Source organism: Benincasa hispida, chromosome 11, assembly GCF_027475165.1.
Source record: "Benincasa hispida cultivar pf3 chromosome 11, pf3_genome.v1.1, whole genome shotgun sequence".
NCBI classification, from domain to species: domain Eukaryota; kingdom Viridiplantae; phylum Streptophyta; class Magnoliopsida; order Cucurbitales; family Cucurbitaceae; genus Benincasa; species Benincasa hispida.
In genome coordinates this window covers 75,410,824-75,482,912 of record NC_143488.1, presented here as the reverse complement: position 1 = coordinate 75,482,912, position 72,089 = coordinate 75,410,824, and the positions used below count along the sequence as shown (strand labels likewise).

Below are 72,089 nucleotides of genomic sequence, written 5' to 3'. Positions count from 1 at the left end.
TATGATAGTGTGGAAACATAATAAATAATAAAAAGGATAAGTATGAAAAAAAATTAGATAAAGTATTATTTGAAAATAAAACAAGAAAAAAATGGATGGATCAACAAAATAAAGATGAAGGGTTTGTTTCTTGGGTGAATCTAGGCCATCAGTGAAGAATTGAAGCTCTAGGACGACTTATGAAGCGTTTTGAGCTAAAAAATTGAGATAATAATGTTAACTCAATTATAAATAACTTTGTAGAATGAAACTTTTTAAAATGAGGCCTGAAAATCGAGTTATATAATTTTGAAAGTTGAACTTGAAATTGTTGAACAAGCAGGCAGCTGCTTGAATTGGGGCCAATGATGAAATTTTGAATCTCCAGATTAAACGACGAGGAATTTTGAGCTGAAATTTTAAAGTAATGTTGCTAACTCAATTCTAAACATGTTTGTAGAAGGAAGTTTCTTCAAAAGAGGGCTGGATTTTGAGTTATGAATTTTTGAAGTTGTCATAGAGGATCTGGGCATAAGCAGACAGCTGCGTAGGAAGATTAAGCAGGCAGCTCAAGAGCGAGAGTGAGCGAGAGCGAGAGAGAGCAAGAGGAAGCGAGAGCGAGAGAGAGCGAGAGGAAGCGAGAGCGAGAGCGAGAGGTGGATCTCGCTAGGGACGAGAATCTCGCTGGTTTGCATTGGATCTCGCTGGTTTTGTGTTAAATCTCACTGGAAAGTGCCAAATCTCGCTGGGAATGGTAAATCTCGCTCATAATGATTTTCTCGCTAGTCATGCTGATTTTGTTGATAAAATTTCCATTAGTAAATGAACTATTTGAGGTATTTTGCTAAGAATTCTAAGTAGTTTAATTGGGAATTATGTTCTTTCGGGCAAAGAAGAGTTAGGAGAGGTGTATAACCCGTTAAGAGGCCAACGAGCTGTGAGTGACTATGTGATGATTTATTGTTTTAATAATTTAGAAACTGTGATTTCTTGAAGATATTTCTCATGCTAAGTGTTTAAATGAAGTGCCAAGCAACGTGTTTGTGAAATTGTTTCTCATGCTAAGTAAAGCATGTTTTCCATGGAATTGATATGATTTAAATATGTTATCTTGTCCAAATACTTTCAGCATGTTTAAGTAACTCCATTTTTTATGATGAACTAGTATGATGATTTGAGCACTAAGCCTTAGTTTCAACTAAATGTTAATGACTAGTTTTACTTAAAACGCGATACCGAAAGACATTTGAGAAGGTATCTGCCCAAATCTCAGTACATTTCATCATTAAAGAAGAGAAGATATTTTAACCTTTGGCACTCATAGCCTTAAAATTATAAAAGATTAATGGAAATAAGAACAAAACAAAAAGAGAAAACGAAAATGTAATAATAGATTATAAAATAATAATAATAATAATAATAATAATAATGTTTTCACATGAAAACAAAGAAAATAAAAAGCAACAGTTCATCTCAAATATTAATTCAAACGGTTACATGTAATTCCCATTTCACACCTAATATAATATATAAATATATATTTTTGGAAAAATAAATAATAATAAAGTTTTTTCTTTTTAGTCAAAATGACAACTAAGATGATAAAGTAATATTTAATTTTGGGTTAATTGCTATATAACTACCCCCACTATTCCAGATTTTCCTTAGTGTCATCTATTGAACCAGAACTGCCGACTCCAGTGTAGGAGTCAGACTTGCCATCAGGTCTAGATACGTATATTTCTAATGATTTTGATTTATGTATGGATAATGATGAAGGGAGGCATGACAAGGGGGGAGGAAGTAGTGATACTAGGAGAGTGATAGAAAGGGAAACTGTAGAGGATGAAATGATTAAAGCTACGGAGGATGAAATGGTCCGTGCTAATGATGATGTGGAAGATACTACTGAAGTTTCTGATACACAGATAGTAAATCATGGTGAGAAGCCTGAAGAGGTGAAAGAACGTGATGCTTCACTTGATCTTCCTATAGCCCTAAGGAAAAGTACTCGTTCATGTACTAAATATCCTATGCATAGTTACATGACATATAGTAATCTGACTTCCGAGTTTAAGACTTTTACTACTAGCTTGGACACTGAAGTGGTTCCAAATAACATAAGTGTTGCAATGAAAAAAACCAGAATGGCGATCTGCTGTTATGGAAGAAATAAAAGCTCTGGAAAAGAATAAAACCTGGGAACTGGTGACTTTGCCTGAAGGGCACAAAACAGTAGGATGTAAATGGGTGTTTACTATAAAGTACGAGTCAGATGGGACAATTGACCGATACAAGGCTAGACTTGATGCAAAAGGTTTCACCCAAACATATGGAGTGGATTATTCTGAGACGTTTTCACCTGTGCCTAAACTTAACACGATCCGAGTGCTTCTGTCAGTAACTGTGAATAAAGATTGGCCCCTACACCAGTTTGATGTTAAAAATGCGTTTTTGAACGGGGAACTTGAGGAGGAAGTCTATATGAGTCCCCCTCTCGGGTTTGAGATTCAATTTAAAAATAAAGTGTGTAGATTGAGGAAATCATTATACGGATTGAAACAGTCTCCAAGGGCCTGGCTTGACAGGTTCACGACGTTTATGAAAGCACAGGGATATGTTCAGGGGCATTCCGATCACACTCTTTTTGTAAGAAGATCAACATAAGGGAAAATAGTTGTTCTTATTGTCTATGTTGATGATATTATTTTATCTGGGGATGATGATGTAGAAGTCACATGACTAAAAACAGAGATGGCTAGAGAGTTTGAAATTAAAGACCTCGGGAAGCTAAGATACTTTCTAGGAATGGAAGTGGCTCGCTCAAAAGAGGGTATATCAGTTTCTCAACGAAAATATACACTGGACTTGCTAAAGGAAACAGGTATGACTGGGTGTAAACCTGTTGACACGCCAATAGAATACAATGCGAAAATCGGTGATAAGAATGATGGAATTCCTGTTAATAAAGAAAGGTATCAACGGTTAGTTGGGAAGTTGATATACTTGTCTCACACAAGACTAGATATTTCTTATGTAGTAAGTGTTGTGAGTCAATTCATGCAAGCTCCTTGTGAGGATCATATGATAGCAGTTGAACATATTCTTCGGTATCTGAAAGGACTCCTGGTAAAGGCCTAATGTTCAGGAAAACCGATAAACGATCTGTTGAAGCTTACACTGATTCTGACTGGACAGGGTTTGTATAATAATAATAATAATAATAATAATAATAATAATAATAAAACAATTAACAACAAGTATGCAAGGCGATAATGGATGCATCTCAAGCTAATAAGAGCTGCTTTATGTCACAATCGCTCTTTCGAAAGCTTCTCTTAGCGATTGTGCGGCACTTGTTCCCGCTCACAAACAAGTCAGCCAACTCGAATACGGACTGCCGATGGCACACCGAGTGCCTCTTGCAACCTCTACCCCCGTTTGAGGGAAAACGGTTTTAGAAAACGGGTTTAGAGAAAAAGGTTTTCGTAAGAAGATTTGAGAGTATGAATAAAGAAAGAAAGATTGTAGTAGACTAGAAAGCAATAAGCAACAACAACGGCTTTATAGAGCACTACTCCGGGTATGAGGAAGTGATGGTTAGTCTTATCCCCATATAGTGCATTCTGAACAAAAAGCCAACTGGCGCCCTTGCATATGCAAAAGTGCGAGTGGTCACTTACAACGAAAATGTAAAGAAAGCAAGCTAACTAAACTAATACAATACAGGATATGAGAGTATGCTAGAAGGGGGTTGGATTGGGCATGCGGCCATGGGCAACAGACCCTGGACAAGCATGACCGTTACACTTTGCGTTCACCTAACTCAACTGTATTGAGTTGAGGGGTGTGTTGTGCTCGTATATGTTCTTTGCCCGTCCTTAGCTAAATGCACTATGTTGAGGTATCCTCCAGAAATGTGTTTGGTTAAGGGGTGTGTTGCGTGGATATATGCGTTATTTCCCGTCCTCAGCGAAAATGCATTTGCGTTGGTGAGCACAATGCGTTAATCTTTATCTTGCGTCCATTCGAATAAAATATTAAAGAAAATTCCTTCTGTAATTTGGGTGAAGTCCAATCGTTTTGTATCCCCAAGCAATTATGATCCGGCAGACAAAAGGACAGCTTTATCTAAAATTCCATAAATGAGGGAGGTGGAACGACGCGCCTTTTGAGCTACTCGAGGCCTGTCGCCACAAAAATCGCGTTGGGCCCACCACGGCCCAACTTATAAATAGAGTCCCTTCCCTCGTTGTGAAACTTTACCTCATTTTGAAAATCAGAAACCCTAGCGCCTTTGCATCCAGACCTTCCTTCTTCCCCAGCATTCCAGCGTTTTACCAGTCCTCCCAAGTTCGTATCCATGGCTGACCAAACTCCCAACCAATCTGCTTCACCATCCACCCCTAACCAAGTAGCCATGCGAGAGGCAGCATTTTTGGTTGCCAGTCACAGACTTGCCGCTCAAGCTCACACTGTCCCCATACTTGCCGAGAGAGCCCGGAGAAACCCTTTGGTCGTTAGGCCTCCTCTGTTCAAAAAGGAGGAAGCACTGAGAGCATTTCTGTTCCAACACCTGCCGTCTCGACTGAGAGTGAAAGGAAGAGACGTGACGATACGGAGTGTTTGACAACATTCTGAGTACTTTGGAGCTAGGAGGTGGACTGCCCGAGGCTGGGGTTGTAAATCAACCACTGCCTACGGAGGAGGAGACACTGGTGGTGGCGGATGGAGTAGTGGTGGCGGAGGCAGTGGCGACTGAAGAAGAAACTAGAAAAGGTGTTGGAGAATTAGGTAATATTTAAATTTGATTTAAATATTAATTACATGAATAGGGATTCATGTTAAGAATTGGTGTTTAATTAATTTAATATTTGGTATTAAATTAATATAATTAATTAAATGTTTAATTAATTATTTTTAAAAATTAATTTTGTATAAAATTAATGTTTTTTAATACTAATTATAGAATTAGTATTGAATTTCTGATTAATTCTAAAAATTAGTTTCAAAATTAAAAGAAAATTGAATTTTGTTTTTCTTTAATACAATTTTTAAAATATGGAAAAACCCATTAGTGGGGTTTTCCAACTTCTAACATACAATTCCACTTAAATCTCTAAGGAGGTGGTGTCAATCTCAGAGGCATTCTAAATGCATGAAGAGAATTGAACAAAACCAACTCCCAGTTGAAATTTGAGGATATGAAAAGTGATTTTTGGGTTGGTGAGGAAAAATAAGAGTTTTTTAACTAAAACTAGAAAATTCAGTCTTCTTCTCTCTAAAATTTGCTAAATTCAGCTCATTTTGAATTCCACAATTAAATCTAAGGTCCTAAAGAATAGTAGGAAAGATCAAGTGGTGGTCTACATCTTGCTGAAAAGGATATTCAAGCTATTTTTGAAGATTGAAGTTCTTCAAAGGTAACTTACGAAACCTTATTTTCTTATTATGAGCATGCTTATTTAGATGCTTAAATTGATGAATTAGAATTCCTAATAAACTTGATTTCTTCCGTTAAAGGCATGCTAACTCCAACATGCTTTGCGATGAAGTTTTGTATAAGATGGAAATTGTGAAGGTTGTCAAAGGGTGATGTTAAACTTAAGAATGTAAGTTAAGCTCAAGAGGGAGCTAATAGTTTTAACCAAAGGTATTTACTAATGTTATGAGACAAACGCAAATTGGAGAAGCCTATCATCCTTTGAGAAAGTAGCCTAAGACAGTGAGTGATAAAGTTTATAAATGTTTTCTTTTATGTGTTTCCAACACATGATTTACTATTGAGCTAGTTTTCAAGATATTTTCTTAATAATGTACCACGCATGAGCTTTTAGCTTTGCATTGAGTTTTTGAAGTAAAGCGTGAATTTTCTTAAGCATTTCTTCAACACATGCCTAGTATGAAGGTCAATGAGTAGACATATAATTCAACTTTTTCTTGAAATTCCAAAGTTTGTAAAACATGCGTTAATTAGCATTCCTTGACTTATGATAGTCTTTCATGATGAATGCGTTTAAGACTTATTGGAATGCTTGATGTTTAGAGATTCGGTTTTTTTTCCCAAAGAATAGTTATAATGTTATATTGAGGAAACTCGATACTAAAGGTATGAAGGTATCTAGGTCCCCTAATATTTAAGGTATGAAGGTATTCAAGATATTACCACATGCACGTAGATACAATTCTATCGATGTTGATGTATTTAGATTACTCTACGTCAGCTGATTGATGTTTGAGGGAAAATTAATTTGTTTTGCGTTAATGGGATATGCATTGATGGTCATGCGCTGATCATGTGTTAATCTAAAGAATATGCAGTATGTGTTAATCGTGTATGCGATGATCATGCATTCTTGCCACAAGTTTTCTTGCTCTCTCACCAAGTATAATGAGATCACAAGTTTCTCGAGATGATCTGAGGTTGAACAGGGGGACTTGTAAATAAAAGATGATTGTAAAGTAATGTGTTTGAGGTGGAAAATAAAAACAAAAAGAATAAAGTTGATTGCTATGCGCTACTCCTACTCCTAGCTAAATAGACTAAATAATTGAAGTTTGACTATGAGAATCAGTAGAGATACAACAACTGTTAACACGTAATAAGATGCATGGAGAAATAGGGTTGGGGAGGAGATATCGCCATGTCATTAAGTCTAGTCACGAGGGTAATCCCAGCTCGCCACACTAACGGATCGCACACCTCTTGGTGGTCAGTTACATGCTTTATATCTCTATAACGCATGGTTGCATTGAGTTCCACTACTTACCCTCTTGGGTAGTTGGTTATATCTACTCAGCTCATAGATAAGCATTGCGATAGTCTCGCACCAAGAAAACAGGATTGACTCACTATACTCGCGCAACGCACACCTCTCAGTGGTTTGCTACATGTGTCATATCTCTATGCCGCATACTTGAGTATGCGCTAATTGTTGCAATTTGAACTTAACTCATTGCAGTGAAAGAAAAAGATGATAAAGTAGAAGAAGATGATGAAAATGATGTTGAAGGAATTAAAGAGATGTATTGATTACAAAATAGATTAATGTCTTAAGCCAAAATGTAATACTATACAGAGGTGAGAAGAGAGGTGGACGACTAGATGTAGGCAATCTCTTGCTTCCATCAGATATGTGTCAAGGTTACTGATGGTGCAATGGATAGAAGGTGGAGTAGTCCCTCTCGAGATCTATTTCTGGAAAAGTTGTGGTCGTCAATTGGAGGAAGTTGTGGAAGTGAAGAACTCTCAAAGAATTTCTATCTTATGCTCTCGTTTGTGATCACAGGAATCTGCCCAAGGTATAAGTCCCGGATGCTTGAATTTGAGCTTAGAGCTCAAACACCGACAACTTTGATAATCCCGCTCTAAATCACTGCCATTACTAACGCGGTAGATGAGAATGTCATCATGATCTTATCTCTTTGATACTCCCAAGGTATACGTTCATGATTGTTTCTTTTGAAGTTTCAACACTTCCCATATACTCTTTGTGATCATACCTTTTATCATGGTCTTCATTAAGATCAACGCATGCGATCAACATTGCGACGGTTTGGGATCAACGCATGCGATCGACCCTGCAACAACTACAAAATAGACATTTTGACGCAAAATAACGCATGATATAGGGTTAGCGGGGATTTTTGGTGCTGATCAATGCAAGTTCATTATTTTACATGATTTCTTAGCAATATTAACGCATGTTCTACTCATCAACCCTTATAATTCTAAGTAAAAGGTTGTAATAACTTGTATTTCTACAAGCTATCAATTGATGTTGAGGGATTGAGCAAAAGAGTTCTCTTTCAACTAAGATTTACTAAAGAGGATTTTTAATGAAATGTTGATGTTAGAGTTCTAGGGTTTAACTGTTTTACATGTTTCCTTGTACATGAGTGTAATTGTTTTACACCCAGGTGTTTAAAGGAAATTGATGTTTTAACGATGCTCAATAAGTATGTTTTTAAAGTAGTCATTCACTAGGCTAGCAGCTCACTCTTTCCAATGTTTTTTTTTCCAGGTAACGGTCAGCATCCCAGAGGATAACTATTCTGCGAGTCTGCCACCTAGTACTTAAGGGTTGAAGTGAAGTTAATTTAGGTTATTGACGACTGTCCTTCATGTACATATTAGGGACCTATACTAGTTTTGAGGTGGGTATACAGTCTATAGTTGATCATGTTATGGTTTATATATATAAGTTTGGCATCTGTTTAATCTGCTTTGGTTAGTTTATTTGAGATATTAAATGTTATAACCACTTATCAGGCGTTTAAGTTTTTGTTGTGAAGGTAGAGGGATGAGGTTTGTGTTGGGGTTAATGCCCTAAAGTCTCGTGTCCTATAGTTTATAAACAGTTTGTACGAACGCTTGTGATGTATAATATAAGATATTTACTTCACTTCTTGATTTTGTTCATTTGGATGTTTTATTTGCTTTACCACAAACCAATAAACCTAAAATCCGTGATTGTCTTTATGTAACTTAAGCATGTATATGGTGACATACAAGTAGATCATGTCTTTTGATAGACGATCGCTTAACAATTACTACACAATTATGTACTCCGACCTAAACGATCAAGCATCCGACTATATGATAGTCTCTTCTCCCACTTGCTTGTTCGTAGTACACGATAGCTTTTCCTTCTCCCCTCTACCAATTCCATCAAATTCCACATTTTGGATTCTCATTCTAAGAATACTGAGGGCTTCGAGTGGTGGTGTCGTCCCCATTGCCTTGTGTTCGTGCGTTGCTGTTCGTGTAGACGACTGTGGTGTTGTTGGGCGATTGCTTGCTGGATGAGAAAGAGTGTGAGAAATTAGTTCACGATGAGACTGAGTTCTTGTGAAGAAAGTATTCAACTACGTTCTCTCAGTTTTTTGTTTTTATCTTTTAAAACATGCCAATAATTAGTGTTTTCAATGCATATCTGTATGTTAGAATGTATGTGTGGAAATTCTGTCACAATGAAATTGGAAAGATCCGCTTCCACCCATAGGTACTCTTGTATAAGAGTTCATTCACTTGGTATCAGAGCTAGGTTTCTGATATTCCAATTTCATTGCTGCAAAGAATTACATATACATTCTCAGTGGGTGCAAATATCTACTCTCTGTTTAATTGTTAAATCGTTTGTGGATGTATGGATTAATGGAGTTTTCTGGGATGTAACCTCGATTTGTTAAATTCTTTTACATTTTCAATTAATTGTAAAGGCCCTTACATTTTTTGACATAATTAATTGCTATCGATTCTATAATTTCAAAGTTAGTTTGTGTTTTGAATCATTCGTGAAGAAGTTCGGAGCAAGGGTTGTTATTCTTCGAGGAAGAAGACGACCAAGCATTGGTCGAGTTGTGTAGATGATGAGGTATACGATCGTTGAATATCAGATGCTCAAGTGTCGTTTAATGTGCACACACACTAGACGATCGTATAGCTCAGCAAGCCTTATCGCTTAGTTACTGACTATACGATCGCGGGGTAATCGCACGGTAAATCGTTTCTCTCTCCACGTGTTAAGCGATCGTTTAGATGATCAGGCTTCACAGCCTCGTTGTCATCTAAGTGATCTTTTCGCGCTATCGTCTAGTGTGCGCTAAGTGATCGTTTACCTGGAGGCATTTACTAAACGATGGAGCTTTGCCTGACGGTTAAAGACCCGGTTCGCCTGTGAACTTGTTTTCTTGATGGAAAAATGTAATAGATAGAATTTTTCATTCTGGTTTTTGTTGGTTCATCTCGGTCCATTATCTTTGACTAATAAAAGGTTGAAGTGTAGCAAATCCATCTATAAGGTACCTTTTGTCTAAGGTGGGTTCTGTTAAGGCTGGGTTATTTAAGTTGACGAAAACGTAACACCCCTACCTAGGAACCTACCTGGAAAGGTGAATTAAATAGATTTGATGCATGCATGCAAGCTAAGGACAATCCATTAAAGTGTTTAAATGTGACTACTTGAACTTGTCCATATTTCATACACAAAAGTTGTTTATGAGCAGATTTGAAAAAATGACTTAGACTAAAATCAGAGCCAGATTGTCTAGGTTAATGAACCCCTACGTAGAATATTCAGTGGGAGGTACTTGGGGCATATGATGCTTGATTTAAACCTTTCATGTTTCTCCCATATAGTCCACACCGTGAGATCTACCCTCGGCCTCATGGCACCCTGGGAGTGTTCCTCTAAAGGATGGTGTTTAGGTTGGTCAATATCAAGGTGAATAGAGAGAATGTTTATAGTAAGTGGGAGCGGGAATTATGACAACATATACCATGGTCTCCCTCGCTGGATTGAATAAAGTTTTTGCGCATCGCCTCGAGGCACCCTGAAAGTGTCCCCCTATAGGATGACAGTTTTGCGCGTTTTTTTATTTGATCTCCTATAAAAGGATAAGGTTACCTTTCTCTTGTCCTAATTTGCTTCTTTCCTACGGTGGGCTCATTAGGGCAGGACTCTGGTGCCAAAAGTGAGAGGTCACACTTGCGAGGAGCTGTTAAGGGTTAACAGTTCTAGATCAAATAAATGGTGGCTGTTAGGTTCAGTTCCAAGAGTTGGTTCTGCCTGATGGTTGAGAATGTCTCATCATAGTGAAGGGGCATCTGCTCACCCCACCGGTGGCGTTTGTCCTGCCTCACCAGGGCATCATTGCAAAATAGAAGTCTTTAACGCTTAGGGTATTTAAAAACTCTTTTACTAAAATTAATTGGTTAAAATGTGGTTTAGCAAAATCTTATAAAAGTTTGTTCGTTTTTCAGTAACAAGTTTTCGAAAATGGTTACAGCCACTATAGCTTTGCTTAACGCCAAGAAAGTTACTACCGACAACTCTTCGACATGGAAACATATGATTACGACGATACTAATCATCGAGGATATCATGTTTGCCCTTACGGAGGTCTGTCCTTTTATTCCAGCTCCCAACGCCGCTCGAAATGTTCGGGAGGCGTACGAGCGATGGACACGGGTAAATAAGAAGGCCCAAGCCTATATCTTGGCCAGTCTTAATGACGTGTTGGCCAAGAAACATGAGCCTATGGTCTCAGTATGTGAGATCACGGAGTCCCTGCGGGAGATGTTTGGACAACCGTCCGAACAACTCTAGCACGAGGCTCTTAAATACATATTCAACTCTAAAATGGAGGAAGGCACCTCTGTTCGTGAACTTGTGCTTAACATGATGGTCCGCTTTAATATGGCGAAGTTGAATGGGTCTATTATCGATGAGGGCAATCAAGTTAGTATAATCCTACATTATTTGCCGGAGAGCTTCCTGCACTTTGTTAGCAATGTGATTCTTGACAAAGTGAAATACACCCTTACAACTCTCCTCAACGAGTTGCAGACATACAAATTGATGCATAATATTATGATGCGATGATGGTGTGAGTTTGCGGTGATGTATGTTATCCGATGAACATGCAAGTTTTCCTAATAAGGCCCAAGTATAAGACTCTCTGGTTTCCTGGTAAGTCCAGGGTTGAACATAGGGACTACTGAGTAGATATGCGACAAACACTTTGATTTTAATGCGGTGGTAAAAACAAATGAAGTGGATAGTGTTTTGATTTAGATTTTTTCCTATGCGACGGAGTTGAACGCAGAGTTGATGAAAGCGTAGAGTTATAATGAGCATAGGACGAAGAGGTTGAGAAGAGGTTTAGCTAACATTTCCTAAAATTGTGCACAAGTTATACAATCATGCTATACACAAATATCATTACTACATCTCTCAATGCAGAATGCCATAATTCCTATTTCTAGGACGCATGCGATGTGTATGCGAAACAGTCGATAAGACTTATTTCTAAGCCTTTACTCTTTTCTATGCGATGATGAATGATGTACACATAAAACAAGGTGACCGCATACAATCATTCTTATTTCTAGGGCGCATGCGATGTGTAAATAGCAACAGAATTTATGTCTAAGTTTCTATTTCTTGCTTATACGATTCTAATCCGACTCTCTCAAGTCTAGATTCTATCTTTAGACTACTCTCTCAAGTATGTCCAAAGGGTGAATGATGCATGCATAAGACAAGATGATCGCATAAAATGTAAATCTTAAGTCATGTTAGCTAAGTACTTCTCAACCCATTCAGAAATTTAGCTACTCATGTGTGATATGGAGAGATTGAACATAGAATTAAATGAGATTTCCAGTTTCTGTAAATAAAGTACTGAATACAAAATAACAAATGGATGTGAGAGATAACAAGCCCCATATGCAATTTCTTGTTCCCGTGGCCTTTTACACTACTCTTTTATCACTTCAACTTTGTTCTCAATGTGGATTCTTGCTCTCGCAAGTGTTGGCCATCTCTCATTTGTATTGCTTTTCAATAGTCTCTTAATATGTCCGGGAATGATTTCTCGGCTTCCTCGTCTCCTTTCTCTCTCCGTCCTCTATGTATAAGTGTGCGCGAGAATGGACGAACTTACTAACTCTCTAACTTTCTAACTTCTTTTTACACTGGTGGCCTTCAGTATTTATGTATTTCAAGGTGAAGCAGCTTTTCTTGCTAATGATTGAAATGATGGGCAACATTAAGTCCCCTATTCTGTTGCGCTGTTTAATGGTCACCGAAAGTTGAGTGTACTTGCCTCAATGTGACTTTAACGACTTGACAACTAAATTTGGAATCGATCGTTATCACCTTTCCGTCCCATCATGATTTATTATGTTGTCGCTTTGATGCGAGGTCTTTATGCGACCACTTTTTTAATAAACTTCTCACGATCGTATAACTTGCGATCGCAATCTTCAAGCGCGCTGACACATTGTGCTTTTGAGTTGCAATTTCATATGCGCCATCACATTGTTCCAGCACAAAATAGGTAAATTAACTGCTTTTATGCGATGAGCGCTTGCGATCGCAATTCCTTTCAGTTTAGCGCTTTCGGACATGATATTGTTTATTTTACCATCGCATTCTCTCATTGTTTTACTTATTTGAGCTGTAATAACTTGTATTTCTACCAGTTATCACACCCCCAATTTTAAAACAATGCTTGTCTCAAACATAAACTAAAGTTTTTCTTTAAAAAGTCAACCACCTTTACCCTACCTAGACTTCTCAAGGTTCCCTATTAAAATTTCATGAACCAATGTCTTCTTAATTTCTATTCTGGTCTCTTCCTAAAATATTTCTAATCGTTAGGGATCACAGGTTTAACCTTAAAAAAATAACTTTTACTCGTTTTCAGAACATCACATGATTTATTTCATGCTTTCCAATCGGGGTGTTCAAGTGATTTTGACCCTTGCGCGATCCAGATATTCGTTTTGTGATATTGCACTGATCCGAGTGCCTAACCTTCGTTTTGGCTTACCCCCATGGGTCTCATGCGGACATCCAACTACGACCAGGATCCGATCTCAATGTTACAATTTTTTTTCTTTTCTTTTTTTCCCATAATGAATTTCTAAACTTAGCAAGGCCAACAATACTAGCACCCACAAATTTACACATAGCAATGTCCCCATTACTGAGAGACGAAATAACTCATGCGATGAACTTAGGAAATTTCATAAAAATCATTTTGAAGGAAAGCTGGTGAACCGCTAAATTTTAGAAATGTTTCATGAATTGATTGTTCTGAAACTAATTTGACTCTAGTACATGTGGTAAGAAATAAAGGCATGAATTTCATCATTGAAGTCATAATTGGTACGAGGAAGAATGCAACGACTAAATAAAGTAATAAAAAATTTCTAGATTGAGTCAAACTAAAGAAGATGCGATAATATAATTCAACAATATTAACTTGAAATGCGAGAAGTGTAAAATTGCAATAAGATGAAGCAAGGAAAGATAAAACTCCCAAATTTGTTTTGTCGCCCACATCATTTCTTATCGCATCCTTTCTTGCGGTGGGTTGATTCCTTGATTGTGATGGGCTGATCGAACCGGTCGCGTCTTTGAGGTTATCGTATTGCTCCATCGTAATCGTTCACTACGATTAGTGCTAAATATCAAGAGGATAAAAAGTTATGAAAGAAAGAGTTATCATTTCTAAAAAGTAATGGTTATGCAAAAAGTAAGATAGATTCATAGAAAAATTAATATCAAAAGGATACTCAAAAAAAGATTTGTCCCTGATGAGTGTGTGTCGCTTGTCAACGCAGGGACTACTCGTTTCTTCTTTATTCTGATTTCCTCAGGTCCACGGAGGTTTTCTCGCGTTGAAAATCTCCTTCATGATACATCTTGACTCTTTGTCCATTTACCTTAAATGTGTTGATCCCTTCTTCATTTGTTAATTCGACTGCACCGTACGGGAATACTTCTTTAATCATGAATGGACCAGACCAACGCGATTTTAATTTTCCCGGAAAGAGTCGTAGCCTAGAGTTGAATAGCAAAAGCTTCTGACCTACCTGGAGATTCTTTTCACACAGTCGCTTGTCATGCCAACGCTTTGTACGTTCTTTGTAGATTTTGGCATTTTCATAAGCCTGAAGCCTCCATTCGTCCATCTCGAGTAACTAAAGTTTTCTCTCCTCCCCTGCAGCTTTTAGATCAAAGTTAAGCTTCTTCACTGCCCACAACGCCTTATGCTCTAATTCCAACGGTAGATGACATGCCTTCCCAAGCACCAATGCATTCGGGGACATGCCTATGGGTGTTTTATAGGCAGTCCTATATGTCCACAAGGCATCGTCAAGTTTCATGGCCCAGTCCTTTCGTGAGGGATTCACCACCTTTTCTTGAATCAGCTTGATTTCTCTATTAGAAACCTTGGCTTGTCTGTTTGTCTGGGGTTGATATGCGGTGGCGATCTTGTGATGGACATTGTATTTGAGCAACAGTTTGTTAATAATGCGATTGACAAAGTGGGATCATTCATCACTTATTATAGCATGTGGCGTGCCAAAACGAGTGAAGATGTTTCTCTGTAAGAATTTAGAGACTGTTGTTGCATCGTTTGCAACGCATGATACCGCTTCAATCATTGAAACATAATCGACCGCTAACAAAATGTATTTATGCCCTTTTGATGGTAGGAATGGTCCTATAAAATCTATGCCCCAAACATCGAAAAGTTCCTATTCCAATATAATGTTCATCGACATTGCATTTTTCTCTGAGTCTCGTGCGTCCTTAAATAGAGTTGGTCAGTAATACCCGCTTTGTAAAACTTTTGTTGCTGTGCGTTGTCCCTCGATATGTCCGCTATAGAGTGAGTCATAGCATTGAAAAAGTATGCATTGAAAAGAAGTCCCTGGCACACAGAGTCGCAAGATCTGGTCTGGTCCCTTTTTGTAAAGATTCGGTTCGTCCCATTAATAGGATCTACATTCATGAATGAGCTGCTTCTTTTGGTGGGATGTGTAATATTCCAGAAATTGCAGACACAAAAATTGACAATATCTACGTGCGTGGGTAATTCTTCAATTTTAAGCAACTGCTTGTTCGGGAAGGATGAGTTCACCTCCGACTGAATGCGATCCACTTCAGAATTCTCTAATCTTGATAAGTGGTCAGCGACCTGGTTCTCCGTTCCCTTACAGTCGATTATCTTTATATTAAATTCTTGGAGTAGAAGAACCCATCGGATTAGCCTCGGCTTCACATCTTTTTTGGTCATTAAATATCTTATTGCCAAGTGGTCGGTGTGAACTATAACTTTGGTTCCTAATAAGTCAGGTCTGAATTTTTCAATCGCAAAGATTACCGCTAGAAGCTCCTTCTCTGTGGTGGTGTAGTTCGCTTGGGCAGAGTTCAATGTTCTGCTCACATATGCGATGAGATGTAGCATCGTCTTTTCCTTCTGTACTAACACTGCCCCCATCGCATAACCGCTGGCATCGCACATCAACTCGAACGGCTTTGTCCAGTCGAGTGCGATCAAAATAGTCGCTGTAATCAATGCGTCTTTCAGTGCTTTGAATGCGATGAGGAATTATGGATCAAAATAAAAAATTTTGTCAACTCCCAGCAACACGTTCTATGGTCGAGCTATTTTTGAGAAGTTCTTAACAAATCGTTTGTAGAACCCTGCATGTCCTAAGAAACTCCTTAAAGCCTTCACATTTGCTGGAGGTGGAAGTTTTTCAATGGTCTCAATTTTTGCTTCATCCACCTCTAACCCCTTATTTGAAACCTTGTGCCCGGGCATAATTCCTTCGTTAACTCTGAAATGACATTTCTCCCAATTCAGCACCAGATTGGTCTCTTCGTATCTTTTTAGTATCCTTTCCAAGTTTTTCAGACAAACTTCATACATTTGCCCTTAAACTGAGAAATCGTCCATAAAGATTTCCACTGAGTCCTCGTGATACTCGGAGAAGATTGCCATCATGCACCTCTGGAACGTGCTCGACGCATTGCATAATCCAAACGACATGCGACGAAAAGTGAACGTGCCATATGGACAGGTGAATATGGTCTTTTCTTGGTCTTCTGGTGTGATTATAATCTGGTTATAGCCCGCATACCCATCAAGAAAACAGAAGTAGTCATTTCCTGATAGTCGGTCTAGCATTTGATCAATGAAAAGTAAAGGGAAATGATCTTTTTTCGTCACCGCACTAAGATTCTGGTAGTCCGTACAAATCCTTCAGCAAGTGACGGTCCTCATGGGGATTAACTCGTTGTTTGCATTGAGGACTACTGTCATTCCGCCCTTCTTGGGAACGCATTGCACGGGTTAACTCACGTGCTACCGGCGATAGGTTATATGATCTTGGCGTCTAAGCATTTAATGATCTCTTTGTTTACAACCTCCTTCATCGCAAGGTTCAGTCTGTGTTGAGGTTCTATAGAGCCTTTCTGGTTTTCTTCGAGCAAAATTATGTGCAAGCAGTACGTCGGGCTAATACTTCTTAGATCTGCTAGTGTCCACCCTATTTTTTTTAATATACTTCTTCAGAATACTGAGCAACACATTTTTTTCTTCCGATAACGTAGAGGATATTATTACTAGCAAGGTTTCATTATGGCCAAGGAAAACGTACTTCAAATGATTTGGCAGAGTTTTCAGTTCCAGGGTAGGTGGTTGCTCTAAGAAAGGTTTCTGTGTTTTTCTCTCTTCATTCAAATTCAACTTTTCTTCGTTATTCACTGTCTCCGTTATTACATGGCAGGTTTCTAAGGATGCTATCGCATCCTCTCTATCTTCATCTTCTTCTTCGGACTCCAACTCTTCATCACAATTGTGTTCATCGTCAGACTCCGATAGGCCTTCATCTTCTAGAAACTTCATCGCCATGATGATGTTAAACCTGAGCTTCTTTCCATTGATGCTCATCGTGATCTCTCCTTTATGCACATCTATTTGGGCACGACCAGTAGACAGGAATGGTCGTCCCAATATGATTGGCACATCTTTGTCCGCCTCATAATCTAGAATGATGAAGTCTACAAGTAGAATGAATTTATCGATTGTGACCAAGACATCCTTCAGCTTTCCTTCAGGGTGTATTAGGGACCTGTCTGCAAGCTGGAGAGTCACCGTCGTGGGTGTCAGTTGTCCTATATTCAATTGTTTGAAGATTGAAATGGGTATTAAATTTATGCTTACCCCAAGATCGCATAATGATTGACCGATGTAGATCCCTCCTATTGAGTAGGGTATTGTAAAGCTTCCTGGCTCGCGCATCTTCGGTGGGATTATAGTGTTTGATTTTTGTGTTAATGCCACCGTAGTGAATTTTCCTGTGCTTCTTTTCTTCGACACCATATCCTTAAACAACTTGGCATATTTCGGCATCTGCTCTATTGCTTCTGTAAATGGAATATTGTTGTGTAGTTGTTTTAATATTTCCATGAAGCGATGATACTGACCTACATCGTTTTGCTTCTTTTTCAATCTTTGCGGGAATGGCAGTAGCTGCACTTTCACCGTTCCATGGTCTGGAGGCTTAGAGGTGGTTGCAACTTCAGGTTCCATCATCTCAGGCTCCTCTGACTCATTTTGCGTCAACCGTTTCTTTGATTTCATCGCATTTGAATCGGTCCTGCTAGGCTCCTTCCTAACTTTCGCAGTTGCCTTTCCACTTCTCAGGGTGACTACTTGACATTGTTCTTTCCCTGTGTTTCCCGGGTTTCGTGGGAGCACAATTGAGCTCGGCAGGGTCCCTTGCGGTCTATTTTTCAGCTCTCCCACAATCTGTCCTATTTGGATTTCTAGATTGCAGATGGAAATCGCTTGGTTCACGAGGACCGTCTCATTCTTTTCGATGTACTGTTTTAACAGGTTCTCTAAAGAGGATGATGGTGGTGCTTGAGAGCTGCTAGCTTGTTGTTGCTATTGACCGTTAGTTTGTTGGAAAAATCTTGGTGGTTCTTCTTTTTTTGCCATAGGTTGGTAGTCTTGTTGTTGGTTATTTTTCCAAGCAAAATTAGGGTTCTACACCCGGGGTTATATGTATTTGAGAAAGGGTTGTTCTTGACAAAGTAGATTGACTGCGGGTTTCGTGGACACTCTTCACTCGAATGCGATTCTCCACATGTAGCAGAACTGGTGCTTGTCTATTCTAGTGCGTTGACTTACCCTCTTTGCATTCCAAGATTGTTGATTGCGATGCCCTGTAACAAATTTATCATCGCATTCATTTGATTTTGCAAAGTTGCAATGGCACCATTATTTGCGTTACCTTTTCTGGGTTTTACTCGTTGATCGCTTTCTTGCCAATCCTCATGGTTTTTCGATATGCGATCAAGAATGTTCTTTATCTCATTATAAGTCTTATCTAGCAGACCACCTATTGTTGCTGCATTGGCAGCTGTCTGAGATGCAAGATTTAATCCATGATAGAAAATTTCCATCTGGAGGCAATCTAACAATCCATTGTGCGGGCAATCTCGCACTAATCTCTTAAACCTCGCCCACGCATCACTGAGCAATTCGTCTTCTTTTTGTTCAAAATTTGTGATTAACTTCCTCTTTCTGGCATTCTCTATTGGAGGGAAATACTTTTTCATAAACTTCTCCACAACCTATTCCCTTGAAGTTGTCTCACCTGGTTCGAGGGAGTATGCCCATTTTCTTGCTTGATTGCACAGTGAAAATGGAAATAGCGTGAGTCGAACTTCTTCAGTGGAGATATTAGGGAACATAAAAGTGTTACAAATTTCAATGAAGCTTCAGAGATGGGCGTGCGGATCTTCGCCACGCCGTCCACCAAATTGTTCTGCTGTCTGGATCATTTGTAACATTATCGGCTTCATCTCGAACCTCGATCCATCCAATGCTGGCCTCATGATTCCTGGGGAGAAATCATACAAGTTTGGTGACGCATAGTCCCGGATGGATCTATTGCAATCATTTGCCAATAGGTTAGGATTTCCCATTATGTTATTTGCATTCGTGGCTCGTTCTTCCAGTTGTTCAGCCATTCTGTGAGTTTTTCCTTGTTGTCGGTGGTTATTTCTCTATCTTCTTCAAAATGTTTTTTCGATCTCTGGGTCGTAATTGGGCTCAAGAGCGTGTCCTTCACTCATGCGACGCTTGCTTCTTCCTTTATCGAAGCAATGGCACTGCACAGAGGTCAAAAGCTGCAAAGAAAATCAAAGAGGTTTGCTATTAGCGCAATATATACTGTAGTCCCTAGCAACGACGCCAAAAACTTGATGCGTAATATTATGATGCGATGATGGTGTAAGTTTGTGATAACGGATAGAAATACAAGTTATTACAGCTCAAATAAGTAAAACTGTGAGAGAATGTGATAGTAAAATAAGCAATATCATGTCCAAAAGTGCTAAACTGAAAGGAATTGCGATCGCATGCGCTAATCGCATAAAAGCAGTTAATTTACTTATTTTGTGCAGGAAAAATGCGATGCCGCAAGCAAAATTGCAATCCAAAGGAGCTAAGCATCAACGCGCTTGAAGATTGCGATCGCGAAGTCATGTGATCGTATGCGATCGTGAGAACTTTCTTAAAAAGGTGGTCGCATAAACACTGCGCATCAAGGTGACAATATAATAAATCATGATGGGACGAAAAGCTGATGATGGTCGAATCCGAATTTAGTTGACAAGCCGTTAAAGCCACACTGTTGCAAGTACACTCAACTTTCGGTGGCCATTAATCGGCGCATCAGAGCAGGAGAATTAATACCGCCCATCATTGCAATCATTAGAAAGAAAGGTTGCTTCACCTTGAGCTCTATAAATACCGAAGGCTACTAGTGTAAAAGGAGAACAAGTTTTAGAGCTTAGAATATACAAGGGAGAGAGCCGTTAGTCTGTTCACGTACATATTTATACTTATACTTAGAGTATGAAGACGAGGAAGCCGAGAGATCATTCCCGGACAGATCGAGAGACTGCCAAAAAGTGTTACAAAGGAGAGAGGGCCAACACTTGCGAGAGCAAGAATATACATCTGGAATAGAGTTTGAATAAGAACAGTGTAAAAAGCCATGGGAAGCAAGACATTGCTGACCAGACTTCTTATCTCTCAATTCCATTTGTTATTTTGTATTCAATACTTTATTTATAGAAAATGGAAATCTCAATTCAATCTATGTTCTATCTCTCCATATTCCGCATGAGTAGCTAAATTTCTGAATGGGTTGAAAAGTATTTAGTTAGCATGACTTAAGATTTACATTTTATGCAATCATCTTGTCTTATGTATGCGTCATTCACCCTTTAGAGATACTTGAGAGAGTAGTCTAAAGATAGAATCTACACTTGAGAGAGTCAGATTAGAATCTAGGCTTGAGAGAGTCAGATTAGAACCACATAAGCAAGAAATAGAAACTTAGACATAAGTTCTATCGCTATTTACATATCGCATGCACCCTAGAAATAGGATATGATTATATGTGGTCACCTTGTTTCATCACATAGACAAGAATAGAGGCTTAGATATTAGTCTTATCGACTTTTTCGTATACATCGCATGCGTCCTAAAAATAGGAATTATGGCATTTTGCATTGAGAGATGACGTGCTGTTATTTGTGTGTAGCATGATCGCATAACTTATGCATAATCTTAGGAAGTGTTAGCTAAACCCCTTTTCATCCCTTTCATTGTATACTCATTGTAACTCTTGATTTCATCAACTCTGTGTTCAACTCCGTTCCATAGGAAAAATCTTAATCAAAACACCATCCAACTCATTTGTTTTCATCACCGCAAGAGAATCAAAGTGACTGTCACAAATTTAGTTAGTATTCCCTGTCTTTGACCCTGGACTTACCAGGAAACCTAATAAGGCTTATACTTGGGTCTTGTTAGGAAAACTTGCATGTTCACCGCATAACACATATCACCACAAACTCACATCATAATCGCATCACAAGTCCAGGATTGAGAGATTAGTGAAGAATGGCCTTCTAAGTGGGTCAGAAGAAAGTTCTTTACTGGTGTGCGAATCTTGCCTTGAGGGTAAGATGATTGAAATACCTTTTACTGGAAAAGGTTATTGAGCCAAAGAGCCTTTTGAATTAGTACATTCTGACCTTTATGGTTCTATGAATGTGCGAGCCCGAGGTGACTATGAGTATTTTATCAATTTTACTGATGATTACTCTAGGTATGAGTATGTTTATCTGATGCAACGGAAGTCTAAATCCTTTGAAAAGTTCAAAGAGTTCAAGACTGAAGTTGAAAACACATTGGATAGACGGATTAAAACATTTCGATCAGATCGAGGTGGAGAGTTTTTGGACTCGACATTCCAGGACTATTTGATAGAACATGGAATCGTTTCCTAACTCTCAGCATCAGGTACACCTCAGCAGAATGGTGTAGCGGAGAGGAGAAATAGAATCTTGTTGGACATAGTTCGTTAGATGATGAGTTACGCTTCCTTTACGAACTCGTTTTGGGGTTTCACAGTGGAGACTGCGACTTACATACTCAACTGTGTTCCTTCTAAAAGTGTTACGAGAACACCTCTGAAGTTGTGGAACGGGTGTAGAGCTAGTTTATGTCACTTCCGCATTTGGGGTTGCCCGACACATGTGCTTGAGGCGAATCCTAAGAAGTTGGAACCACGATCGAGGTTATGCCTCTTTGTAGGCTACCCCAAATGTACAGGAGGGGGTTGTTTCTATGATCCGTCGGAAAATAGGGTGTTTGTTTCCACGAACGCTGCTTTCTTGGAGGAGGATCATATTAGGGAGCACAGTCCACATAGTAAAGTCGTGTTACGTGAGCTTTCCAATGACACTACTGAAACTTCAACAAGAGTTGTTGAAAGACCAGCTTCATCAGCAAGAGTTGTTGATGATAGTTCATCTAGTAGGTTGGTTCCACCTCAAGAGTTGAAGAAACCTCGACGCAGTGGGAGGATTGCGAACCCGCCTATTCGCTATCTGGGTTTCACAGAAATCCTTGCTATGGTAGCAGATGGTGATGTTCAGGAACCGTTGTTTTATCAGAAGGCAATGAAGGATGTAGACCAAGATGAATGGGTCAAAACCATGGATCTCGAGATGGAGTCGATGTACTTCAACTCAGTATGGGATCTCATAGATCAACCTGGTGGGGTAAGACCTATAGGTTGTAAATGGATCTACAAGCGCAAACGGGGTGTTGATGGGAAGGTGCAAACCTTTAAGGCTCGATTTGTGGCAAAGGGTTATACCCAGGTAGAGGGAGTCGACTATGAGGAGACTTTCTCATCTGTTGCCATGTTAAAGTCGATCCATATCCTCCTGTCTATTGTAGCTTATTATAATTATGAGATCTGGCAAATGGACGTCAAGACGACCTTTCTGAATGACAATTTTGAGGAGACCATTTACATGGTGCAATCCGAGGGATTCATTGCCCAAGGTCAAGAGCAAAAAATTTGCAAACTGAATCGGTCCATTTGTGGGCTGAAATAGGCGTCTAGATCTTGGAACATACGGTTTGATACTGCGATCAATTCGTATGGCTTTGACCAGAACGTTAATGAACCTTGTGTCTACAAGAAGATCGTCAACGCTTTAGTAATTTTCTTAGTGTTGTATGTAGACGATATACTACTCATTGGGAATGATGTAGGTCTACTGACTGCAATTAAGAACTAGCTAGCGACCCAATTCCAAATGAAAGATTTGGGAGAGGCTCAGTTTGATTTGGGTATATAGATCTTTCGGGATCGTAAGAACAAAGTCCTAGCACTGTCTTAGGCATCGTACATTGATAAGATGTTGCACAAGTACTCGATACAGGACTCCAAAAAGGGCCTACTTCCGTTCAGGAATGGAGTCACGTTGTCCAAGGACATGTGTCCTAAGATGCCTCAAGAGGTTGAGGAAATGAGACGAGTCTCATATGCATTTGCTATTGGCAGTTTGATGTACGTGATGCTTTATACTAGACCAGACATCTACTACGTTGTGGGCATAGTCAGTAGGTATCACTCTAACCCAGGCCAGGGTGACTGAAACGCAGTGAAGAATATCCCCAAAAATCTTTGGAGAACGAGGGACTACATGCTCGTGTATGGATCTAGGGATTTGATCTGTACTGGATACACGAATTCTGACTTTCAGATTGATAGAGACTTTGGTAAGTCCACTCAGGGTTAGTTTTTACTCTTAATATAGGAGCTGTAGTGTGGCAAAGCACTAAGCAGGGGTGCATCGCTGACTCTACTATGGAGGCGAAGTACGTAGCGGTTTGCGAAGCTGCTAAGGAGGTCGTCTGGTTCAGGAAGTTCGTGACAAAACTGGAAGTTGTTCCAGATATGTCTAGGCCAATCACCCTCTATTGTGACAATAGTGGGGTTGTGGCAAACTCCAAGGGGCCTAGGAGTCACAGGTGCGACAAATCACATAGAGAAGAAGTATCACATGGTCTGCGAGATAGTGTATCACTCCGAGAATATTGAGGGCTTCGAGTGGTGGTGTAGTCCCCGTTGCCTTGTGTTCATGCCTGTTGTTCGTGTAGACGACCGTGGTGTTGTTGGGCATTTACTTACTGGACGAGAAAGAGCGTGAGAAATTAGTTCACTGTGAGACTGGATTCTTGTGAAGAAAGTATTCAATTGGTACGTTCTCTTGGTCTCTTGTTTTTATCTTTTAAATCATACCAGTAATTAGTGTTTCCAATGCATATTTGTATGTTAGAATGTATGTGTGGAAATTCTGTCACAATGAAATTGGAAAGATCTACTTCCGCTCATAGGAACTCTGAGAGTTCCTTTAGTTTGACAGTTGGTGTCATAAGAGGGTTGGCATCAGCTGTCTTCACATCTTCTCCTAGGATAGAACTGATTTCTGGGAGAAGGTGTGAGAGGACGTGTGAACAAAAGCTAAAGTAATTTAATGGGGCCCACAAATCAAATTGAGATTGATTTATACCTAATCTTCCTATGTAAACATGGCCTAATTGTCAAATAAATATATGAGTTTGTAGGTCTCAAACAAAATAAAAAAAGAAACAAAGAAACAAAGAAACAAAAAAATATGATGTTGCGTATTTGAGGAAAATGTGTGAATAATAAAATAGAATATAGAAGGGAGGATTAGGAAGTAGGATTTAGGATTTAGGAACGGTTTAGAAAAGATAATTACTTCAAACATATATAGTGGGTGTGTGTATATATATTTTGGAGCACAAAATATAATGGATTTTGTTTGTAAAAAAAATGATAATATGATATTTGCAAGTTTAAATTTAGGTCATGTTTACCAAATCTTAATGAAAATTGGTGTAATCAGAATATGATTTCATTGATAGATGAATCGTAATAGACCTGAACCATAAATATAATTGGATATTGCTTTTGATTGTATTTACCTAGAATTATGAATCTGTCATATTTTACTATTACCATTACCGTTATTGTTCGGCCGTAATAGTAACAATAACGATAATGATAAATGTAACAATAAATGAGGCAAATTCTTAATTTTCATATTGTTACAGTAACAATATTTGTAACGGTAACGGTAAAGGTAGTGAGCCCCACGTAATTTTCAACCGCAATTCGATTGAACACTTTTTATTCTTCAATCAGATCACATGATTTGATTACAAATTTCAAGGCATACCCCATATCTCATTATGATTACAAAAAGCAAGTAAAGAACAACAAAAGTACTGAGGCCCACTTTTTGCATTACCATTGAGGGATTACTTTTCAACCGATATAAACGTGGCCTTACGTTATCGCCTTGGTCTATATGTTAGTTTCGTTTCATTTTAGTTATTGTGTCATTCAATATTTGAATGAATCGATTTAGTGATTTAACAATCTAAGTTCTTTATCATTTGTAACAATTTACCGAATAGCTCATAATAAAGCTTAACTAAAATAACGAGCAACTAATAATCTCACTAGTTATGTCAATATAAGCATAGCTTAAGAGTCAAAGCATCTAATTATTATTTCGATGTTAGAAGTTCAAATCTTCACTCTCACATTTTTTATTAGAAAAATCTAACTATAACTACAATATATATATATATATATATAGTGTTATAACATAATTAGTTCTAAGACTAGATAAAGATCAAATGTTTACTCCTCACAAATGAAAAAATAAAAAAGACTCTATTAATAGAACTTGTGAATAAGTAAGCAAGTTGATTTTTAGAAGACAAAAAGATAATCAACCTTGACATATTTTATACAACTTTCTTTAAGACAAAATAATAATCAATATCAACATATTTTGTACCAACATAAAAATTATGATTTGTTAGCAAGAGAAGTGTCAAAACCGTGTCATCACAAAAATAAATAAAACGAATTTGTCTAACCCAATACAAATTAGCAGTAGCTAGAGAGGGCCATACTCAACCTCCATGAATATCGAAAAATAGTTTGTTACTTTTGGTGGACGATGAAATAGACCTCAGACTAGGGAAAAAAAAGGAAAAAAAAAAAAAAGTTGCTTGTTCACAAAAATCAGCTAGGGACAAATCACCATGTTGAGCCAAGGTACCAAAATTCTTAGATCCTTAGAAATAGTGTAACTAAATTCGTTTTACAACAATAAAGTAACGCTGGAGGATTGCATGAATTGACCAACACGATTTATAATAAAATTTATTGATGGTAAAATTTGGTCAAATGAATTCATCTGATTTTCATGTACTGCCAATTGTAATTTATAATTTGGAGAATGGTCACCTGCAAACCATACAAAGTAACACACCAGTGTGGTGATTGCCACAGACATTCCGATGCTTAAGTCAAAATTTTGCACAAAGGTCAGTGTAAGTAGTTTTCAGGGAGGAATTGAGTTTACCTTCCAAGTAATTTTCAGGGAGGAATTGAGTTTACCTTTCATAGGACTGTCATGCCCCATTTATAGTTGAGTTCTAGAGGTTTTCCTCATCCCTTTTGGAAAAGGAGGTTTATTTCATTCTCTTATTTCAAAATTAGACACGTGAGACTTAGGCCAGGCCGCTGAGGATGTTCCAACGAAGAGGGCCAATTTAGATTGATCTCACTTAAAGAGGTTGCTTGGCCTCGATCTCGGTCTTCGAGGTCGAGGCGGGCCTTGGGCTATAAAGGCCCACACGCTCGGGGCCGTGGAGAGCCAAATGAGCTCTTTTAAGCTTAACTCTTTTTTTCTTCTATCTATTGGAACTCTTCTTGCTCCTAGTCGGTCTTAGGTCCATTTTCAAGGCTAGATAACTGTCTTGGTTCAATCATTACCTTTGACCTTTAATGGTCCGAAACTACCTATAACAAAAGTAATGCCATAATGTCTAAATATAAGATATTGCAAAGATCCAACTATTTCACGCTATACAAGGTTGCATCATGAAATATAGAAATTGAAACATGAAGGTCAACAAGGGTGGACAAATGAGTAAGATAATCATGCAAGACTGAAGTAGACCATATAGTGATAAATAAATGAAAAAGTCATTGTTGCATCAATGAAATAAAAGTTCTCTCTATCGTGATTGATTCACATAATGTCATAGCTAATCTCAATTTTTCCAAATTAGTTATCCTCAAACTAGTAATAAAAATATGAGTCGTCTCTCTATCCATAATTATATATAAAGGATCATATCAATCTTATAAAACAATCATATTCATCGATAAGTAAAAAAGGTCTGAAAGGAGCGAGGTTCAGATGGTTATCACCTTTACCAACAGTTGTATATATATAGTAGCATAGCGAAAAAATAAAGTTTTAACTAGGGTGGGTAAGGTTTAGTTATCAAGACCCTAACTTAGTTTTGAGGAGGAGAAATAATATAAGAAAGATGCACTAGTGTCCTTGAAATCAAGAAACCAAGTATGATAGACAAATCAACACTAGAAGGAACAGAATCATAGTAAATGAACAAAGGCATTACTACACAGTTATTATTATAGGTATGATTCAATTGATTATTATTATAGGTATGATTCAATTGGTTATGATATTACTTACATAGTGTAGATCCTTCTTACTCTTTGGTGAACTTAATATGTGCTGGGGGTAGTACTATATATTTTATTGATCAAATATTGTATCTAATATGGGAGTTTAGAGGACACTTATGTTTTGCAACCATGAATAAAGCATTGTAATTAAGTTATTTCTACTTCTAAAATATCACGAGTTTATATTCTAGGGGAAAATTTTTGGATTTTACTATTTAAGAAAGTTGTGGAAATCAAATGATGTACCGAGTCGAAATGTTAAATTATATCACCTATAAGGTGAGTAAGAATACAATAGCGAAGACTCTCAACGTCATGAGATGATCACCTAAGGGACGTTTGGGGTGCAGGTTTGGAATTAAAAGCCTGGGAATTAAATGTATGGGGCTTATTTAAAGGGGTTCTGAAGTTTGGGAATCACAAATGCTTGTGTTTGGGGTGTGTGGCATTGATTTGAGTAATTTGATTTGATTTTTCTGTTTTTAGTGGTTGTTTTATGAATCGTATAACCTTTAGTGTGTCATGGATCAATTTTTATAATAATTTTAAATGAAAAAAATATTCTATTCATTTTAAAATAAAATTTATATTAGTCTTTTCTTTTGTACTCCTAAATTAATTCATATAATGTAGGAATGACAATGATTTAGTTATTTTTATTTAAAAAATAATATTTATTTTTTTTAGTAAAAAAAAGTAACAGATTTTAAATTAAGTTTTATAACAAAGTCATAACAAATTCAAGTTGGTTTTAAAATTCATAATTTATCTCTTTTTAAATAACAAATTTATCTTTTGATAACGAAGTAGTAAAGCTTGACATTTAGTAGACTAACACACTAATTTTGCTTTTAATCCCTAAATGATCTCTTTTTTCTCGTAGTCATTAAATGAATTTTATCTTTGAAGTTTGTATTTATTAGGATATTAAATATATGGTTAAATGTATTAGGATGCATAAGGGCATTATTTTAATTTTATTTTTCCTCGTATTTTCTGTATTTAATCTCATTTCTATTGTAATGTTAATGTGAACAATATTGAATATAAAATTTCTCTCTAAACTTGATATGGTATCAGAGCAGGGTTTTCAATCTTCGTCATGCTTTTCTTCCTCCGTCGATCCAATCCATCATCTATGGAGGTAGATTCATCTCCAATATGGTGTACAACCTCCTCTATCAATCTCAAATCAACCGTTAAACACGTTTTTTTTTAAGATCTGGTTCGCCATCCAGTCGTCTCGCCCGTTTAGTCGTCTGCATCCGATTATTCTTTGTCAGATCTGCTCACCACGACATAGCTTCTCATCGTTCGACGTTCCTGATCCGTTTAGTTCTTCGTGTTGGGAATGTCCTAAACTCGCAGTTCGTAAATGTTGTCAACATATTCTATTTATCATTAAAAAATGTCGTTGAGTTTTTTAATCAATAAATTATTATTGATATTGCATCCTTTTATGAAAAACCAATAAACGCATCCTTGGCTATAATATGAATAGTTTAACTTTATGTGGCGACATAAAAATGGATCAAGTTTTAGTATGTAACCAAAATAGACATAAGTATACGGATGAGATTGGGTACCTCATCCTAGTGACACTATTGGATGCGGCCCATTTTGTATAATGATACAAATGATGTGATCCTAAAGTCATTCATGTAGAGAAAAGTGAGTGAAAGCTTCATATGCAATGAGTTTGAATAAGACTGGGCCTCGAAATAGTCACTTTTCTTTATAACAACCATTTACTGTTAAAACTGACTATCTCAAACTCAATGACCTAGGGTAAGTCGATCTTAATCCTGAGCTAACTATGAACTCCCGTTTATTCGAGATTATCCTTTGATCTGCATAGGTGAGAGTAGTCTAACAACACTGCTCAATAAGCCTCCTTTTTTTGGAGATAAGACCAAATAGATAGTTGTAGACATAGCTTTGCAATATGGAATTCATTCTTACCCAATTTAGGGTTAGCAAGTGAGAGTTCTCTTAAGTGCTGATGCCTTGTCTTGAATAATGGGGTCCCACCCTCTCATGGAAGAGAGGGTTATGATTTATAAGATGGACTATAAATCAATTGTTCAATGGAGGATCAATGGGAGCTTAAAGAGCAAGATGTATTTACAGGGGTAAAACGGTAATCTTTGAATTGTAAATACGAATGACCTATGAAGGATTGATTTACCGATTATGGTTAAAATGGATAGAAATATATCTACAGTGAGGAGAGTGCAACTATCAAGCTATAGTAGAATGTTTTGGTAGTTAACGAATAGTAATTAATTTGGTTTAAAGAGTTTAACCAATTAATTACAAATCTTTGGAGCTCATGATCTATAGATTCATAAGATCCCTCTACTAACTTGTAATTTGGATTAGTAAATTGAGTAATCTTGATGAGATTTAAAATTAGAGTTTAGAATTTGTAGTGTTCAAATTCAATTAAGGTTTCTATTTATTGTATTCGATACAATTGAAATGTTTAATTTTATCGAAATTAAACGAAATTAGAGGATCGATTAATGTTTAAAATATGATTTTAATATTAATTGTATAAAATTAATTTCATTATAGTGAAATTAATTTTTTATTGATTTAATATTAGATATTAAATTAAAAAAATTAATTAAAAGGTTTGATTAATTAGTTTTATTTAAAATTAATTAACTGAATAAAACAATTGGTTTAATTAAAAATTAGTTTTAGAAATCAATTTTTGAAAAAATAATTTTGAAAACAAAAAAAAAAAAATTGAAAATTCAGAGTGGAGATTTCCAAAAAGTTGGAAATCTCCACTATGGTGCAAAGCACCTTATTCATCCAATTTCGTTTTCTCCATGGAGTAGAAGTTCTTCTTCATGCAAGCTATGTATTTGTATGATGAAAGCTTTATAAATTACAGTGTTGGGCTGAATAATGAAATTAAGCTTTCAAGAACTGTGCAGAAATAAAAAACCCTCAAAACCTTCTTCATATCTTCATCAAATCCAGCTCAATTTAGTATTTTCACCACGCAATCCTTGCAATAGACTAGTAGAGAAGATCTTTGTGGTGATCTACTTGTAGATTGAAACACATTTACGTGGAATTCAGCTGGTGTTGAAGAGTTTCTTCAAAGGTATTGTGTTCAACAAACCCTCTTCTGTAATAATTACTCGCATGTTTTAAACTCAGATTAAGTATAATTAGAGTGCCATTCAGATTTTCTCTACTGCATGTTAATATACTCTATCAATTGGTATTAGAGAACAATTTAAGCACTCAATTGTCGTTAATTTGAGTTTGGTGGGTGTTCTTTATAAACTGTATGAAAATGGTGAACTGATATGATTTTTCAATGTTTTGGCATTTGAATCTTTTCAATTATGTTGTAACTCTTGTAATTGGCTCTTATTTGATGGGCCTTAATGTGTGTTTAAGTGTCTGTAATTCGTTTGGAGTCATTAGAGTTGCAATTAGGATATAATTGAAGAAATAAGTGAAGAAGGTCGAAGCAGCAGGAACTGGAAATTCAAATTTCTGCCGGATACTCGATGTTCGATGGAATACTCGATGGCATACTCGATGATATTTCATGAAATACTTGATGCACGATGCCATACTCGATGGTACTCAATGCTTTTACTCGATGATATTTCATGAAATACTCGATGCACGATGCCATACTCGATGGTATTCGATGCGTTCACTCAATGATATTTCATGAAATACTCACTTCTCGATGCATGATGCTCTACTCGATGGTCGATGACATCTACTCGATGGTATTTTGTGAAATATTTGAGTTTGATGATGCTTGATGTCATACTCGATGCACACTAACATACTCGATGCTGGGTGGTATGCTCGATAGTATTCTTTACTTGCTGATACTCGATGGTTTTTCCCAGTTCAAGGCGGTTCGAGCGATCCAGAAGGTTTTTGAAGCCGATTTTGCTGATTTATGTAATAGCTAGGCCTTTGTTTGCTTGGAAATGCCAAAATTAAAACTATATCAGTTCTGTGTTTAATTATTTATGCATTTGATGTATGTTATAATTAAATAAATCTTGTATGTGCATAAAGTATGCCATGTAGAATTAAAAATCCCACCATAGGAAGCATGTTATATACATTGAAGTATGTTATAAAATTGTTATAAGGTATAATATGCATGTATAGGGTTTCAATTGTTTTAATATAAAGGTTATGTTAAAAATTGAATGTGTTTGATGTATGTTATGGATGTTTAGCATGTCTACTTTTTGTAAGTTGTTATAAAGTTGAATTACACATCAACATCCATAATAAAGATAAAAAGCATGCTCATTTAGGTTAACAACTTGTTTTAATAGTTAAAATAGGTCGTTATCTTATAAAATTTGGTTACAAACTCAATAAGTTCACAATCCTGTTTAAGGCTGGGGGTATTTAAGTTGACAGTTTACGTAACACCTCCTACCTGGGATTATGACTGAAATAACGAGAATTGATAACCAATTTTATGAGCTTGTATGAGCAGTATGAAGTTTAAAATTAGTTTTAACCTAGATATCATAGGTTTAAATCCAAATGTAAATGTTATACTTGGATAATAAACACATAGACTTATGTTGTTTAAACTTAACCATAACAAACCTAAATTAAAGAATACCCAAACATTTAGAACACTTCAGTGGAAGATTAATTATATATACGATATATCGTTTTTAGCTCTCATGTCCTCAAAAGTTCACACCGTGAGATCCATGCTTGGCTCCGTGCCGATTTTACCTCAACTGCTCCATTCGGAAAGTGTTTGCATGGGCCAATTACAAGGTGAATAAGGGAAGTATTTCATAGTAAGTGAGTTAAGGAAATGTGTCAACATATCCTACAGTCTCCTCCATTAGTTTGAATTGTGAGATTCGTATGTTGCGCTTGCTGTCATTTTTAGGCAGCACCAGCTAGTCATTAACACCGGCAATCCCTTCAGAGGATTGTAACATAGGACTCGGAACAGCTTCAGAAATGAATAGGGTCTTATAGTTACGTCTTACACATTGTCTTCCAATTTGGGGGCATGTTCATACTGTTCTATAAGATCTAAAAATGGCGGGTCACACTTACAGAATTACTAAGTGTTAGTAAGTTTTTGATCGAAAAACGGTAGCTAAATGAATGTTGAAATATGAGTTATTCTGGAGACAGTATTTAGTCAAGAATGTCTTGCTTTAGTGAAGGAATATTTGACTGCCTCATATAGCATTTATTCTAACTCACTATAGTATCGTTGAAAATAAATAAAGATATATGGGTATTTTATTAGTTTTTGCTAAAATTGGATTTGGATGCACTTTATTAAAAGAATTTGTTTAAATTTTTCCAGCATGTCAAACTCAATAATACAACTTCTAGCTTCACTGGAAGTTAAGGTTTGTGTTGACGGAGAAATGTCCTCCTATTCCTAGGTCGACAGCAAACCAAAGCGTTCGGGATGCTTATGATAGGTGGGTAAGGGCAAATGAAAAGGCTAAGGCCTATATATTAGCGAGCATATCTGATGTGCTCAACAAGAAACATGAACCCATGCCTACAACCCGTGAAATTATGGCGTCATTACAGGATATGTTCGGGAACCGTCATCTTCTTTTCAACATGAGGCTATAAAGTATGTTTATAACTCATGAACGAAAGATGGAACCAATGTTAGGGAACATTTCTAGAAATGATGGTTCATTTTAATGTCGCAGAAGCTCACAGGGCTACCATAGACGAAACTAGTCAAGTTAGTATGATATTAAAGTCTCTTCTAAAGAGCTACCTAACTTTCCATACTAATGTTTGGTCTCCTTGGTAGCTCGGATACAAGTTGAGAGTCAGTTTTTGGGTCAGTTTAAAATGTTCAAATTGACAAGAGGGAGTTCGATTATATCTGATATAATTGCACTAGTTAATTATATTTGATATAATTAACTTTATGTATTAGATATATTAATTTGGAGGAAATTGGATATAAATATGATTTATATCTAATGGAGGAAAAATACTATGATTAATATATGATATTAATTCATAAGTTATGAATATGATGCGATCATATTCATTGTCTATTAATTAAACGGTTAAAGGGGTAATAGGACGACGTCTCTTTTGTTTTCATAACAGATGAGTAAGTTGAAAGATCACTTTGAGACGCTTAAATAGCTCACGGTGTGTTATGCATAGCATGCGTGGACATTGTGTTGAAGAGTGTCATCACTTAGAAAATCTATACCTATACGATAGTGCCTGAACGATCGCTTACCTATACGATAGTGCTAAGTGATCGCTTAACGATTACACCTATGCGAGCTATTTACTAAACGATCGTTTACCTTTTCCTAAGCGATCGTTTAGCGCCCAATATTTACTAAACGATCGTATAGACGATCGCTTAGTTTTTCCTACACGATCATTTAGACGAACGCTTACCTTTTTCCAACATGATCGTATATTTTACCTAAACGATCAAGCATTTTGTCTATGCGATAGATGAGCCTATCTCCCACTTGTTTAATCGTTGTATATGATCTCCTTTCTTTCTTCCCTTTACCAAATCTGAACAAAGCCCACCCTTTGGATTCTCACTCCAAGAATACTGAGGGTTCTATGTAGTGGTGTTATCTTCGTTTCCTTCTGTTCGTGTAGAGACTGTTCGAGGTAGACCATTGGGTTTTGCTAAGCAATAGCTTACCATCTCAACAAAAGCGAGATTTTCTATGAAGAATAAGTCTTCAACTAGTATGATCTCTCAATCTCTTATTTATTATTATTTTGAGCATGTTAATAATTTAGCATTATGAATGCATTTTAGTATGTTTGAATGTATATGTGGAAATTCTATCCTAAGGAATTGGAAATATCCGCTTCCGCTCGTAGATACTCTTCAATAAGAGTTCCTTCACGAGCGTTCGTGGTCAAGGGTGTTGAAGAGGAGTCTTCAAAGGTATGTTTGTTCTTTCCCTCGATCTTCTTAAAAGCATATTGTAATTTCGATTTGCGCATAGCATGTTGTTTCCGTTTGTGACTATAATTGTGAATATTCAAATGTGAATGAAATTTGGAACGATCCTTCCGCTGCTCATGGAAATCCTCATGTTCTGTATTTCCTTCACACTCCCCTCATTGTAGATATATTATGTCCACATGATTTAACCATAATTAGTAAGTCGACCCTTCACAGGTTGTTCGTAATAAGGCTGGGTCAAATGTTTGTTTTACCCCCAAGATTACGTCTTACTCCTTAAGTTCCTATTGATCCTCTAATGAACAATTGGTTTGTGATCCAGTCACCAAACCAGATCCCTCTCAGCCCACTGAGAGGGTGAGACCCCTTGTTTAAGACCTGGATTCAGTACTTAAGAGAACAACCTTTCTCCTATCCCTAAATCGGGTAGGCATGAATTCCATCTTGCACCTTATGTCCCCAGCTATCTACCCGGTCTTACCCCTGAAATGGGAGGCTTATTGAGCCGGCGCTATTAAGCCAACCCTCACCTATGAAAATCTAAGGATAATCCTAAATAAACAGGAGTTCATGTTAGCTCAGGATTAAGATCGAGTTACATAGGTCATCTAAGTGAAATAGTCAGTCTTATACAGTAAACAACGTTCTAAAGTAAGAGTGACTTATTTCTTGGTCCGATCTTATGCAAACTCATTGCATAGGATGTCCCCACTCCTCATGTCAATACATGAACGAATCTGGATCACTTTGTTTGTAGTATCTTTACAGCTCTTTGTAACAACTACAGAATAGGCCACATCCAATAGTGTTACCAGAATAAGGTACCCAACCTTAATCATGTACTATAAATTGTTTTGGTTGTTTACTCGAACTTGATCTATCTCTATGTCTCTACATAAAGTTCAAATATTCATATAATAGCCATGGATCATAGTTTATTGGATTTAGACTTTTACGTATGCAATTTATAGAATCAATAATAAGTTTATTGACTATAGAATGTGTTTATCTTTTACAAACTGCGATTTTTAGGACATAAAACCCAACACTTCTATCTGTTGGAACTCTCCCTACTCCTAGCCGGTCTCAGGTCCATTTTCAAGGCTAGGTAACTCTCTTGGTTCAATCATTACCTTTGACCTTTTACTGGTCCGAAACTACCTATAACAAAAGTAATGCCATAATATCTAAATATAAGATATTGCAAAGATCCAACTACTTCACGCTATACAAGGTTGCATCATGAAATATAGGGATTGAAACATGAAAGTCAGCAAGGGTGGACAAATGAGTAAGATAATCATGCAAGACTCAAGTAGAATAAATGAAAAAGCCATTTTCGCATCAATGAGATAAAAGTTCTCTCTATCGTGATTGATCCACATAATGTCATAGCTAATCTCAATTTTTCCAAACTAGTAATAAAAATACGAGTGTCTCTCCGTCCCTAATTATATATAAGGGATCGTCTCAATCTTATAAAACAATCATATTCATCAATAAGCACAAAAAAGTCTAAAAGGAACGAGGCTCAGATGGGTATCACCTTTTACCAAATAGTTATATATATATATATATAGTAGCGTAGCAAAAAAAATAAAGTTTTAACTAGGGTTGATAAGGTTTAGTTATCAAGACCCTAACTTAGTTTTGAGGAGGAAAAATAACATAAGAAAGATGCACTAGTGTCATTGAATCGAGAAACCAAGTATGATAGACAAATCGACACTAAAAAGAATAGAACCATAGTAAATGAACAAAGGCATTACTACACATAGTTATTATTATAGGTATGATTGAATTGGTTAAGATATTACTTACATAGTGTAGATCATTCTCACTCTTTGTTGAACTTAATATGTGCTGAGGGTAGTACTATATATTTTATTGATAAAATATTGTATCTAATATAGGAGTTTAGAGGACACTTATGTTTTGCATTCATGAATGAAACATTGTAATTAAGTTATTTCTACTTCTAAAATATCACGAGTTTATATTCTAGGGGGAAAAATTTTGGATTTTACTGTTTAAAAAAGTTGTGGAAATAAAATTATGTACCGAGTCAAAAAGTTGAACTATATCATCTATAAGGTGAGTGAGACTACAACAGTGAAGATTCTCAATGTCATGAGATGATCACCTAAGGGACGTTTTGGGTGCAGGTTCGGAATCAAAAGCCTGGGAATTAAATGCATATGGCTTATTTAAGGGGGTTATGAAGTTTGGGAATCACAAATGCTTGTGTTTGGGGTGTGTAGGCATGGATTTGAGTAACTTGATTTTTTTGTCTGTTTTTAGTGGTTGGTTTATGAACCGTATAACCTTTAGTGTGTCGTGGATCAATTTTTATAATAATGTTAAATGAAAAAAATAATCTATTCATTTTAAAATAAAATTTATATTAGTCTTTTCTTTTGTACTCCTAAATTAATTCATATAATGTAAGAATGACAATGATTTAGTCATTTTTATTAAAAAAAATCATATTTATTTTTTTTAGTAAAAAAAGTAATAAAGTTTTGAAATTAAGTTTTATAATGAACTCATAACGAATTCAATTTGGCTTTAAAATTTATAATTTATCTATTTTTAAATAAAAAATTTATCTTTTGATAACGAAGTAGTAAAACTTGAAATTTAGACGACTAACACACTAGTTTTGCTTTTAATCCCTAAATTATCTCTTTTTTCTCGTAGTCATCAAATGAATTTTACCTTTGAAGTTTGTATTTATTAGGATATTAAATGTATTAGGGTGCATAAGGGCATTATTTTATTTTTATTTTTCCTTGTATTTTCTGTATTTAATCTCATTTCTTTTGTAATGTTGATGTGAACAATATTGAATATGAAATCTCTCTCTAAACTTGATAAGGTATCAGAGCATTAAGCTAGGGTTTTCAATCTTCATCATGCTTCTCTACCTCCGTCAATCCAATCCATCATCTACGGAGGCAGATTCATCTCCAATATGGTGTCCAACCTCCTCCGTCAATCTCAAATCAACTGTTAAGCACGTTTTTTTTCCAGATCTGGTTTTCCATATGGTCGTCTCACCTGTTCAATTGTCCGCATCCGATTGTTCTTTGTCAGATCTGCTCACTGTGGCTTAGCTTCTCATCGTCCGACGTTCTTGATCCGTTTAGTTCTCCATGTTGGGAATGTCCTAAACTCGCAGTTAAATGTTATTAACATATTTTATTTATCAATAAAAATGTTGTTAAATTTTTTAATCAATAAATTATTATTGATATTGCACCCTTTTATGAAAATCCAATAAATGGATCATTGGCTATAATATGAGTACTTTAACTTTATGTGACGACATAAAAATGGATCTAGTTTTAGTATGAAGTAAAATTGGTCTACAAGTATACAGATGAGATTGGGTACCTCATCCTGGTGACACTATTGGATGCGACATATTTTGTATACTGATACAAATGATACGATCCAAAAGTTGTTCATGTAGATGTGAGTGGGGGCATCTAATGCAATGAGTTTGCATAAGACTGGACCTTGAAATAGTCACTTTTCTTTATAACAAGTGTTTACTGTTAAAACTGACCATCTCAAACTCAATGACCTAAGGTAACTCGATCTTAATCCTGAGCTAACTATGAACTTCTGTTTATTCGAAATTATCCTTTGATCTACATAGGTGGGAGTAGTCCAACAACACTGCTCAATAAGCCTCCCATTTTGGAGATAAGATCGGATAGATAGCTAGGGACATAGCTTTACAATATGGAATTCGCTCCTACCTGATTTAGGGGTAGCAGATGGGTTGTCATCTTCAGGGTTGATGTCTTGTCTTGAACAATGGGGCACCACCCTCTCATGGAAGAGAGTGTTATGATTTATAAGTTGGACTATAAATCAATTGTTCAATGGAGGATCAGTGGGAGCTTAAGGAACAAGATGTATTTACAGGAGTAAAACGATAATCTTTGACCCAGCTGTAAATACAAATGACCTGTGAATGATTGACTTACTGATTATGGTTAAAATGGACAGAAATATATTTACAGTGAGAAGAGTGCAACTATCGAGCTATAGTGAAATGTCTTGGTAGTTAACGAATAGTAACTAATTAGGTTTGAAGAGTTTAACCAATTAATTACAAATCGTTGGAGCTAGGTTCATAAGGTCCCTCTACTAGCTCGTAATTTGGATTAGTAAATTGAGCAATCTTGATGAAATTTGAAATGTTCAAATTCAATTAAGGTTTATATTCATTGTATTCGATACAATTGAAATGTTTAATTTTATCAAAATTAAACGAACCTGGAGGATCTTAATGTTTAAAATATTATTTAAATATTAATTGTATAAAATTAATTTCATTATAGTGGAATTGATTTTTTTTATTGATTTAATATTAGATATTAAATTAACAAAATTAATTAAAAGGTTTGATTAATTAGTTTTATTTAAAATTAATTAATTGAATTAATTTTACTAAATAAATTAGTTTATTTAAAAATTGGTTTTAGAAATCAATTTTTGAAAAACTAATTTTGAAAACAAAAACAATTTTGAAAACTCAAAGTGGATCCAACTTTGGTGCAAAGCACCTTATTCATCCAATTCCATTTTCTCCATGAAGTAAGAGCTGATCTTCATGCAAACTATTAATTTGCATGATGAAAGTTTTGTAAATTAAAGTAGTGAATAATGAAATTAAGTTTTCAAGAACTTCTTCAAGAATTCTGTAGAAATCAAAAACCATTCAAACCATCTTCACATCTTCATCAAATCCAACTCAATTTAGTGTTTCCACTACATAATTCTTGCAAGAGATAGATAAGATCTTCGTGGTGGTCTACTTGTAGATTGAAGCACATTTAAGTGGAAGTCAACTAGTGTTGAAGAAGTTTCTTCAAAGGTATTGTGTTCAACAAACTCTCTACTGTAATAATTACTTTGAAGCATGTTTTAAACTCAAATTAAGTATAATTAGAGTGCTTATTAATTATGATTTTCTTTGCTGCATGTTAGTATACTCTACCACTCCGTTCTCCCTCAATCCTTCGTTTGTGTTGTGCCGCTCAGATCTGCAACTCTCAGTCGCATCCGTCGATCTCCGTTTCCTCTGCATCTCCACCTAGATCTGGCATCGTCCAGCATCGTTCTTTGATCTCCGCCGACGCTACTTTAGTCTTCATCGTCGCTCTTCGCCCCAGATCTGTCTCAGTTTGTGGGTCTTCGATTTGTCATTCGAAGCTCCTGGCCAGACCTCGCCTTCCAGTTTGTGGGTCTCCGCTCCTTGCTTTTCGATCTATCGTGCGAAGCTAGGGTTTAAAAAAATCCCCTTGGTTTATTTAACTTCGATCGATTCGGTTTAACTAGTCTAGTTTAGTCATTCTGGTCTAGTTCGATCAGACTAAACCATTTTGGTCCTCTAGATTTTGTTTGGTTCAGTCTTCCAACCAGTTCGACCGATTTCGTTTGTTCAGCTGGATTTAGTTCAAGTCAACCAAACCCGTTAATTCCATTTCTGTCGGACCAATCTCTCTGGTTTTTTATCTCCAATCCAGGCGTTCTTCTTGGATTTTCACCCAGATTTACTAATTTGATTCAGAAGATTTCTTCATCAGGATGTTCATTACCTGATGTTTCTAGGATGTTCATTTCCTGATACCGCATTCCTTGTTTCAGGATGTCCTCATTGTTTGTTTTAGGTTGTCCTTATTCTCTATTTCAATTGTCCTCATTCCCTGTTTTTTCAAGTTTTTCTTCCTTTATTATCCAAGATGAATGTGATTAATATTCACTCTCGAGCAGTATAAGGATATTAAATGTATGGTTAAATGTATTAGGGTATATAAAGGCATTATTGTAATTTTATTTTTCCTTGTATTGTCTTTATTTGATCTCATTTTCATTGTAATGTTGATGTGAACAATATTGAATACAACAACTCTCTCTAAATTTGATAGCGTTTAATAGCATTCTTAATCAATTCATCAATTTCTACTCTTTTTTTTTTTTTTTTTGTGAAAAAATGAGGAAAAAGGAGAAGGCAATGAGAAATTGAATGGAAAAGGAAGGAGGAAAGAAAAAAATAATCGTTGGTGACCGCCAATGGGTGACCAACGATAGTAGGTGAGCAGTAGTTAGTGAAGAGAATATGATGATCCATGTGCAACATGATTGATGTAACACTTCAGTTATTAGATCTCCTAGATGAAATCGTCTTCTTGTTTTTGTGTGTGTGGAAATGAGTAAGAATGAGAGAGAGAGAGGAAGAAAAAGAAAAAGAAAAAAAAAAAAAAAAAAACCCAATGACGAATGGTGGCCGGTGGGTGACTAAAAACATCTGACATCCACAACAAACCATATTCCAACCAAGAAGATCCTTGAACAAGGGAGATTATTTTTATTCTTATGTTTGTGAAAATAAAGAGAAGAAAAGAATGAGAAATCTAAGAGAAAATGGAGGAATAAGGGGAAATGAAGGAAAAATTTATCGACGACAATTATTGACTATCACAGGCAATCATGTATTGGTTGAAGACAATCACAACGATCACAACGATTAGTCGTTGGCCATCACGATGATAGATGGTAGATGAAAGTCATGATGATCGGTCATCAACCATCACTATGATTGGTCGTTGACGGTCATGATGGTCGATCACTGATGGTCAAGACGTTTGGTCGTTGACAGTTGATAGTCGGATCGACCATGAAAGTCAATCAACGATCACCAGTGACTTTGATAAGAGCTATGAGATTAAGGAAATTACTTTCTCAAACTCATGTAATTCATTAAAAAAAAACTTATTCCAACCTATGGGTTTGATTTCTTATCCTGAAAATATTATTCCAATAGCCCAAATATGAGTTTGACTTTAAATGTCAAATCCCCTGATTCCAAACCCTTTGGCCAAACATCCTTAAGAGTTCTAATAGACATCGAAGTTATGGTAGAAATTACACCCGACCGTTTGCCCATTTTATTAAATATTTGATAATATTCAACCCGTCCAAATTGAGCCATTTGTTTCTTCAATTGCTTGTGCAACAGGTCACCTTAATCAAGATTTTGTGGTAATTGATGTGAAACAAAGATATACATTTATATTGTATTTGGGTTAAACAGAGCGTTTTCTTTTTATAAAGTATAAAGAGTAAGAAAATTCGTTATGGTTCCTTTGATGGGTTAAACATATCTTAAATGGTTATCTTCATTACGAATAAGGATCATAATAGCTTAGGCACTATGAAATGTCTTTGAAGAAGTTGGTTCAATATGAATGTATTGAGAAAGAGATTAATGATGTGTTTCAAATACATTTTCAAGTATTTAGTTTAAAAATAAGTTATTTTGGAAGAATTTAGACATTTGACAATTATTCAAAGCAGTTTTTCAAGTACATTTTAATTAATTTTTATCAAAGGTGTTCAAATAAAAATGAATTTTTTTGGAAAACATTTTTTTTTCAAATTAATCCAAATGGGTCCATAGAAAGTTGTAAATAATTTGAATTAATTTATTTTTTTTCTCGAATTTAAATTATGCAATAAAATCGATATTCTATCTCACTTTTCTATAGTTCCAACTCTGATCACTCATCAATGCTCTTCAATAAATAGATAGTTTGGTACGTCATTTGCATTTGGGTTTTTCATATTTTCACAAATTTAAGTATAACTCAATCGTAGTATAGGTTAAAATCGACTTCATTCTCATAAATGTGATGTAAAATTATGTTTTTTAGTGCAATAACAGTGATGTGAGATCAAACCTCTGACCACTAAGAAGAAAGATCATGTAGCTAAACTCACTTTTGCCTAATGTGAAATTACTTAAATTTTAATCATTGTTGGTTGATTAATGCGTAAGATACATGTGTCCAATGCAAAAATAGTTTAGCTTTAAAAAACGAATAGAATACAATTTTGATCCCTGTAATTCGAGATAGGTTCAATTTTAGTCTTATACTTTTAAAAGATCTTAAATTTAGTCTTACAAAATTAACATTATTGGTTGAATAATAATAATAATTTCCATGCAATGAGAAATAATGTGAAGGGAAATTCTTATAAATAGAAAATTCTCAAATATATTTACACTTTATAACAAAAATTCCAAAAGTGCTTATTTTTAAATATTATTTTATATTTAAAAAGGCCCTGTGTGAATATAATTTCAAAATTTATAGTGAAAATATTAATAGATAATAAAAAAATTTTAAAAAATCAACCTAACCATATGGACTAAATTTAAGATTTATTAAAAGTGCACCAATTAAAATTAGACATTTAAAATTACATTGATCAAAATTGGACAGCTCTCAAAGTATAGTGACCTATATGTATTTTAAAGAAAATGACACCATAGTTCTGTTGAAATTTATTAGTTTCGGAAAGATTTAGTTAATCATAAACAGATTAATATTTGTAATTTCGTGAGTTTTTAAAGACATATTTAACCGACTTTTTGTTAAATATTTGGATGAAAATAGCCATTAACCACCAGGCTGGAAAATCTGAGGTTAGAATATTACTTTGATACTTATACTTTGAAATTCGTTCAATTTTAATCAATATATTTTTAATATCTCTAAAATTTAGTCCCTCAAGATTATTATTATTTTTTTTTTATCAAAATTGATTAAATAGTAATAATAATAATTTTTTTAAAAAAATATAATATATAAATGTTTTAAATGCTTAGGGTAGAATTATAATATATAATAAGAAGAAGAAGAAGAATTTTAAATGTTTTTAAGTTTAGGGTAGAATTAAGAGATGATATTTCATCCCTCGTGGCAATATTCTAGGTAGACTTTTACCTCTCTGCAAATTCTAATTGTAGTAAGGTCCAAGAATGGGGGATTTGAGAGTCAGAAAAAGGAGAGAAACCCTCCAATAGGAAGCTGTGTGAAAGGCAAAAGCCCACAATCAACGGTCTGTCTCACATTAATACCAACCACCCTTCTTCTTCTTCTTCTTCTCTCAAACCCCCATTTGGCTAATTTTCGTTCGCTCTAAATTTCTTCTCTCTCCTCTCTCTTCACTTTCCCATCTTTCCTTAGCCTTAAACTATTCTCCTCTCCAATTTTCCTCATTGTCTCGGATTCAGGTTAGAACAATTCCTCCACTCTCCATCCATCATTTTCCCATTCCTTTGTTTCCCTCTCAAGTTCTTAGACCTTCATTGTTCTATTGTCAATTTTGAAATGTGACATGTTTCTGACTGATGGATGAAGTTATTGGACAAAATTTTGAGAAATTTCTGGTTTCTGATGAACAAGGATGTTTGTGTTGTTCAAGGCTGGTCTAAGGAAATTAGAAAAGCCTTGTTTGATAGTTGTTTTTTTTTTTTTTTTTTTTGAAAATTCTCTTTTTACAAGTTATTGGTAATTTTATCACATTTAAAAAGAAAAATACTTAGGTACATCTCATGCTACACACATTTTCGTGTATCCTACCAAATTGTCAAATCATAGTTTATCACTTGACAAATTCTTCCTACATTTTTCTTTAAGGACCTGATTGGGAGGATAGAATGGAATGGGTTTGATATTTTAATTCTTTTTTATGTTTGATGAGGGTGGGATGCATAGACATTGTGAGATGCACCAAAGTATTACTCTTTTTGAAACATTCATTTAATTTTAAGCCAAATTTCAAAACAAATCAAGTTTTTATAATTGGTTTTTAAAAACATTTTTAAAAAGTAAGGAATAGAGCAAATGGTTCTAAAAGGACCTTATGTTTAAGATTAATTTATATTTTTGTTTACCACTACATTTTTTTTTTCTTGAAGCATAGCATATCTCTTGATTGATAGATGAAGCTTATGGACAAAACTTGAGAAAACATAACAATGTTTTGTTTGTGTGTTTTTCGTTGATGTTACAGGATCGAGACCCTATTGGTCTGGGTGATTTGGACTAAAGTGAGAAATTTTGGATAGGTAAACAACAAAGGAAACCAACCAAAAAAAAAAAACAAAAAAACAAAAAAAAGGAAAAAAGGAAAAAAAGAAAAAGAAAAAGAAGGAAGAATGGGGCAACTGTTTTCATGTCCTTTGGGGGATTTTGAAGATTTGGATTTCGATGCTGTTCTTGTTAGATCAATTAGTTTTCAAGATGGAGAGATGAGGAATCCATTACGGTCTGTTAGTTTCAATGGAAGAGATTCAGAGCCAACCATACTAAAATCCTGCGGATCTCTCCGCATGAGATTTGAACGTCCAATTGCCACAAGATCAAGGGAATTGGAGACGGTCTATTCATTCAAAACTCCATCTGCAGAGATGGAAAACAGTGAGTTTGGGATATCGGTAGGGTCTAAGAATAATTGTGATCGATGTAGAAATGAACAGTTTTCGACGCCACGGAATTACTCAACACCGAGATATACAGAATCTAGGCACGAACACTATAGGGCTGCATTGAAGCTACAGAAAGTGTACAAGAGCTTTAGAACAAGGAGACAGTTAGCAGATTGTGCTGTTCTTGTGGAACAAAGATGGTTTGTGTCCAAATTCGTTTGTACTCTCTTGAAAATTTTAAACATGTTCATGTCAATCTACCCTTTCAAGAGGAGGAGTGGTAAAGATTTGGAGTTTTCTTTTCCTAAATCATCACTTAATAGGTGGAAGCTGTTGGATTTTGCCGAACTCAAGAGAAGTTCAATATCATTCTTTGATATTGAAAAACCAGAGACGGCGATTTCACGGTGGTCGAGGGCCAGAACCAGAGCTGCCAAGGTAACTAAGAACTGAACAAAAACATGTCAGCTTTTGTTCTTTTGGATTATTGGATCTATAGTTTTTGAGTTTTAGAATGAATTTGATCTATAGTATGCAAATGAGTAACAATCCCTGTAGGCCTAAAAAATATTAAAAGTAAGTTAGAGAGAGAACTATTACAGTATGGTTGGATTCTCCACCTACAATCCTGCAATCATTAAACTAGAAAAATTGATGGTACTTTTAAGGAAAATCAAAAGGTTTCTACTGACCCTAGGTTTTCTTTCTTGCTATTTTCTTTTTTTCATGAGCATTGTTTTTTTCAAGAGATTTAAAAAATAACAATTATCCAAATTTTCAATAATATAAAAAATTGTATAGAATTATCTTAGTGAAATATTATAAAATTGTATCTTAATAGAAAAATGGAAATTATAAAATATTTGATTCATTATTTTATATTCTAAGAAATATTTATAATTAACGTGTATTATAAGAAAAACTAACGTCGTCTAAAGTTGGGAACCTTAAGCTATCACATCTTGCCTATATCTTAGCTCTACACCCCTTTACTTCTTCAGGGTTGTAGACCCGTTTCCATCTACTTTGATAGCATGTAAAATTATTCGTTGATCCAAAAACTTTTAGTTATAATATATTCAACCTTTAATGTGCATTCTTAACACAAACTTCTTCCGTAGGTAGGGAAAGGTTTGTCAAAGGATGAAAAAGCCAGGAAACTTGCTTTACAGCATTGGCTCGAGGCAGTAAGTCCCCTCTCGAGACATGGTTTGAATAGGACTATAATGTCTTCTTTTAGGTGATAGTGTTTCTTTCTCGTAAACAGATTGATCCTAGACATCGCTACGGCCATAATCTTCAATTTTACTACGTCAAATGGCTCCACTGTGATAGCAAACAGCCCTTTTTCTATTGGTAAGATAAAATGGGTATCTAATTTCTAAATATGCTTAACAAACGAAAATAAATATCATTAACTCTAACAATCCTCTTTATATTAGGCTTGATATAGGAGAAGGGAAAGAGGTGAACCTTGAGAGATGCCCCAGACTTAAGCTTCATCAACAATGTATCAAATATCTTGGTCCTGTAAGCCCATCCATCCTCTGAGATATCCCTTTGACACAAAATGAAACATACATTAAAAGCTTAATTTTGTGGGGCTTTCTTTTTCCTCTTCTTAAACATTGTTCTCAATTGTTCATGTATGCAGATAGAAAGGAAGGCCTACGAGGTTGTGGTGGAAAATGGGAAATTTTTGTACAGGTATAGTGGAAAACTTCTTCACACAACAGGAGGACCAAGAGATGCTAAATGGATCTTTGTATTGAGCACATCAAAAACTTTGTATGTTGGGCTGAAGAAGAAGGGTACATTTCAACATTCAAGTTTCTTGGCTGGTGGAGCCACATTGGCCGCTGGTAGATTGGTGGTGGAAGATGGTATTCTAAAGGTTAGGATCATTAATAAAGATTGAGATTGGAATGCCTTTTTATTTATAAATTTTCTTCGGAAAAGCACTTCCTCTTGAAGCACTTTTTAAATGTTCAAAATCTCTCTTGATTATCTAACCAAATACTATTTGGTTAAAAGTATTTTTCACCATCTTCAAAGTTATTTCAAACTCACCTTTTAAGTGCTCGTGCCTTTCACGTCATTCATCATCCTAACGTGCTATATCTCCTTTTTCTCCTTTCCCCTTAACTTATAGGCAGTTTGGCCTCACAGTGGCCATTATCTTCCTACAGAGGAAAATTTTCTGGAATTCATGTCTTTCCTTATGGAAAACAACGTGGATCTAACCGATGTTGAGGTAAAACGAGCACAAGGTCCTTGTTTTTTATATTTGGTTAAAGAAACAAACAAACTTCTGATTATGTGATGTAATAACAAGAGAACTTCCTTCTGGTGATTATAATTGCTGACCCAAATTCTATGTACCGATGATATACTCAGAAAAGCCCATATGAAGAAGAAGAACTCCTCACCAAGGACAAATGCATCAGTCTTCAAGAAGATTCTAAGGACCATACTGGTGGAATGGATACAAGAGACACAATCAACGAGAATAATCCATCGAGTCTTTGCTCTAATCATACAGAGACTTCAAAACAAAGAATATCAAGATTATCCAGAGGATTATGCTCAAAGATTACTAACCTTCAAATACCAGAAAGAAGCAATGTGTTTGACATATTCAAGAAGGAAACACTTCCACCTAGTTGCAGAGCTCGCATTCCGGATTCTCCCTCGGACGACGGCTACGAAACAGCTGAAGAATCCTTTTTATCAGAAGAGGAATTCATGGTTCCTAAATCAAACCTATTTGACGAGGATGAAGAAGACAATGATGACCGACCAATCCCGAAGGAGAAAATCTTAAGACGGATTGTATCACATAAAGAAATGAAATCATATCAGTTGGCAAAACAATTAACAAGCAGATGGACAACTGGAGCTGGACCTCGAATTGGTTGCATGAGAGATTATCCACAAGAGCTTCAGAACAAGGTATTAGAGCAAGCTCACTTGTCTCCCAGAGGTAAAGTTGTTCACGCTTCTCATTCCCGGACTCAATCTCGAATCGGCTCCATGGCTTCGACTCCAAGTTCATGTAAAGACACAAGCACAGCCAGAAGTCCACTTGCTTCAAATTGCATGGTATTGCCTCAAACTGCAACACCTCCGGCTGAATGTAATTAGAATATAAATAACAAACGCGTGTAACACACGTATTACTCTGCAATTACTGGATAGAAAAGATGAAATATACATAGTTAATGTGCTTCTTTAGGCTTCAAAATGGAATGAGGGATGAAAAGCTTTTGCATGCTTTCATTGCCTACACTAATATACATAGATGCGGAGAGACTCTTTTCAAGAAGAGGTATCGTCTTCTCAGATTTGCCCAAAGAGAGTATTCTGTTTGCATAACTAACACAGTTAACTTGGTCTCCAAACAACCTTAATGTTTGTTATTAGAACATGAAATGATACCTAGTTCAACAATAATAAACATTAAGCCAAATTGCACAATGAAAACCATTCAAATTGTTTGACAATTTCAAATTAGAAAAATGGTACCTGCCCTATTTAGCCAACTGCGGAGAACCCATATCCTCTATTCTTATTTGTAAAATCTTGTACTGATAATGAATGAAAGGAGATGGAGGTCGGAGGTCTGGCATGTGTTGTACAAGAAGTTGATAATCACTTTCTGTTCTTTTTGGCCTACATGCATACCCAAATCCTGAAATAATGAACGTTTCCTCTCCGCTCATTGACTTGTTTTGTCTTTCCTGTCTTCCTCACACAGGATAAGTAACAATCCACAATAAAGATTTACAGATTACAGCTATAATTACAATTTTACAAACACTACATTGAAGCTGACTGTCAAAATACCCCAACGAACTGAAGGGCGAGGGGGTTGGCAACCAGCAGAGGCTGAAGAGAATGCAATTGATATAACTGAAATTCATTGGATGATAATACATCATGATGCTATAAAAATTATGGCAATATATACAAGTTGACAAATTCAACTCATCCTTGCTTTCTAAATCTCATGCACCCACAAAAAGATCATAAATGAATAAAGGGTTAAGAATGTTCCGCTAGATCAAAGGAAATATGATATACTCAGCATAGAAGAGATTCCATATAAACCGATAAAATGTCGAAATTGCTTCCTGCAAAACAAATTAGATTACTTATTAGGCTCCATACTTTTTGTCATTGGAAACAACTTACCTCAGTTGCTCACTCTTTAATGTGATAAATACGTTCATCATAGTTTAACATAAGAAGTTTCACTAATATTATTTAGTAACTAGAACTGGAAATTACCTGAGAATAATTTGCTCTCTCCAACAACCATGACTGAGATTCAAAAAAACCAAGATTTAATAAGTTTTGAGTCAATGGACAGGATCACTCTAGTTCTCGATTACTATTAATACAAACAAATCAAGAATAGAAAAGGCAGGGAGATATTGTCATCAATGTGAACATTTGAAGTTGAATCTAACAAAGACAGGTAACATAGGCACAAATAGCACTTTCATTTATGGTTTGTAGGAGAATAACGCAAGAAATGAACCTGGAAAATTAGGGACAATGCCAAGATTGCATGAACAGGGATCATTATGATACGGTTAAAAGCCTGTAAAGATGAAATTACAAATTTACTTCATGAGATGTGCAAAAGTATTTGTAGTTGTAACATCATACGGACCTGAGGCATGTAAATTGCAGCTGCTATAGCAGCAACATAATTTAACAGCAGAAGTCCAGAACCAAGAAGTGAAATATTTCTAACTCCAAGCTTTGTTGCTAAGGTCGATATCTGAAACCTTTATTACAATGCTCATTCAGATGATGACATGATAATTGCATACTGATAGTATACACTTCCTAAAGAATTTAGATGAAAGTTATGAAGTTCGAAAAATTGAAGCATGCTGAGAAAATAATGCTCAAGAAGAATAAATAGAGGAAACAGTGAACAAAGAAATGTTTGTTGGGAAGAAAAAAGGTCAAGTAAACAAGATCACTTCAACTAAAGAAGTTGTCACATGGAAGTAGTTTTAGCATCTTACTTGCGATCTCCCTCTACATCTGGAAGATCTTTTGTTATGGCGATCACTAAAGCAAACAGGGTCACAAATGTGGTAATGAAAGCCACAGGTGAGCTGCAAAAATTTTAATGTCCACATATAAAAATCTACGAAGACTTGTGAGCCCGATTAACTGCAAGTAAAAACTAGGCAACTAAAGCTTAACAAACAAAGCAGACACTAACATCGTGACTCCATTTATACAGACTATGCTTCTTCCAAGTTTTGATATCAATAATAAGCAACTAGCAGCGATACTTTCATCAAAAGCCAATCTTGCATGAGCTTTGGGTCCTAAACACACTAGCCCAGACCAACTCCACTTAGGCATTAATTGCAACTACAGGTGTAAGTAATTTTGTTTTTTAAAATAAGGTTCCCAAGCTGGTATGTGATGCCCGGACCATTAATTCATGGCTTCAGAGCATGTGTTTCAGAGCATGTGTTTGTTTAGAACTTTGAATGTGAATCACTAAATTCCACTATTTCTATAACCTTTTTTTTAATAGGAACCACTATTTCTATATAGACTCCAAATAGAGGCAATGCGCTGGTTTATCAGACTAGTTTGCCGAGTTCATTAAACAATGACAGCCATTCAACGATGAGAGCAGGATGAATTTTGGAAAGTTGTTAGATTCAATATCTCCTTGTGGGCATCGGTTATATGTCCTTTTTCTTTTTTCCTTCTTTTTTATATAGGAGGTTACACGACTTTTTTTTAAATATGAGCTAAATTTTAATTTGTTGGATTGGAATTATTTTTTAAATTGGACAAACCCCTTTTTGTGGGTCTTGTTTATTGAATTGTTTTGTATACCTTTCCTTACACTTTAATCTTCTCGGAAAAAGTTTGGTTTCTCACTTAAAAATAATAATAATAACGAATATAGCTAATCCACGAAGTGTACAAAGTTTAGGTTGAATAGACAAAGTTCAGCTATTCTCGAGATAAATGTGGTTTTTGTTAAGCATTCACAATTCTTGTATTCAAACTTCAGTAGAATAATCAATTTAAAGTAGGGGGTCATCATATATCTGCACCACGATTCAATCTAACTAAAATGCATTGTGAATTATTAATGGTGACTAACCTCCACTCAAACGTAAGTCCAAGCGCAGCTCTAGTGGCATAATAGACGCCAAAATTAAGAAGAAAACCTCGTACCTGCAGAATTAAGTTCACTATTTGAGTTATCATCCATATTGTCAACAAAAGCACACGCCAACCAGATGATATGTTCATTAAAGCTTAACCAGAATGCTCAAAATCAATTTCTAAACTAGAATGGAAATTCTTCGAACCATCACAAAATAATAATTCTTTCAACTTAGCGAAAATGGTATAAAATTGGACATCTGAGTGCAGTGAGATATGATCTAAATTTCTTTTTTAAAAAAATTGTTTTTCCTGAAATAGGGAGTTTGAACTCAGCCATAAACTTTGTGAAAATATTTAAACAAAGATACTTCATGACGTGGAAGGTCTCCTCTTCAATTAGCATGCAGCTCAATTTCAGGTAGCAAGCAAGCACGCCATACTTTTGCAACTTGCTATTCATCAACTTTTCCGACATCTAAATCTTCAGCACCTTTTCAATAATTATATTAACACTATACGACATAAATTGAAGTTGATCTTCAAGGGAAGAGAAACGGATGTACTGTGGCAATTATAAGAAATGCTGCAACAGGAAATCTCTTCATTCTGAATGGAGGAACAGAGTAGATAGTCCCAAGGAAAAGACCGAGACTGTAGAGAGAAGTAATAAATGGCCCAAAGTTCAATCCGACAATTAATAGACCAGCAACTGCAAAAAATATCACCAAGAGCCATGCAGATTTGACTGAAAGATCTCCTGCAGCTATCGGTAAATACGGCTTGTTGACTCTGCAAATCAAACAAAAAGGGTAAACTTATATGCAGTAATCGCATCTCATATAAATATTTGTTCTCAAAACAAATGAGAAGCATCTCTTCCATTAGTAGATTGAACTAATATGCATCAATGGTTTATCATGTGGATTGAAAAAGCTCTACTTATCAAACGACCCACGAGGCTTAAATGGATGAAAGAAATGCCAATCAGAAAAAAATAAATAAAAACGTTGAAAACCAGAAGAAATAATTTTCCAAGCCAGCTCAGAGCTGTTTATCTTTAAATCAGGACAATGATCAAACTCTATAGGATTTATATTTTAAAGAAATGCCAGTCACGTACTAGGTTGTCGATTCTAGTTACTAACCACTTATCACCTTTAATGATCCAATATTGAGGAACAAGCAAGAACGACATCTGAGTATGAAACCAAGCAGATTGAAACTGATTGACGGAAAAATATGGATATACATACTTGTCAATTCCAATATCATAAATCTGATTGATACCGACTATATAACCATTTCCACATATAAGAGCAAAAAGACCAGACAAAGCCTTGAACAGCAAGGACCACTTTATCAGGTGTGAATTTTCAATCAATGCTCTAGTCACCAACGAACTGTCGAAATGAATCAAAACTATAATAGTTAGGAGAATATTAGATTAACCCAGAAGGAGTCTCAGTAAAGCAGTGTATTCTGATCCACTGACATAGCCACTTACACGGATCCTAGAGCTGTTCCACGTATTGTATGGGGCCTTAAAAACCTCCAGCAAGCATCTCTAAATGCTGAAATATTGTTCACTAGGGGATCAGGTCCTGCAGCTCCAACTTGAGTGCAGGCCTGGCAGCACCCACTATATAACATCAATACCATGGACAGATATAGTCTGAGTAGAATTTTGAATTACTGAGTAGGACAAAGATGAAGACTGTATATATGTCGGTATAAAGAGAACAGCAGTAAAAAGTAAAGATGATATCCATTTGAACATACACACCAGCCTCTTTCTCCCCCTGTTTTTAGTTATCTGCTTTTACCTACAAATTGAGTAAATTCGTAGATTGCCTCTTAACCACTAGGACAATTTACGGTAAAGTTGATTGCAATTGAAAACCTAAAATAACAGAGGTTAAATATATGTTCTGGTCTCTAGTGTTCGGGTATTTGTGCAATTTGGTCCTTATCATTCAAGAAGTTTTTATTTGGTACTCTATGTATTAACATTTTTCAACTTAGTCTCTCAAAAGTTAGGGACTGTTTAAATTGGTTGATGATAAACTTACATTTGGATTACACACTGTACAGTAAGTGTATTAACAACAATGAATTTTATCACTTATTTATTTTGTAATATTTTTTTTCTTCATTTGGAGGTGAAGACTTATTGTTCAAGTAGTTCGGTAAATCTTAATCTTTCGCAAATTATTTGGTGTACACCGTTCAGTAAATGTTAGTAGGCTCCTAATTTATAGGACTTAAAATTAGAATTTTCTTGTATCCAAATTTAAACTTCGATTGAACGAGGGAATCATCTCAAATTCACCAAAATTTTGGTCTGCAAACTTGCAGTTAGGGAGTTCCACCGCTAATCCCCAATGTTAGCTCTCATATTCACCACGTTCGTAACACAATGTAAGTGAAACAATCGGATTCCAATCACTCACAGACTAGTTATTCATCAAGCATAACAAGAGAAACTCGAAAATCACAAATTACAATTCGCAAACAGAAGCAGCAATCGCTAAGAAAACAAAACACACCTGAATGGAAGTTCGTCTCCACGATTTGGTCAAAACATTTCTCCTGCAACCGCACGGCCATCTCGGCTGCAGATGAAGAGCGAAATTCGGGAGCAAACGTGAAGGAGTAGTTGCTGCGGGCCTAACTAGAAGCTTACAGTGAGGCAGAGAAGGCTTGAGAGTGGAATTTACAGCCGGAGTTCGAAGCGAAACGGATTGAAACATTGAATGCTCCATAGGGAAAACAAGAGGAATTGGAGCAGAAGAAGGAAGATGAGATTGAAGAATCTCCAGTCAGAATTGCAATTGGATCGGACCTGAGGCTGAGACCGGAGAGAAGTTTAACCGGAAGATAACATTCATTGTAGGGGCAAAATTGCTTCGGAACCTCTAGTTTGCTATTACACGTTCACTCCAAATACTCGTAGTGAAGTTTATAAGGTTGGTATTGATTAATTATTGTTAAATTACCTTTCTAAGATAAAAAGAATATGTTAGATTATAAATTTGACGTTAGTGTCCCAAACTTTTAAAATTATAAATCAAAATTCAAATTTTATATTCAGTAGATTAATTAATTTACAAAAATTAAATTTGTTATCGAAACAATAAAATTAAAATTCATGAATTTATTAGAGGTAAAGTAATACGTTTGAAAATTATTAGGCACTCTTCAAAATTCAAAAGCACAAATATCAAAGTTTTGGTTTATTCATTATTTATTTATTTCTTTTGGAATTAATTCGTTTAACTTCAACCATAATTTTTTTCCAATTTTTCAAAATCTTTTTTTTCTCTTAACAATTGGGGTATTGGATTGAACCTCCGATCTCTAGAGATAAAAGGTCATCCTAATACTACTAAGCCAACCAAATCAATGTTTTAAAATCTTGTTATATATATGGATCTTTGTGGGAGAGGAATAATAAAGTGTTAAGTGGTGGAGAGAGGACCCGATGGGATTTGATCTTTGGTGAAATGTTTCGTGTTTGTTGGAGGTTTGTTGATTGTCTTTATATTTTTCTAAGTCACTTTCTGATAGTTTGCACGATTGTCTCAAGAGAAGTTTTATCATCTGCCTCAGACATATTTATTTTCTACAAAATATTTTACTTTCCTAATTTGGAAACTATACGTGAAATATTTTCTATTTCCTAATATGGGAAGTCTCAGTAGAAATATTTTAATTTATATTTTTCTTATTTATGGTGCATCTTATTTTGACAAAAAATGAAATATTTTATGGACATCTTGTCTTATTTGGCGACGATTTTTAAAAGGCGAATTCTGATTTTCTTGGGGTTGCCGCATTTGTTCATTGTGAGGAGTTTATTTTTTCTTGGTGGCCGATTTGTTCAACATTATATTCTTGATCCATGCTCACTATTTTTCACTATGCAACATCGTTATGTGAATCGTTCAATAACATGAAGATTATTTTGTCTTAGCGAGAGCCTAAAGCATCATTAAATAGAATGGATTCTCGGTCTTAGATGGAGCCTAAAGACTTCATTCATTGAGAGTGATTTCTCAAGCCTTAAGAGGAGTCTAAGGTATTCATCAAGAAGGGAGTTCTCAAAACTTAGAGGTATAGGAATTGAAGCCTCAATGCAACAGAATACAGGACCAAACTCGAAATTAATTTACGAATTCGTGAAATACCCATACACTGGAAAATAGCGAATATTTCACATAGATTTATAAAAATAAACCTACATTAAATTAAATCTAGGTTAAGCATGTTATAGAAAAAATTCTATAGAGAAAGGAAATAGCTACTCACATTTGTTGACGACTCAGATGAAATGGCCAATTCTCCAATTGAGTTGGAATTCCACGAACACTACCAACGGGCTACCTCCCTATTCTCTTAGAATTGAAGAGTGGTTTGTGTCGGGTTGTATGTCCTAAAACTTGCAGTTTGTAAAATTAAACATATTCTATTTTCAATAAATAAGTTATTGAGGTTTATTCAAAAAAATTGTCATTGAATATATAAATTGCACTTGTAAAAACTAAATCCAATAAACTAGGATCCATGGCTATTACATGAGTACTTGGACTTTATATGGAGACATAAGAGTGGATCAAGATCGATTAGATAGCCAAAACAATCTATAGTATATAAATAAGGTTGGGTACCTTATTCTAGAAACACTATCGGATGTGGCCCACTTTGTATTTAAGTACAAACGATGTGATCCTGAATCGTTCATGTAGAGACACCTATGCAAAGAGTTTGTATAAGATCAGACTAAGAAATAAGTCGCTCTACTTTATAACGTTGTTTACTATATAAGACTGACTATTTCAAAGCGATGACCTAGGTAACTTGACCTTAATCCTGAGTTAATTATGAACTCCTGTTTATTCGGGATTATCCTTAGATTTGCATGGGTGAGGGTTGGCCTAACAGTGACTCAATAAGCTTTTCATTTTAGAGGTAAGACCGTGTAGATAGCTGGGGACATAGGGTGCAAGATATAATTTACCCACTTTTAGGGATAGTAAAGAGGTTGTTCTTGTTGGGGTTGATGCCCTAAAGTCTTATGTCCTGTAGTTTGTAAACAGTTTGTACGAACGCTTGTGTTGTATAATATATGATATTTACTTCACATCTTGATTTTGCTCAATTGTATGTTTTATTTGATTTACCATAAACCAATAAACATAAAATCCCTGGTTATTTATATGTAGCTTAAGCATGTATGTGGTGACATACAAGTAGATCATGTCTTGAGTGATAACCAAAATAGTCTGTAGTATATGGATATAGAAGGGAAACCTTATCCTAGTAACGCTACGGATGTGGCCCGCTTCATGGAATGGTCACGAGTGTTGTGAATTGGCACAGATGGTTTGATCTTGATCATTCGTGTAGGGGACATGCGAGCAGAGGCATCTTATACAAAGAGTTTGTATAAGACCTGGCCACGAAGTATTAACGTCTCGTTATATAACACCGTTCATGACAGAGACTTCACTTCACTAGGATGACCATAGGTAACATGACCTCAATCTTAAGTGAGTTGGGAACTCCTGCCATTGAGGGCAGTCCTTTGATTTGTATGGGTGCAAATGGGCAGGTCGCCGATTCAAACCTACCATTTTGGGGATTTGTCTGATTTGGGAGTTGGGAACTTAGTTACACAAGATGGAATTCACTCCTTCCCCGAGGCAGAGGTAAGTAGATAAGATAACTCCCTTGAAGGCTTATTCCAGGGCTTGAACGGTGTGGCGCCACACACATTCTCTTGGCCCGAGAGGTATTCACACATAGTTGAACTATGTTGTATTGTTCATCAGAGGAATCAGTGGTACTTAAGAAGTAAGATGTAACTACAGGGGCAAAATGGTAAATTGGCCCAGCTGTACATACGAGCATCTGTGAAGGATCATCGTACTCATGATTGGTTATATCCGATGAACACAAAAATATATCTGTGGTAAGAAAAGTTCAGTTGTTGGTCTTTAGTGGAATACCTGACAGTTAATAGTGGTGGATCTCGTGGCTAAAGAGTTTAGTAGGCTATTCACGTACCATTGAAGCTTTGAACCATAAGCCCATTAGGTCCCCTGGGTAGCTTGGATAAAGTCGAGAATCAGTGTTTGGGTCAGTTTGAAATGTTCAAATTGACAATAGGGAGTTCGACTATACATGATATAATTGAACTGGTTAATTATATATGATATAATTGGCTAAATGTATAAGATATGATATCAAACTATAGGGTAAGAATATAATATGATTATATTAATTTATCATCAAATTGGTTAATTATGAGACAATTGACCATTTTATTCTCCTCAATCGTGCATTAGTGGGAGCAGCCGCATTCGGTCATGGTAACAGATGAATAAAATGAAAATTGGTTTCATTTTTGAAAATGTTCTAAAATTCGCAATCGGTGTGAAAATGTAAACAATCGCCGAGCTTGAGAGCCTATATGATAGTAGCTCATTGTCTAAACGATCGCACACTAGTGCCTAAATGATCGCACGCCTATCCCTAAACGATCGCTTAGCTTTCCTAAACGGTCGCATAGCGTGCCGCATTTTCTAAACGATCATCTACCTTTTATTAAAAGATCGCTTAGTAAAACCTACACGATCGTGTAGCTTCATCTAAACGATAAGCATCCCTACTATACGATAGCTCATACTCTCCCACTTGCTTATCGTCTACACGATCGGTCTTTCCTCCTACCTCTACCAAATTCACCAAATACCACACTTTGGATTCTCACTCCAACCAATGGCTCCAACTAGTGGTGTCGTCCCTACTGTTTACTTGTTCATGACTGCTCGTGTTGCTACCGTTCGTGTAGACGATCGTGCTGCCGTAGTCGACTGATTTGCTGGGCGATTGTTCATGTAGAGGTTCTTTCGCTGCTTTGAGTTCGACGTTTGAAGAAAGTCTTCAACTGGTATAAGAACTTTTTCCCTTGTGTTTTATTGTTCAAATCATGCCGTTAATTAGTGTTAATTTGCATAACTATATGTTAGAATATATGTGTTGTATTTAGGTCACAATGAAATCAGAAAGATCTGAATGCGCTCATTGATGCTCTTCGATAAGAGTTCCTTCAGTTCCCTTAAGTACTGACACTGGATCTTGAACAAGGGACCCCACCCTCTCGTTGGCCCAAGAGGGAATCGGTTTGATGATTGGATCATAGACCAATTGTTCATTGGAGGATCAGTGGGACTTAAGAAGCAAAATGTAATCTCGGGGTAAAATAGCTTTTAACTCAGCCGTTAAAATTTGAATTTTATGAAAATTTAAATAATAAATTCAATTTTAAGTAATTAATTAAACAAATTAATTATAATATTAAATTAATTAAATACAAATTCCTCGATCATGAAACCTTATTCATGTAATCAATATTTAAATCAAATTTAAATATTATCCAATTCTCCAATATCGTTTAATTCAATAATTAAACGTATAATTATATCGTATATAATTACTGGCTCCCTTAATTTGAATTTGAACGTTTCAAATTCTGTCATCACGTTATTCTAAGATTTAGTCTGTCTGTGAGCTAGTAGAATGACCTAATGGACCTACAGATCATGGGCTCCAACGATCCAAGATTAATTGGCTAAACTCTTTAAACCGAATCAATCCACATTTATTAACTACCGGGTCACTCCACCAAAGCCTAGTACTTACACTCCCCTCACTATAGACATGTTTCTGTCCACTTGATTTAACCGTAATCGGTAAGGCCTCCCATTTAGGGGTAAGACTAGGTAGATAGTTGGAGATATAAGGTACAAGACGAAATTCACTCCTACCCGCTTTTATGGATAATAAAGAGGTTGTTCCCATAAGTACTGACTCCGGGTCTTGAACAAAGGGTCTCACCCTCTCATTGGCTCGAGAGACTCAATTTGATGATTGAATCACAAACCAACTATTCATTAGAGGATCAATGGGGCTTAAGGAGCAAAATGTAATCTCAGAAGTAAAACAACATCTGACCCAACCGTTATTACAAACAATTTTTGTGCGCGAACTTTCTGTCGGACGAAAATTTGAAAATGGAACCAGGGTTTAGAACGATGAGAAAAATCCATGCACCATATTGTTTTGGGAACGAAGCTCATTTGGTACCGCAAAAGACTCTCGGGTCCGGCGGGGTTGCCCATGGGCCCAATTTTTGTACTCAAAACATTATACGGGCGAAAATTTGAAAACAGACCAAGGATTCAGTACGATGGAAAAAAGTCGTGCGCCATACGATTTTGGGAACGAAACTCATTTGGTGCCGTAAATGGCTCCCGAGCCCCGCAGGGGTGTCTCGGGGCCCAATTTTTGTGCGCAAACTTTCCGTCAAGTGAAAATTTGAAAACGGACCCAGGGGTTCAGAACAATGAGAAAAAGTCGTGTGCCAGACAGTATTGGGAACAAAGCTCATTTGGTGCCGCAAACGACTCCCGGGCCCGACAGGGGTGCCCTAGAGCTCAATTTCTGTACGCGAACTTTTCGTCAGGCAAAAATATGAAAATGGACACGGGGGTTCAGAACGATGAGAAAAAGATGTGAGCCATACGGTTTGGGGAACGGAGCCCATTTGGTGTCGCAAACAGCTCCCAGGCCTGGTGGGGGTCCTTCGGGGCCCAATTTTTGTACGCATACTTTCCGTCGGGTGAAAATTTGAAAACGAACTCAAGGGTTTGGAAGGATGAGAAAAAGTCGTGCACCGAACGAGTGTGGGAGCGAAGCTCATTTGGTACCCAAACGGCTCCTGGGCCAAGCGGGGGTCCCTAGGGACTAATTTTGTGCGTGAAGTTTCACCAGGCAAAAATTTGAAAACGCATCCAAAAGTTCAGAACGATGAGAAAAAGCTGTGTGCCAGACAGCTTTTGGAATGGAGCTCATTTGGTTCCTTAAACGGCTCTCAGGCCCGGTAGGGCCGCTCTTGGATCCAATTTTTGTGCGCAAACTTTCCGTTAGGCGAAATTTTGAAAATGGACAAGGGCTTTAGAACGATAAGAAAAATCCTTGCGCCAGACGGTTTTTAGAATGAAGCTCATTTGGTGTCGAAAACCGCTCTCGGAACTTGTGGGGTGCCTCGGGGCCCAATTTTTGTACGCAAACTTTCCGTCTGGCGAAAATTTGAAAACGAAACCAGGGGTTCAGAATGTTAAGAAAAGGTCGTGCGCCAGACGATTATGGGAACAGAGCTCATTTGGTGTCAAAACGGCTCCCGGACCCGGCAGAGGTGCCCCGGGGACCAATTTTGTGCGCGAAGTTTCACCAGGCGAAAGTTTGAAAACGCACCCAGTGGATCAGAATGATAAGAAAAAGTCGTGCGCTAGACGTTTTTGGGAACAAAGCTCATTTGGTGTTGCAAACACCTCAGGGGCCAGTAGGGGTGCCCCGTGGCTAATTTTTTGTGCGCAAACGTTTCGCCGTAAAATTTAAAAATGGACAAGGTGTTCAGAACGATAAGATATAGCTATGCACAAGACGATTTTTAGAACGGACAAGGTACCTAGGAACCAATTTTTATGCACGAACTTTCCGTAGGGTGAAAATTTGAAAACAGATATAGGGGTCAGAACGATAAGAAGGTGTCGTGCGCCAGACTGTTAAGGGAACATAGTTCATTTGGTACCGAAAACGGCTTCCGGGCCCCGCGGGGGTGCCTCGATGCCCTTTTTTGTGCTCAAACTTTTCGCCGGGCGCAAATTTGAAAATAGACCCAGAGGTTCAGAAGGATGAGAAAAAGTCGTGCGCTAGACGATTTTGGGAATGAAGCTCATTTGGTGCCCAAACGGTTACCAAGCCCAATTTTTGTGCACGAACATTTGCCGCACAAAATTTGAAAACGCTCTTAGAGGTACAGAACGATGAGCAAAAGCTGTGCGCTAGACGGTTTTGGGAACGGAGCTCATTTGGTGTCGCAAACGGCTCCTAAGCCCAATTTTTGTGCTCAAACTTTTTCGCCTGACGAAAATTTGAAAACAAACCCAGGGGTCTAGAATGATGAGAAAAAACCGTACACCAAACGGTTTTTTTAACAGAGCTCATTTGGTACCCCAAATGGCTCCAGGGCTCGTGGGGATTCCTCGAGGCCCAATTTTTGTACGCAAACTTTATTTGGGCGAAAATTTAAAAATGGCCCCAGGGGTTCAGAACAATGAGAAAAAGTCATGTGCCAAACGGTTTTGGGAACGAATCTCATTTGGTGTTGCAAATGGCTCTTGGGCCCCACAGGGTACCTCGGGGCCAAACTTTTTAGCTAAACCTTTCCTTCGAGTGAAAAATTAGAAAACAGACCTAGGGGTTGAAAACGATGAGAAAAAGTTGGGTGCTAGACGGTTTTGCAAACAGAGCTCATTTGGTGCCCAAATGGCTCTCGGGCTCTGCCAAGGTTCTTTGGACACAATTTTTATGCGCCAGATGGTTTTGGGAACGAAGCTTATTTGGTTTTGGGTTCAGAACGATGAGAAAAAAGTCATGCGCCAGATGGTTTTGGAAATGAAACTCATTTGCTGCCCTAAACGGCTCTTGAGCCTAGCGGGGATGCCCCCATCGAGTGAAAATTTGAAAATAGACCCAAGAGTTCAGAACAATGAGAAAAATTCATGCGTCAGATGGTTTTGGGAACGGAGCTCATTTCGTGCCCTAAACGGCCCTATGGCCTAACTTTTGTACGCGAAATTTCCGTAGGGCGAAAATTTGAAAACGGACCCAGGGTTCAGAACGATGAGAAAAAGTCGTGCGCCAGACGGTTTTTGGAACGAAGCTTATTTGGTGCCCAAATGGCTCTTGGACCCCACAGGGGTGCCCTAGGACCCAATTTTTGTGTGCGAACTTTCCACTGAGCGAAAAATTGAATACACACCCAGGGGTTCAGAACGATGAGAAAAAGCCGTGCGCTAGACGGGTTTAGGGAACGAAATTCATTTGGTGCCATAAATGGCTCTCGGGCCTTGAGGGGTGCCATGTGGCCCAATTTTTGTATGCATGCATTCCACCGTGCGAAAATTTTAAAACGGACCCATGGGTTCAGAACGATGAGAAAAAGTTGTGCGTCAGATGATTTTGGGAACGGAGTTTATTTGGTACCCAAACGGCCCTGGGGCCCAATTTTATTGCGTAAACTTTCCATAGGAAAAAAATTTGAAAATGGACCTAGGGATTCAGAACGATGAGAAAAATCCGTGCGCCAGATGGTTTTTGGAACGAAGCTCATTTAGTGCCCAAATAGCTCTCGGGCCCTGCGGGGTATCCGGGGGCCCAATTTTTGTGCACGAACTTTCCACCGAACGAAAAATTGAATACGCACCCATGTGCTTAGAACGATGAGAAAAAGCCGTGCGCCAAAAGGTTTTGGTGACGAAACTCATTAGGTGCCGCAAATGGCTCACGCACCCGTCGGAGGTTCCCTGTGACCCAATTTTAGTATGCATACATTTCGCCGTGCAAAAATTTTAAAACGGACCCAGTGGTTCAGAACGATGAGAAAAAATCATGCGCCAGACAATTTTGAGAATGAAGCTCATTTGGTGCCCCAAATGGCTCTCAAGTCTGGCGGGGATTCCCCCGGGTCCAATTTTTGTGCGCGAATTTTCCGTTGAGCGAAAATTTAAAATGGACCCAAGGGTTCAGAATGATTTTAAAAAGTCGTGCGCCGGACGATTTTGGGAATGAGGCTAATTTGGTGCTGCAAATGGCTCCTAAGACCGGCGGGGGTGCCAGTTGCTCAATTTTTGTGCGCAAAATTTCCACCGAGCGAAAATTTGAAAACAGAACCAGGTGTTCAAAATTATGAGAAAAAGTCGTGCGCCAGACTATTTTCTGAACGGAGTTCATTTCATGCCCCAAATGGCTCCAGGGCCCTGGGGCAATTTTAGTGTGCGAAATTTTCCCTGGGAGAAAATTTGAAAACGGACCCAAGGGTTCAGAACGATGAAAAAAAGTTGTGCACCAAACGGTTTTAGGAATGAAGCTCATTTGTTGTCCCAAACAGCTCCCAAGCCCGACGGGGCCCAATTTTTGTGTACAAAATTTTCGTCGAGCGAAAATTTGAAAACGGATCCAGAGGTTTAGAACGATGAGAAAAATTCGTGCGCCATATGGTTTTGGAAACGAAGCTCATTTAGTTCCCCAAACGGCTCCCAGGCCTGACAGAGGTGCCCTGGGGCCCAATTTTTGTGTGCAAACTTTCCACTATATATATTTCCCCTGTATATATTTCCCCCTTAATAAACCTAACCCTAATCACCTAGAGAAACCAATAAATAATATATATAGATATATATATTCTCCTTTTCCCACTCTTAGAAACAAAATATTTTATTAAAAACTCAATGTTTAACTTCCCAAAACAACTTAAATCTTTTCACTTTAACTTGCAAAACCAAATCTTTCTCATGTTTATCTTAAAATTAAATTACCCTACTAATTCAATTCTAGCTTCGACGTTAAAAAATATATTTAAATATTAAAGACAATAATTTAAATTTTACCTAAAATATTCTGAATGTCATATTCTTCCTTCCTTAATAACTTTTGTCTTTGAAAGTTTTAATCCTGAAAGAGCTCTAGGTACTTCGATCTCATCTCGTCCTCTCGTTCCCATGTTGCTTCTTCAAACTGATTATTCTGTCATAATGCTTTTACCAGTGTTATCTCCCTATTGCACAAGGTTTTTATCTCTCCAAAAAGAATTTGCTTAGGTTTCTCTTCATAACTCAGATTCTGATTCAATTGTAAGGGCTCGTGACTACTACATGAGATGGATCCATCACATACTTTCTCAACATCGACAAATGAAAAATATTGTGGTGTCACTGCTAACCGATAAGTGACAGGGTCAATTCACTCTAAGACCTTAAAACTAAAGGAACTCGTTTTACAGAGATCCTTGAGCGGAAGCGGATCGTCCAAATTCCATTTTAATTGAATACAATAAACATACAAGATATGCATTCAATGTAAATTACAGTATGCCTTTTATAAAGAAAAAGGGTTCAAGAGATACTACCTTTGAAGAACTTTTCTTCTTGTAAATCTCTTGATCAGTCACAAACCTCGAACTCAGAAAAAACATGAAGACCCTCTTCAAGAATTCTCGAACCAACAAGAGACACAACCTCTGGGAGCCTTTGATATTCTCAGGGTAAGAGTCCAGGAGTGGTGGGCTCTAACTATGTTGGTTTGGAGGGTTTGTTTGAGTTTGGATAAGGAAGAAAATTGAGAATTCATAATGTTTCTATTCTTCAATCGTATAGTGCTCACTACACATTCGACACTTCAAATCATATATAATTGAACCAAGTTAATTATATATAATTAAATTCTCTCTTATTAATTTGAACAATTCAAATTAACCCAAAATTTGATTCTCAACTAAATCCTTTTGAGCTACCAAGATGACCTTAAATAAAATAATATAAATATAATATGATAAGTTAGTTCATATTTATTTATATTAAACTATATGTTATATCAAATATAACATATAACCTATAGGATCATATACAATATAAATTATAGTTTCTTTTCTTTATTTTATGACTTTAACAACTATAAATCACATTCATAGATAATATATTTGAATCTCATTCAAATATTTATTTCCTCCAATTAAACTATAATGTATCAAATACATTATAACAATTATATCACATATAATTGAATCAAATATAATTAAATTCCGTCTTATTAATTTGAACAATTCAAATTAACCCAAAAACTAATTCTCAACTAAATCCTTTTGAGCTATCAATGGGACCTTATGGACTTGTAGCTTGAAGCTCCAACAATACGTGAATAATTAATTAAATTATTTAATTATATTACCCACCATCTGTTAACTGTCAGACACTCCACCAAACATCGATAGTTATACTCTTCGCACTACAGATATATTTCTGTGTCCATTGGATATAATCGATCAACAGTACGATGACCTTCACAAATTGCTCGTAAGTACAAATGGACCAAATTTTCGTTTTGCTCTTGTAGTTACATCTAACTTCTTAAGTACCACTAATCCATCTAATGAACAATAGATCATAGTCCCACTATGACTAAACCTCTATCGGGCCAAGAGAGGGTATGGCGCCACATTATTCAAGACCCGAAATCAACCCTTAAGGGAGCAATTTATCTACTTACCCCTACTTCGGGGAAGGAGTGAATTTCATCTTGTGTAGTTGTGTTCCCAGCTCCCCAATCAGACGAATCCCCAAAATGGTAGGCTTGTTAAGTCGGCGATCTGACGACTCTCACCCATATAAATCAAAAGATCGCCCTCATAGGTAGAAGTTCACAACTCACTCAGGATTTATGTCATGTTATCTATGGTCATCCTGGTGAAATGAAAGTCTCTATTATGAACAATGTTATATAATGATACTAAACATTTCGTTATCCAGTCTTATACAAACTCCTTTGTATATAATATCCCCGTTCGCATGTCTAATACATGAATGATCAAGATCAGATCATTTGTAGTACTTTACAACAATTGTAATACCTACAAAGTGGGTCATACTCGTAGTGTCACCAGGATAAGGCTGGGTACCTTATCCTATATATTATTAATCACGTAAAGAGGTTGTTCATACAATACTATAGACCATTTAGGTTATCACTTAAACATGATCCACCTGTATGTCTCCACATACATGTTTAAGTTACAACGATAACCGTGGATGTTAGTTTATTGGCTTGTGGTTAATGCAACTAGAATATCACATATTTTATAGGAAAAGTGAACAAAATATCATATATTATTAATCACATAAAGAGTTTGTTCATACAATATTTACAAACTATAGGACCCTACGAGATTTAGGACATCTATCCCAACAAAAGATGCATCAAAGGGAAGTGAAAAATCAAGAAGAATTGCAGAAATTTTGTGAGAAGAAAGAAAAACGAGCAGTTTTGCTAGAAGATTTCTTTTAAATCTGTCTTATAGCGTTGCAACATTATTGAGAGCATTGCAATGTTGTCTGCGAGGCGCGCTATTTTTCCATCAAAACCCATAGCGTTGCAACACTGTTTACGTGAGGCGCACAAATTTTTCATTTTTCCATCAAAATTCATAGCATTGCAATGTTGCCCTATATATTTTAATATTCTTGACGTTTTAAAAACGTCAAGAAACCATTAATTGAACTTGACATTTTTAAAACGTCAAGTACAATATTTTCCAGAAACCTCTGCTTTTTAAAAATAATTATTGATGTTTTTTTTCCTTTAAAATCACCTATTTCTTGACATTTTTTCATAAAAACGTCAAGTATTTAAAATTGCAAACGTAGAAAAATGTGGTTTTTCTTGTAGTGTTAGTTTTTTAAAGCTAAGCCTATAAACACTCATTTCTCCTCTAATTTCGTAATTTATTATCTACTTTTTATCAATATTTCTAAAATCAAGTCAAATTTTGAAAACTAGAAAAAGTAACTTTTAAAAACTTGTTTTTTTTCTTTTTGAATTTGACTAAGAATTCACCATCGTAAGAAAATGAGAGAAAATAAACTTAACTTTCAAAAACAAAAAACGAAATGGTTACCAAAAGGGACCTAAATAATTTAAATTATGTCTCGCTTTTTGAAACTTAAGAATTTTGCTCTCTTACTTTTATCATCGTTTGCAAAACACCTTTAGTTTTCTTTTTGCCCTCTTCATCTTCCTCTCTCAAAATTTTCCTTTCTCTATTTTTTCCACATAGGTGTCTCTGCCCATAAAGGATCAAGAGTGGTCAGATGTGTTGTGGGTGGCAAAAGCTGGATTGGAGCGAAATATGTGTGTGGGACACTAGAAAGCGAGAGAGTGATTTGAAGTGTCGAATGTGTGGTGAGCCTTGCATAGGCGAGAGAACGAGAGGGATCAAGATGGAGTGAGCATCGAATGTATCGTCAGCGAGAGAGGTGAGATTGAAAAGGAGAGAGCCAGTGAGATGTTCAACCTACAAGCACAATGCTCCATTTTGGTAATTTCACTCAAATCCACACGTAATTTCAACCCAATATTTTAAGTCATCTGTACGAATATCGAAAAATAATTTATGAAACTCATCTCAATGGTACAAACTCCCCCAAAATTAAACAAGAAGTATTAAAAATGGACAACATTTTTCCTTTTGAAGTTTAAACTCACCTTTGATACCTAATCATAATCACACACTAGCATAAGCCCTCTCCTCTTAGTTTTGAGTAGGTCATGGCTAGCAAAGATCGTAGTTTTATCCTTGCCAGCTCCATTATCAAAGAAATAAGGAAACAGGCGATGAAGCCTCTAAAATCTCTTTACTTTTCTATATATATTATCAAGAGTAATTACAATTGATAGCATTTTTATGAATAATAACCAAGTGTATAACATCATTTAAAAAAAAATTGCAAATATAGACTCTTACCAGTAATATGGTCTATCACTGATAGATTCCTACCAATAATATGGTCTATCACTGATAGACTATTTAAATTTGGTCATATTTACAATTTTTTTACATTATGTTATATCTGTTAATACTTTGAATCTAATGTCTATATTTGTAACTGTTCCTATTATCAAATCAACAAAACGGTCTGTTGAGTAGTCAATATCATACAATGAACACCCTAATAATTCTATCGATACAAATTCATAAGAAAATACATGGTACCATCCATAGTTATCTACATCAAAATCTATGAGTGGTCTGTAAAATGCAAAATCTCTCTCCCTCTCTCAAGGTTGAGAAGTATATAATGGGAAGGTTCTATATAAAAGGGAAGATCAAATATTCAGCATAGAACAGCTTCCACAAGAACATGTAAAAGTTTGAAGCTGCTTCCTGCACAATGTATTAAAAAATATATAAAAATAAATAAATAAACAATAACAAACATTTAAAACATTACCTTTTTTTAGAAAATAAAGTTAGTTACATTAAACATATAAATTACATTACCTTGGTGTATTTTTCTTGATCTAATACTCTTGTCTGAAAAACAAAATTACACCCAAATTTATTAGGCTAGCTAGTGGTTAAAAACAGGATTATGATATAAATTTTATCAGTAATTGTAGTTGTATTTACTCTCTAAGAAAAATTATTTCAAATGGTAAAACTGTTGAAAATATTTACAAGATATAGTAAAATTTTAAAACTATCAATGATAGACATTGATAGATACTGATAGACCTCGAGGTCGATAGTACAAGCACTATGTCAGTTGGATTACGTTCTTGTTGGCAATCTAGACGCATTTTCCTTTATTTCATAATATGAAACATCAATAACAACAAGATAAGGCTAGAATTTCATCTTTAAATACTCTTTTTATCATTAAAGATCTCCGAGCTGTATTAGGATCAACAACATCCCAATATCGCTAGCAAAATAGAGCAGGAAAGCCATCGAAACCAGGAACCTAAGCTCAACCAAAGCTCGGCCTAATATAGTTTTCCACATAAAAGACCCACTTAGAACTTTCATGAATTTTTAACCTAACATGCTTATTAATTCATGATATTATCGCTATTTGATTCTATCATACCAACTAATTAAATTTTATTTAACGAGCATGTCAACTATCACGTCAATATTTGATAAATATCGATTGAATAAAAGCATAATAAAAATATAGAGGGAGAGAGAGACCTGAAAAATAAGACTCACTGCCATAATTGCATGAGTTGGTATCAATATGCTTAGCTTGAAAGCCTATAATTAAATTTTAAAAAAAATATTACACTTCTGAATTAAGTTATATAATTTTTTTATAAAAAAATCCAATTGTTATATTTAGCTTTAATTTTAACATAAAAATTAGACAGAGCAAAATATTGTTGATCTTTTATTATTCTAAAAACTGTTTTTAAATAATGTTAAGCCAAACAAATTTTCAAATTCAACCTTTTTAATTTTAAAGCAATTAACAAGTATTTTTAAACATAATTTCTAAATAGACTTCAAAGAAAACAAATACAATGATATAAATTGAGTTTAGTCCAAAACATTAGTTAATGCAATATTGACAGAAAATAAGTGGAAAATTCAAAAATGAAAATAATGTTAAAAATTTAAATATAAAAAGAATTAGAAAATGGAAAATAATATAAGATCTAGAAAGAAAATATGAACCTGAGGCATAAAAATGGCAGCCAAAATGGCAGCAACATAGTTCAGAAGAAGGATCCCTGAACCAAGAAACGCCAACCTTCTTACTCCAAGCTTTGTAGCAAAAGTTGTTATTTTATATCTGAAAAAAAAGTAATAAAGAAAAAAAATCAATTTTAACTCTAAACTCATGATTTATTCATTTGTTTATAATTTATAAAAACTTATTTTATTTAAAACTTTGATAAAAACCTATTAAAATACACATGAAAGATTATTTTGAGTAGTTGTCAAACATTCAAATTTCTTTAAAAATAATTTTTTAAAAAAAATTAAATACTTGAAAATATAATTCAAACACACCCTAAATCATTGTAAGAAATATTCTCACGTACATCTAAGGACTATAAAACATATATTTGGTATGTAATTAATAGGATATAGACAAACTTAATATTAAAACTATATTATTATTTTTTTCAAATGTATTGTAATTAAAGTGTAGGGGGAGAGAATCAAACCTCTAATCTCGACATCGATAATACAAATACTATGATAGTTGAGCTACGTTCATATTGGCATTAAAATTAGACTTTGATCAAGTTGTGATAGGGTTGTTTAATGATTGACTCTGTGCATTAATTTTTTTTTTTCCTTTTTGCATGGGTGCTTGATAAAATTAATGAATGAATTAGCCAACTTTGAATAAATGGTAAAAATTACAATATTTATTTAAAGTTATAGTTTAAAATTTAATTGAAAAGTTTAGGATGAAAATTCATATAACTGGATTAGATGATATGCAAAAAAGGAAAAAAGAAACATGTTTGAACTTTATATAAATATTTTTAAAAGTGTCTAGTTCATTTTCTTTTCTAATTACATTAGCTGCGCCAAAAAGTCATTAAGAAAAAAAATCTTAAGTATTTTCTAAAACACATGAAAATTGAATAGGTTAAAATCATTTTTAAAAAACAAGTTAATTTCAAGTTGACTTTAAAAATAATATCCTTTTAGCCTTTAGATTCTCCTAAAATCAAGTAAAAAAAATTAATTAATATTTAGTTTTTAATGTTATATTTTAAAAAGAAGAGTATCTATTTCTCGCCTAATCAAATCTATTTTCTATTTTTCATGAGTTAAATACATATTTTTTTTCAAAAAGTATACCATGATGTTTTTTTAAAACTAAAACTATTTTTCTTAATATTTAAAAATTAATCTATAAGAAACAAAATTTATCATAATAAACAATTATTTAAAATTTTAAATTATATAAAAAAATTTAATTACAATTCTATTTTAGTTATTAAATCTAAAATAAGATCTTCTTGTACTTATTTACCCAACATTCTGACTTGCTTTTTAAAGTTTGAGCTGAAATTTACTAAGCACTATTTTACTTTTGTTTTCTTTATTTTTTTTCTAAAAGCACGGTCGTCATCAATTATGTTAAATATTTCAGCAATCCCAAATGGAGCCATAATCCTTCACATATTGTATATTGTTGAACTCGAAGAAAAAAAAAGTTGCATATATTTTTAAATTGTGAATTTGTGAATAGTAATTTCATTATGAACAATAATATAAATACGGGTAAAATAGATGAAACTTACTTGCGATCACCTTCTATGTCGGAAAGATCTTTTGTTAGAGCAATGACCAAACCAAAAAGTGTAACAAATGTGGTGATAAAGGCCACAGGTGAGCTGCATTAGATACAAGATTTATAAGGCATCTCTTTGTGGTAAATTATCATCAAAAGTTAATGAAGATTTTTGAGCATTATTATTATCATTCATGATAGGGACAAGACCTTCAAACTATCTCCACAATGGTATGATATTGTCCACTTTGGACATGTTTTGTTTTTTATTTCACCCAAAAGCCCTCACTTATATACCCATGATCCTCCTATTATCTAACCAATGTGAGACTATCCTCCCTTCGAACAAAGGACCACCGAGCCACCGAGCCTCCCCTCGAACAGTCATCCATCCATCTAACTCATATCTAGGCTAACTCCTTTTCACCCGAGCATATCACCTATCCAATAGAGTTCAACCACGGATCACACCATGACTACTTCCAAGGCTCCACTGTACATCTTTGTTCGGCACCAAAGATTCTTAACTACTTCCAAGGCTCCACTATACATCTTTGTTCGGCACCAATGATTCTACCGAGCATGGTTAATTCAGGAGCATGGCTCTGATACCACTTGACAGGGACAAAACCCTCAAACTATCTCCACAATGATATGATATTGTCCACTTTGGGCATAAACCCTCATAGCTTTGTTTTTGTTTTACCCTAAAAGGCCTCATACCAATGGAGATAGTCATACTCACTTATATACTCATGATCCTCCTCTTATCTAATCAATGTGAGACTTTGGTCGAATTCCCAACAATTAATATAAAAATACTTTGATGTATCTCGAGCTACCATTATCCATTAGTCCGATAACAATTTGTCACATGTTATAAATCGTTATTTTTTAATATTTTTAATTTATTTTTTTTCTATGTTATTAGATGGAGTTACAGTTAGCTGCCTCAAGTGATACTCTAATAAGGATGACATTTTTACCTCCATTGGAATGGAAGTCCAAGAACAGATCTTGATGCATAATATACACCAAAGTTTACGAGAAAACCTCTTACCTGTAAAATTGTAGTTAACATTATTAACTAAGGAGAAATCTCTAACAAATTATGTTACAAATATCATTGTTCTAAGAATTCGACGAACTAACCAACTTGCACCTTAAATTTATACTTAATAATTAATGAACATAGTTTAACTGCGACAAAGTGAAAATAAGAAACAAAAATAATGTAAATGTCATCTCCGATATTGATCGATCCGACCCTAATAGGCCTTATAAACACTTTGTAGGTACCCAATCTAACCTAATTTTTGTTGTTGTGTTAAAAAGAAAAGAATAAGGTAACATACCAAAGCAATGCAGATGAAAGCAGCAATGGGGAATCTCTTCAATCTAAAAGGAGGAACAGTGTAAAGAGTTCCAAGTAATAGAGCGAAACAATACAAAGAACTGAGGAATGGGCCTGAATTAAGCATGGCCAATGATAGCCCAACCATCAAAAACGACGTCGTTAGGAACCAGGCTTCTTTCTTTGTGATATTTCCCGCCGCTATGGGCAAATATGGCTTGTTCACTCTGGAAAAGTAACAAAATAATAATAATAATAATAATATTTATTATTATTATTATTATCCAAATTTTAATTTTCGTGAAATAAAG

At 35.8% G+C, this 72,089-nt stretch overlaps 3 protein-coding genes, 3 long non-coding RNA genes and 1 other non-coding gene across 10 annotated transcripts in view; 3 read left to right on the top strand and 4 right to left on the bottom strand.

The window, feature by feature from the left end:
- The first annotated feature begins 18,777 nt into the window (after positions 1-18,777).
- On the top strand, positions 18,778-18,884 carry LOC120092228 (small nucleolar RNA R71). The gene has a single exon (XR_005485940.1). It is a non-coding gene; the product is annotated as a small nucleolar RNA R71 (small nucleolar RNA).
- Positions 18,885-38,866: 19,982 nt separating this feature from the next.
- Positions 38,867-40,205, top strand: LOC120090400 (uncharacterized). Its single transcript, XR_005485533.2, has 2 exons — positions 38,867-39,144; positions 39,258-40,205. It is a non-coding gene; the product is annotated as an uncharacterized LOC120090400 (long non-coding RNA).
- Positions 40,206-44,271: 4,066 nt separating this feature from the next.
- On the top strand, positions 44,272-47,775 carry LOC120090396 (calmodulin-binding family protein). Of its 2 annotated transcripts, XM_039048032.2 has the most exons (8): positions 44,272-44,747; positions 44,871-44,985; positions 45,669-45,734; positions 45,815-45,903; positions 45,990-46,077; positions 46,202-46,441; positions 46,700-46,801; positions 46,945-47,775. In XM_039048032.2, exons 1-8 carry the CDS (start codon positions 44,278-44,280, stop codon positions 47,689-47,691), a joined length of 1,917 nt encoding a protein of 638 aa, XP_038903960.1. In that variant the 5' UTR covers positions 44,272-44,277; the 3' UTR covers positions 47,692-47,775. The 2 variants fall into 2 exon arrangements, with proteins under 2 accessions (XP_038903960.1, XP_038903959.1); XM_039048031.2 differs by having other exon boundaries at positions 44,272-44,985.
- On the bottom strand, positions 45,739-46,756 carry LOC120090399 (uncharacterized). Its single transcript, XR_016524470.1, has 3 exons — positions 46,618-46,756; positions 46,021-46,105; positions 45,739-45,873 (listed from the first exon to the last, which is right to left on the bottom strand). It is a non-coding gene; the product is annotated as an uncharacterized LOC120090399 (long non-coding RNA).
- On the bottom strand, positions 47,633-47,902 carry LOC150032898 (uncharacterized). Its single transcript, XR_016524469.1, has 2 exons — positions 47,762-47,902; positions 47,633-47,677 (listed from the first exon to the last, which is right to left on the bottom strand). It is a non-coding gene; the product is annotated as an uncharacterized LOC150032898 (long non-coding RNA).
- A 534-nt stretch (positions 47,903-48,436) lies between these two features.
- On the bottom strand, positions 48,437-53,688 carry LOC120090397 (homogentisate solanesyltransferase, chloroplastic-like). Its single transcript, XM_039048033.2, has 10 exons — positions 53,256-53,688; positions 52,214-52,335; positions 51,963-52,109; positions 51,273-51,498; positions 50,702-50,775; positions 49,590-49,682; positions 49,226-49,343; positions 49,091-49,153; positions 48,838-48,870; positions 48,437-48,680 (listed from the first exon to the last, which is right to left on the bottom strand). The coding sequence occupies exons 1-10, from the start codon at positions 53,469-53,471 to the stop codon at positions 48,606-48,608; spliced, it is 1,167 nt and encodes a 388-aa protein (XP_038903961.1). The 5' UTR covers positions 53,472-53,688; the 3' UTR covers positions 48,437-48,605.
- A 13,565-nt stretch (positions 53,689-67,253) lies between these two features.
- LOC120091489 (putative homogentisate phytyltransferase 2, chloroplastic) overlaps positions 67,254-72,089 on the bottom strand; it is a 9,497-nt gene continuing 4,661 nt past the window's right edge. Inside the window, exons 4-10 of one of the 3 annotated variants that reach the window (XM_039049554.2) lie at positions 71,780-72,005; positions 71,411-71,484; positions 70,435-70,527; positions 68,843-68,960; positions 68,360-68,422; positions 67,667-67,699; positions 67,254-67,549 (exon numbers count right to left, since the gene is read on the bottom strand). In XM_039049554.2, coding sequence (XP_038905482.2) covers positions 67,475-67,549; positions 67,667-67,699; positions 68,360-68,422; positions 68,843-68,960; positions 70,435-70,527; positions 71,411-71,484; positions 71,780-72,005 — 682 coding nt within the window. In that variant the 3' untranslated portion in view covers positions 67,254-67,474. The remainder of the gene's footprint in view (positions 67,550-67,666; positions 67,700-68,359; positions 68,423-68,842; positions 68,961-70,434; positions 70,528-71,410; positions 71,485-71,779; positions 72,006-72,089) is intronic. The other 2 variants (XM_090307129.1, XM_090307130.1) reach the window with 2 other exon arrangements.

What these genes read in the sequence shown, in the direction of transcription:
- LOC120090396 (XM_039048031.2), top strand. Translation starts at nt 44,278, where the DNA reads ATGGGGCAACTGTTTTCATGTCCTTTGGGGGATTTTGAAGATTTGGAT. An exon ending in CCAGAACCAGAGCTGCCAAG is followed by an intron (nt 44,986 to 45,668) that starts GTAACTAAGAAC and finishes CTTCTTCCGTAG; the next exon opens with GTAGGGAAAGGTTTGTCAAA. An exon ending in TGGATCTAACCGATGTTGAG is followed by an intron (nt 46,802 to 46,944) that starts GTAAAACGAGCA and finishes TGATATACTCAG; the next exon opens with AAAAGCCCATATGAAGAAGA.
- LOC120090397 (XM_039048033.2), bottom strand. Translation starts at nt 53,471, where the DNA reads ATGGAGCATTCAATGTTTCAATCCGTTTCGCTTCGAACTCCGGCTGTA. An exon ending in TATGATATTGGAATTGACAA is followed by an intron (nt 51,499 to 51,962) that starts GTATGTATATCC and finishes TTTGATTTGCAG; the next exon opens with AGTCAACAAGCCGTATTTAC. An exon ending in CATTTCTTATAATTGCCACA is followed by an intron (nt 50,776 to 51,272) that starts GTACATCCGTTT and finishes TTAATTCTGCAG; the next exon opens with GTACGAGGTTTTCTTCTTAA.